Source organism: Hydra viridissima, unplaced genomic scaffold (assembly GCF_058129835.1).
Source record: "Hydra viridissima isolate aposymbiotic clone 2 unplaced genomic scaffold, HvirCarnegie_v1 scaffold_9, whole genome shotgun sequence".
Lineage (NCBI taxonomy): Eukaryota > Metazoa > Cnidaria > Hydrozoa > Anthoathecata > Hydridae > Hydra > Hydra viridissima.
In genome coordinates this window covers 5,237,676-5,308,397 of record NW_028324308.1, presented here as the reverse complement: position 1 = coordinate 5,308,397, position 70,722 = coordinate 5,237,676, and the positions used below count along the sequence as shown (strand labels likewise).

General features: G+C 28.2%; 7 protein-coding genes across 16 annotated transcripts in view; 5 read left to right on the top strand and 2 right to left on the bottom strand.

The window, feature by feature from the left end:
* The window catches only part of LOC145185565 (uncharacterized), a 6,691-nt gene extending 760 nt beyond the window's left edge, over positions 1 to 5,931 (top strand). The window contains exons 1-9 of one of the 3 annotated variants that reach the window (XM_090097969.1): positions 1 to 1,014; positions 1,178 to 1,293; positions 3,452 to 3,500; positions 4,580 to 4,747; positions 4,858 to 4,898; positions 5,049 to 5,210; positions 5,353 to 5,472; positions 5,559 to 5,616; positions 5,715 to 5,931. The exon at positions 1 to 1,014 is cut by the window's left edge and continues 760 nt beyond it. In XM_090097969.1, coding sequence (XP_089954095.1) covers positions 756 to 1,014; positions 1,178 to 1,293; positions 3,452 to 3,500; positions 4,580 to 4,747; positions 4,858 to 4,898; positions 5,049 to 5,210; positions 5,353 to 5,472; positions 5,559 to 5,616; positions 5,715 to 5,794 — 1,053 coding nt within the window. In that variant the 5' untranslated portion in view covers positions 1 to 755 and the 3' untranslated portion in view covers positions 5,795 to 5,931. The other 2 variants (XM_090097970.1, XM_090097972.1) reach the window with 2 other exon arrangements.
* A 3,504-nt stretch (positions 5,932 to 9,435) lies between these two features.
* On the bottom strand, positions 9,436 to 13,201 carry LOC149883696 (tubulin alpha-2/alpha-4 chain). The gene is made up of 3 exons (XM_090097774.1): positions 12,998 to 13,201; positions 12,350 to 12,572; positions 9,436 to 10,796 (listed from the first exon to the last, which is right to left on the bottom strand). Exons 1-3 carry the CDS (start codon positions 12,998 to 13,000, stop codon positions 9,664 to 9,666), a joined length of 1,359 nt encoding a protein of 452 aa, XP_089953900.1. The 5' UTR covers positions 13,001 to 13,201; the 3' UTR covers positions 9,436 to 9,663.
* A 3,111-nt stretch (positions 13,202 to 16,312) lies between these two features.
* Positions 16,313 to 18,918, bottom strand: LOC149883695 (uncharacterized). Its single transcript, XM_090097673.1, has one exon. It carries the CDS (start codon positions 17,275 to 17,277, stop codon positions 16,426 to 16,428), a length of 852 nt encoding a protein of 283 aa, XP_089953799.1. The 5' UTR covers positions 17,278 to 18,918; the 3' UTR covers positions 16,313 to 16,425.
* Positions 18,919 to 19,332: 414 nt separating this feature from the next.
* LOC149883694 (RAS guanyl-releasing protein 2-A-like) lies at positions 19,333 to 33,382 on the top strand. 2 transcript variants are annotated; one of them, XM_090097671.1, is made up of 19 exons: positions 19,333 to 19,469; positions 20,096 to 20,258; positions 20,521 to 20,629; positions 20,826 to 20,882; positions 23,283 to 23,414; positions 23,885 to 24,020; positions 24,171 to 24,344; positions 24,522 to 24,638; positions 25,150 to 25,248; positions 25,763 to 25,948; positions 28,522 to 28,599; positions 29,358 to 29,480; positions 29,718 to 29,833; positions 29,923 to 30,061; positions 31,500 to 31,536; positions 31,646 to 31,729; positions 32,218 to 32,241; positions 32,543 to 32,742; positions 32,820 to 33,382. In XM_090097671.1, the coding sequence occupies exons 2-19, from the start codon at positions 20,165 to 20,167 to the stop codon at positions 32,988 to 32,990; spliced, it is 2,076 nt and encodes a 691-aa protein (XP_089953797.1). In that variant the 5' UTR covers positions 19,333 to 19,469; positions 20,096 to 20,164; the 3' UTR covers positions 32,991 to 33,382. The 2 variants fall into 2 exon arrangements, with proteins under 2 accessions (XP_089953797.1, XP_089953798.1); XM_090097672.1 differs by lacking the exons at positions 19,333 to 19,469; positions 32,218 to 32,241 and having other exon boundaries at positions 20,017 to 20,258.
* Positions 33,383 to 47,452: 14,070 nt separating this feature from the next.
* On the top strand, positions 47,453 to 49,649 carry LOC149883693 (galactosylgalactosylxylosylprotein 3-beta-glucuronosyltransferase 3-like). Of its 4 annotated transcripts, XM_090096970.1 has the most exons (4): positions 47,453 to 47,650; positions 48,329 to 48,795; positions 48,950 to 49,243; positions 49,381 to 49,649. In XM_090096970.1, exons 1-4 carry the CDS (start codon positions 47,560 to 47,562, stop codon positions 49,477 to 49,479), a joined length of 951 nt encoding a protein of 316 aa, XP_089953096.1. In that variant the 5' UTR covers positions 47,453 to 47,559; the 3' UTR covers positions 49,480 to 49,649. The 4 variants fall into 4 exon arrangements, with proteins under 4 accessions (XP_089953096.1, XP_089953097.1, XP_089953098.1 ...); XM_090096971.1 differs by lacking the exon at positions 49,381 to 49,649 and having other exon boundaries at positions 48,940 to 49,102; XM_090096972.1 differs by lacking the exon at positions 49,381 to 49,649 and having other exon boundaries at positions 48,329 to 48,802; positions 48,950 to 49,102.
* Positions 49,650 to 50,328: 679 nt separating this feature from the next.
* On the top strand, positions 50,329 to 63,687 carry LOC145186162 (protein PTHB1-like). Of its 4 annotated transcripts, none has more exons than XM_090096965.1 (25): positions 50,329 to 50,566; positions 51,300 to 51,438; positions 51,693 to 51,757; positions 51,853 to 51,966; positions 53,863 to 54,037; positions 54,172 to 54,226; positions 54,385 to 54,457; positions 54,747 to 54,845; positions 54,933 to 55,062; positions 55,334 to 55,454; positions 55,570 to 55,630; positions 57,297 to 57,370; positions 57,841 to 57,903; positions 58,122 to 58,230; positions 59,680 to 59,787; positions 59,936 to 60,024; positions 60,148 to 60,199; positions 60,330 to 60,422; positions 61,322 to 61,416; positions 61,630 to 61,863; positions 62,413 to 62,513; positions 62,661 to 62,742; positions 62,820 to 62,898; positions 62,996 to 63,144; positions 63,340 to 63,687. In XM_090096965.1, exons 1-24 carry the CDS (start codon positions 50,452 to 50,454, stop codon positions 63,133 to 63,135), a joined length of 2,466 nt encoding a protein of 821 aa, XP_089953091.1. In that variant the 5' UTR covers positions 50,329 to 50,451; the 3' UTR covers positions 63,136 to 63,144; positions 63,340 to 63,687. The 4 variants fall into 4 exon arrangements, with proteins under 4 accessions (XP_089953091.1, XP_089953094.1, XP_089953092.1 ...); XM_090096968.1 differs by having other exon boundaries at positions 50,443 to 50,566; positions 55,396 to 55,454; XM_090096966.1 differs by lacking the exons at positions 50,329 to 50,566; positions 51,300 to 51,438; positions 51,693 to 51,757; positions 51,853 to 51,966 and adding an exon at positions 52,947 to 52,984.
* A 1,067-nt stretch (positions 63,688 to 64,754) lies between these two features.
* LOC145186163 (23 kDa integral membrane protein-like) lies at positions 64,755 to 67,407 on the top strand. Its single transcript, XM_080062256.2, has 4 exons — positions 64,755 to 65,056; positions 66,311 to 66,574; positions 66,675 to 66,989; positions 67,080 to 67,407. The coding sequence occupies exons 1-4, from the start codon at positions 64,994 to 64,996 to the stop codon at positions 67,143 to 67,145; spliced, it is 708 nt and encodes a 235-aa protein (XP_079918382.2). The 5' UTR covers positions 64,755 to 64,993; the 3' UTR covers positions 67,146 to 67,407.
* The last annotated feature ends 3,315 nt before the right edge of the window (positions 67,408 to 70,722 follow it).

Here is a 70,722-nt window from a genome sequence, read left to right as displayed (position 1 = left end):
GGGCGTTGACCAGACAACTTCATTTATAATGGGGGGTGTTATTAATTAGTGGTGAAACGTTTGGTTGTTCTTCAGCTTTATGAAATCATTTCCTGATGAGATTTGAAGACTATTTCCTCTTTATTTGTTAAGTCTTTTTCTATTATAGACAATTTAAAACAAGCCTGTGGTGAATTTTTTTAATGCTTTTAAAGTTGATAAGAAAAAAAGTACTAAGAAATAATCTTCGATTGTCCGCTTAAAAGTCAGCTCAACTCTGAAAATACCGATGTTAAGCAATAATTGCTGTTAGTGTTAAAACCGCATTGTAATGCAACTGCTAAAAAAATAGGAAAGCCGTTGGTAGAAACATCAGTGTGCCACAGTACCATCTGTGCTTAGGAGCGATTGTCGAAACTTAAATAACGGTTGTACTCATTTTTTTGCGTCAAATTTAAATTGTTACGTATACGAAAACAGCTCAAATTATTTCCTCGCAGCTGGATTCTGTTTAACAGAATAGCTCAATATTTGCTCAGTTTAACACTTCTATTCAATCAGATCAAAAAGAAATTTCCATGTAAAAAATAAAGTTTTAAAGAAGTTAAGTAGGTTTTTACTTTATTAACAACAACAAGAAACATAAATGAGCAAGATATTTTCGCCATTCAAGAATTTTCGTCATTGATTTAAAAAAAAAAAAAAAATTTTGCTTTGTTCGATATCGCTGCATTTAATAGACATTTATTAGAAGGCGAAACTTTAAAAATTCAGCCATGAACAAGATGAAATCACCATTAGTTCTGGAAGTAGTAAACGATGAAGAAAATAAGCAGAGAAAACTTACGCAAGATTCAGGAATATGGGACGATGAAAGAAAAGCTAATGATGACATAGATCATTTAAGCGATTCTTTAAAATGCAACTGCTGCTCGTCTTTTGAAGATATTGATTCGTGCTCACCTAAGTCAACACGCCGATCAACTAAGAAACAACGTCGTATGACACCCATACCTTTAGCGAGCACGTCTAAAGGTATTTAAACAAACAGTTATTCAATATTAAATATTGAATTTTTTTTTTAATAGATTTACTTGAATACAGTGTTCCCCCTCTTCCTCCCGGGGAAAGAGGGAAATATGTATATATTTTTTAAACATATATGTTTACGTAATTAAATGTTCTTCTATTTTTGCAGAACTGCCGATTATACCGAAAAATAAATTTTTATTTGTTGAAGAAGAAGACGCTGATGACATTGGTCATTACAACTCTGATGATGATTATATAGAAGATATATTTAAACTTGAAAGAGTAAGTTAATTTTGATTTAAAATAATTTACTTATAAAAGCAACAAAAACTGGAATGACTTAAAATTTACCGAAAAAAAAAGTTGCACTCGAGTTGGAATCTATAAATTTTAGATCAAGTTTTAAAAATCCAATATAATTTAACACCAAACTTTTCAGGATGTCGTTAAGAAATAAATTAACGAAGACGTTATTGCTTCAGTTTCTTACGCACTTATCAAATAATGTTGTTGTCAAAAAAAAATAAGACACTTTAGTTGCCTGACAACGTTAACAATACAATATTCAAAATATTTTGGTACTTTTTAAAGCCTCTTTTGTAATAGGCATTTTTATGTAAAACATTTAGACTTTCAAACTCCTTTTTCTCTTTTTTGACAGAGATAAAATTGTCGTATTAAAAGCCTCATTTTGAGTTCTGAATTCAAATATATTTTTACTGGGGAAAGAAAAGATGCCAAACTTCAACTTCTTTAAGATCTTTAAAATTCCTTTCCTCCAATCAACTACGGTCATGTTACCAGACAATAATTTCGTAGTCATCGTAAGAAACGCCTGTTTTTTTAATTACAGATATATAAGGGAACACCCCACCACAGTGCGTTTCCGTGGAACGCAAGTTCCTACTGTACGCGTAATGCGTGATAAATAAGTTTAAAATGTGTATACGAACTAATAAAATTTTCAAGAATTTGGAACTTTAGTCCAAGTGAAATGCTGAGCATTGATGCTTACATTTCCGTCTTGGGTCAAACTCATTAAAATACTTTAAAGCAAGTTTTATTTATCTATTTTTAAAAAAATTTAAAATTATTTAATTTCTTTGCCCTGGGGAAGTTATTTTTGTATGATGGACCCTCAAAATGGATCCATTAGTTACATGTTTCACAAGTTATATGTTTCATCACTTTACAGTATATTTATCCTTTCGTTAATACTTTCAAAAGTTTCTGAAGAGCTTTGTAAACTTTGATGTATTTATAAATATTTTTGCTGCAATTTTATGCAAACACTGACGTGTACATTGTAATCTTTCTTAAAAATATTTCTGTACCGCCAAAGCTTTATTAGGCGGCAGCATGACGCACAGAAAAAAGAAAGAAAAAAAAAAAGGACCATGATGAGGAGGAGGAGGTGGAGGAGGTGGAGGAGGAGGCAATCGGCAGCTGGCTAACCAAATTATTACACAATTTAGAGAAAAAAGCAAGTATGAATGATCATGATAAACATTGTTGCAGATGTTAAGTATAACAGAAATATTCTTCTAGCATTACACTGACTGCTGTTTACACTTTCCACTATCCATCATCTTAATGCCTTTTTATGCTCAAAACAGAAGTATGAATTAGCGAGTTACTTAATTTAACTTAACATTAAAATTCTCTTCGTCATATTTTTTCTCTTGCTTCTATCCGCCATCTCTACTTTCAGCTGGTAACTTTTTCTAGTAATATTTAAATGCAGAATTTCCTCTCTTTCTTTTCAAAAGTAGAAGCAGTTCATTTAATACTTTTTTTTGGAATCGAGGTTGCCACATATGTTGCCCTAACCCATTTCCTAGCACTTAGTGCTGTTGTATGTGATTTTAAAATATGGCTTATAAATAAGAATACTAAAAAAAGTACGATACAATTTTAACAAGCTATAAATATGTAATACATACATAAACTAAAATAATATAGAAAAAAATAGACTATAATAGAACACACACAATATAGATTACAAATTACACAAAATGATTAGTTACAAATGAATCATAGCTCGATGTCTCCGAAATAAAAAATGCCTTAAAAAAGAGAGCATCGAAGCGTAGAATTAGCGATTAAACTTAAATAGTTTACGTGGTACACTACATCATTAAGAAGCTAATCTTTCTTTACCCGCCCTATGACTATTTTGTCCTACCAATCTCTGCTATGAACTCTGTAAATGGTTTAAAAACTGAGATGAGACAATTGTTAAAAAAATTAACCTGTAAAAACTGCGTAGATACCAGAAATGAATTATAACATACTAAGATAATAATACAGACGAGCAACTGCCATCGATACATAGTTGTTATTGTTTTTATTGTCATTGTTTTATGCATTTATTAATAATTTCATAATCACAGCAAATCAAAGAAACCGCATGGATTACTTAATTAATTGCTTCTTTCAGCTTACACGATTTAGCAGAAGTTGGCATGACTCAAAAGACAGTGACACTGGTAAGCATTTGCTAATCTCTTTTCGATATGCTGCAAATCCTTTTTTTAAAATGCTACTCTGAATGTTTCACATTTGTTTTATCTTAAACTGCTTAATAAATTAAATTGGAACGTTAGCAAACTGACAATAGAGCATAGAACTTGAAATAAACAGGTAAGCGAAAAGCATTAGAGCAATATAATTCTAACAACTTTATTTACAGTTTTTCGAATTTTTACAAAATCGACTTGAGAGTTATAATGAAACATGGCTTGGGAAAAAAAATATTTTCTTTAAAAAAATAAGCAATTTTAAAGAATTAACAAATTAATTCACATTTAACATAAGAAATGTTAAAAGTGAATTAGTTTGTTAATTCTTTAAAATTACTTATCATTTTTTACAAATGCAAATGCAAATATAATTACATATGCAAATATATATACATATATATAAACACACATACATAATACATACATAATAATACAAATATAATATATACATACATAATACATAATACATACATACATACATACATACATACATACATACATACATACATACATACATACATACATACATACATACATACATACATACATACATACATACATACATACATACATACATACATACATACATACATACATACATACATACATACATACATACATACATACATACATACATACATACATACATACATACATACATACATACATACATACATACATACATACATACATACATACATACATACATACATACATACATACATACATACATACATACATACATACATACATACATACATACATACATACATACATACATTTTAAAAAAAGTAAAAATTTTTGTTAATTTGCAAGCAATTAGAGAGAGAAGGGGAGAGGGAGAGAATATGTTAACAAACCTAATCAAACCAATGAGAATAAGAGCAAATGATCTTATGCTCAGCAAGCTTGCTAAACTACCACTTGATTCAGAAAATTACCATATTAATATTTATTTCATTTATTTTCATATATCAAATCTTTTAAAACTTATGTAATTGTTTTTTAAATTTTTTAATTAGATAAATAGTTAACTATCTCCTTAGGCTTATTGGAAACACTTCAAAATTTTAAAAAAGCTAGAAGCCTTGATTGTGTTTTAAATTTACCGAAAAGAACCCGAAGAAATATGTATTCAGTAACACAGGGCTTAGAAAATCAATTTGTCCCAGAAGCATATGAGCTATGCAAAGAGACAAATGTTCCAGACAAAGGTTAGTATATGAAATATTTAAAGTTTCTTTGTTTAAAGTATGAAATATAGTTAGTAATCTACTTATATGCTTTTGATATATAATTTATTTTTTTACAAATATATTTATAGTTGGTAGTTCCCCAACATGTTATGCTTACAAGTCTCAAAAGGTTAAGAATATTCTTTTAAATTGTTTTAAAGATCTGTTTTTTAAAAGCATTTTTATGTGCAGCATTAATGGAATAGAAGATATACTTTTTATGCATCAATTAGATCATATATAGCTAAGTGTGTGTTAGTAATAGTCTAATATTTTTTAGGTTGAACCAGAAAACTTCTTAAAAGTGATAGATTCACATAAACCTAAAATTATGAATAAAGAGTTACTTCCATTATGGATGCAAGAAGCTTCTGAAAATGAAATGTCTTCTGATACTGGTTCAATCTATAGTGGTGATTCTGAGAGTTCTAGTGATGATGAGGTAAATGAATTTTTGATGGTTTTATTGTATTCTTTGTATAAAATGGACTTCTGTAAAATATGGTGTTTTAAAAAAAAAAAAACCTGTGAAATTAGTTTTTTTAAATGTTAATTCTAACTGAATTACTTTATCTAACTATAAGGATTTCTTGTGTAATGTACTGGCTCACGACTGCAACAAGCTCAATGATAATAAAAACAAACATAATAAATTGTTGCAAAACCAAAGACAGCTCAACAAGGCAAACAAATCTCAAAAGCATGTAAGTTTTGATAATGTATGACACAAATCTCTTTTTTTTTAATGATAATTTCAGCAAAAAAAATGTATACTGTTGGTTTGCTTTAGAAAACGCAAAAACGAAGAAAAGTTACACCTTCTGACACTCCATGTACATCTTCTCTTGGTAATTACTTACTTCTCCTTTTTAAAAAAATGAAAAAAGATGAATGTTAATAAAATGTTAAATAATAAAGTCTTTTTAAAATATTTTGTATAATTTAGAAAAGCTATCTCAGCTAAAAGTTGTTTCTGATGAATGGAAAGTTACAGAAGAGGAAGAGGAGGTTCAAGAAGCTGAATGATTCTTAATCGTAAAAAGAAAAAAAAATATGGGTGTAAAAGAGCTTTTTAAAGGTTTCTCGTCTCGACCTGAATACAAGGATAATGGATCAAACAGAAGTTGTAAATAGTCTAAATGATAAATATGTATATTATTGTTTTCTGGTCTTTAAATTTTATCTGGATAAGTTTAACCATTCCAATAATTAAGAAGTGTGAGGAAACGTCAATAAGTTTCAACCCATTGATTTATTATTTCCCCTACGGAAAAAAAATAGCTTCTGAGTTTTGATTTGCAAACATGATTTTGATATAAAAATGATCTATTTATAAAAATTAATATGTTCCAAATGAAAAATTCCACGGACCATGAAAAGGAAAATTTGATTTGTGTTTTCTCGGTTAGCGTAAAATTATCTTCTGAAAAACTAATGAAACAGAAGGTAAAAAAAACATGGAGGAATCTCACTTAAAGTGCAACAGCTTAAAAAAAACATCAATTCTTCTCGAAGATTGTCTAATAATTATCATGATTTGTTACTAGATTCAGCATTTTGCTGGTGAAGTCTGTCAAGCAATCTTAACAGTATCTCACACTTTAATTAGCTAACTATCCTTCTTTAACTTAGTCAAAGGGCATTGTGAAGGTGGTGCGCTGCCTTGGAATTTACAACAAAATCTCAGGAAAGAGTTATTGATGATGTATGATTAATGGTACATGGAAGAAGGCAATCGTAGTTTTTTTTTGCTTATTTTTTCCGTGCATCAAAATCTTTTTTATTGACACTCTGGCAAAAATTTGTCAGAGTGTCAATAATAAAGGTTAAGTGTTGAAAAATCACAGTTAATGCAAAAAGTTTAATAATGTGCAATTGTCATTATGTAAATTGCAAATGTCTAGTTGAAGTTAATCATGGCCGTTTTTATTGGAATTTGAATTTAAGGAGGACAATCGATTCCTAAGAATGCTTTTTGAAACCTAATTCATTAGACTTTTTGTTTACAGCTAAATAAATTAACCATATAAAATTAGAATCTTACAAGTCAAGATGTCTTAAATAAGTCATATTATTAGCATGTAATGTCAAATGGAAAAAAAAAAATGCAGAACAGCAAAAACAGAACAGCTTATCCTAAATAGATTTAAGTGCTTGGATTCGAATGTGAAAAGCAGACAGCAGAGAGTTGTGATTAAAGAAGTAAGACTCTTATAAAAAAACTGAATCTTCCTATCCAATAAGATAAATGTACAGAAGAAAAAAAATTTTTAAATGTACTTAAAAATATTAAAATAAGAAAGTAGAGAACTAAGTACTCAAGACTTTACTAACTCATTTAATGTAATTTTTCTGCTATGAAGATAAAGACTTTTATAATCTTCAGATGTCAACAAATAGAGGTAGAGCTGGCTACTGCACCACAATTAGATACACAAAGGCTTCATCCTAGAAGACTAAAGTTAATTAAGTAAAAAGAGTCACAAAACCAATGATTATTTAAGCAGAGACGATGAAGAATTTCGAATAGCACTGAAGATTCAGAAGCTTCAACAAAATCAAAAAGACAAAAATGATTGCGTGATAAATTTGGTGACTGCAGCAAAACTTAGAAAGCCACACAAAGTTTTCAAACTTCTTGTAAAAGTGGAATTTTTTTTACAACTCCAACTCAAATTGGTGTTTATAAATCTACAATAAAAACAAGAGAAAAATTAAAGAACACAAGATGGAAATTCTAAAAAATGAAAATTGGAGTCTATTTTCTGATTGCTAAATGCTTTTGCTCAATTCTTTTGGATTTATTTCCACTGTGAAAAAGAATTGAAAAAATTAACATTAAATTTTTTTGACATATGAACACTAAAAGCCAGTATGTTCACATTTTTTATTTAAAAAAAAAAACTATTTTATACACATAATTTACATAAAGGGATCACATTTTTTAACAGTTAACATTTATAATCGGTATTTTCTTACTTTTTACATCCAATTAGATAATCAACTCATTCTGCTGATGCACAAAAAATATTATTAGCTAAGTAAATGTTTGCGGCCATATCTGTGAAAGGCTAAATATGAAATAATTGCAAATAAATAAATAGGCCTGGGGACACCAAGGATCAAGCCTACATAATGACTTTGATAATGGACCTATATACTAATTTTAAATTTGAAATAGAGTTTCAGATATTAAAAAAAGCATTTAATCGCACGTTTTTTTTGATGGTTTCCCGATGCTTCAAAAAATCTTGCAAATCTCAAAAAACCAATCCAAATGTTTTAAGCATTCGATTTTCGATGAGGTTTTTTAAGGTGATCTCACATCATGTGTAGGGGAAGTGGGGGCAAATCTGCATATGGAGGCACAACCGTTTTTCAAACATTTCCCTTTGAAAAATGTTATTTAATATCGCAACAAACATACCATGCGTTGGTAAAACAGTTTCCTTCATTTCGCTTATGTCAAAAAGAGTACCTGTTGCGTTTCTGAGAAGTTGTGCATAAAAATGTTTATTTTGATAAAAATATTATATTTACATCATATTTTTCCAGACCTTTTGAGGATTAAGCAATATTTGATTTTAGTGTTGAGCATGTGTTATCAGCGTTATTTCATCAAGTGAAAACCATTTTTGATATCAACATGACCTAATAAGCAAGCTATGAAACTGTAATCTTTCTAAAAACTATCCTCTGGGGCAGAACCCCATAGACGCACAGGAGTTATAACCTCATACTTTTGATATTTATCATAGTTAGATAATTACGAATGACAATAATTACAATCGTCACACTTGAATGCGTTCATGTAAAAACTTGAATAGAAATAGTTTTGAGAAGTTGGAAATATACCCGTTCTATAGCGAAATCACAACAGCCAAATTGGTGTTTGTTGTAAGGATGTAAACAGAAAGTTGATGTGTTATTATTACCAATTTAAAATTTATTATTTTTATATGGAGTGTGTTTCTGTAAGTAAGTTCTGCCATTAAACAGTGAAGTTAGTAATAGTTTATATAAGTCTTGAATGTTTTTTAAGAAAATGTTGAAAAACAGTATTAAGAAGAATTATTACTTAAATTTAGGTGGATTTCAACAAACCGCTACAAAAAATTACTTGGAGGTACCGCTTTAATTTTTTCTTAGAGTGTTAAGCAATCTCTTGTGGAATGTTTTCGCAAAAATATACATACCACTAATAAATACTTAGTAAAAAAATATGCTGATCAACAAACTTGAACATTGTAGGAAAAATGTAGGAAATTAAAATTTGTGGTATATAGTTTGTATTCTTTGCAATCATTCTATTTTTTTTGCTTTTGAATTACAGAAAGTGAAAGAGCCGATTCGATAAATTTTCATAACAAAGCAATCATTATCAAAAAGGAACTATTTTCTGTGTTAAAAGAGATCAAATTCTTCAATTTTTATCTTGACAAAAGTGTAAAGAGACAAAAACCAAGAGAAAACCTTTTTCACGTGAATTTATACCGATACTTGATATCCCAAACTTTTTTAAAACGACGTCAATGGACCGTGCTGATGATACAAACTATGATATTCAAGATGAAAGTGAGGACAATATTACCTATCAGAGAATTGACATTGTTTAATTCGTTAGATAATTTTCACTTAATTGTATCCTTATTGAATATATGGAATTATTTACTTGTTAATTGCTTTTTATTTTCTTCTCTAATTGCTAACTTATTTTTCCAATACAAGACGTTATATAAAAAGAAGTTATCAAACAAAGATCAGTTAACGGATTTACGGCTAATAACTTATATAACGTGTCGTGTAATTACATGTTACAAAACTAAAAGAAATATTTCCTTAAAACTCATTTTTAAAACGTTTTTCTTTTATAGTCTGCAGTTGACGAAACAATTTTAATATTCTTCGCCTTCACCTTCTTCACCTTCACCTTCGACTGAATCGACACCTACTTCTTCATAATCTTTTTCGAGAGCTGCTAAATCTTCTCTAGCTTCGGAAAATTCGCCTTCTTCCATTCCTTCGCCAACATACCAGTGAACAAAGGCACGCTTGGCATACATCAAATCGAATTTATGATCTAAACGAGCCCACGCTTCAGCAATAGCAGTGGTATTACTTAACATGCAGACAGCGCGTTGAACTTTAGCAAGATCTCCACCGGGAACAACTGTGGGTGGTTGGTAATTTATGCCAACTTTGAATCCAGTTGGACACCAGTCTACAAATTGAATAGTGCGTTTTGTTTTGATAGTAGCAATAGCAGCATTAACATCTTTCGGTACAACATCACCACGATATAACATACAACATGCCATATATTTTCCATGCCTAGGATCACATTTTACCATTTGATTCGATGGTTCGAAACAAGCATTGGTAATTTCAGCTACTGTTAATTGCTCGTGGTACGCCTTTTCGGCCGAGATTATCGGTGCATACGTTGCTAAAGGAAAGTGGATGCGAGGGTAAGGAACAAGGTTTGTTTGAAATTCGGTTAAGTCAACGTTTAGAGCACCGTCAAAACGAAGGGAGGCAGTGATTGATGAAACTATTTGCCCAATTAACCTATTTAGATTTGTGTAAGTAGGGCGTTCAATATCTAAGTTTCGGCGGCATATATCATAAATTGCTTCATTATCAACCATGAAAGCACAATCAGAGTGCTCAAGAGTAGTGTGCGTGGTGAGGATAGAGTTATAAGGTTCTACAACAGCCGTCGATATTTGAGGTGCAGGATAGATAGCAAACTCCAACTTTGACTTTTTACCAAAGTCGACTGATAAACGCTCCATTAACAGTGATGAAAATCCCGATCCAGTCCCTCCACCAAAAGAATGAAAAATAAGGAAGCCTTGAAGACCGGTACATTGATCAGCTAGTTTTCTAATTCGGTCTAAGACCAAGTCTATTATTTCTTTTCCAACGGTATAATGACCGCGAGCGTAATTATTAGCAGCATCTTCTTTGCCTGTAATGAGTTGCTCAGGATGGAAAAGCTGGCGGTAAGTGCCAGTTCGAACTTCATCTAAATATGTGTTAAATAAAAACTCAAACAACTATTAAAACATTAAATTTATTGAATACTAAAGTAAATAAATACTTAAGGAGATTAGTTTTAAAAATAAACAGGATATTATCACTTATTTATGCTTTTAGGTGAAGAACTCCAAACCAACTAAAGTATTCTCGTTTTCTCCTAGGCTCGAGATAGCAAAAAATAACCGGAGCCTTATGCTAAAAAACTGCAGATTATTAATTGCACATCAATGCTGTGCAGGAATGCATACGTATTATAATTTTAAAAATGATAAATCAAAACTTAATTCGCTATTTAAAATGTAAAATTTAAACAGGTTAAAAATGCCTAAATTATGTATATATATATATATATATATATATATATATATATATATATATATATATATATATATATATATATATATATATATATATATATATTATACATACTGCCAAACAACAAGTTGAGTTTATTTTAAGATCTAAAATTAAAATTAGATGTTAGTAATGAGTTTCGGTTTGCTTTATGAATGTTAAGTGTCTTTATTAGTTATAGAAGTTCTTTTGATCTGCTCACTTGTTTTTCTTTCTTGAGAGCAAATTAAGCGTGTAGATGGATACAATAATTTTTCTTTACTTCAGATCTTTTAAACATCTTAATGGAGAAATGACCAGGTTAGTAAATCTTACTTAAATGATTGTTGATTGCCTGATATTGGTAAGTCTTAGCTTTTTTTAAAAAAGTTACAACAATAGCAAAAACAGTCAGAAGCGCGGCGGTTAGGAAAACTGTTTGTATATATTAAGAAACTACAAAAGTTTCATATTTAAATAAAAATAATTCATAAACAAGTACTGCGCCACCAATATTCTTGCTATATACTGACCTAAGTTTTTGTTTTTTTTTCATGGGGATAGAAAACAATCTAAAATATTTTTTGTTTGTAGGTTCTGAAACATCAATATTAAGGGCACTCGTGTTATACCGTTATACCGCTTTGCTAGCTTGATAAACAGTTTAAAATTCAAATTGCAGTTTTTCTATTCTTCGCCATGGCGCGACTAATTCTTGCTTCATGTATTTCTTTTTATTTACACAAATCGAACATTTTATTTTTGATATTGAGTTTTACAATGACTTCGTCCAAAAAACCGTCCTCAATAGAAGCTATTAAAATTTCTTCGAAGTTCATTTAAGCCGTTGTTTCTATTCACGAAATTAAGGTATTTCTAAATAAATGCAAATTAAGTATCGTTTCACTCTAAAGAGTGGAACGAGATGACGGATTTTTATTATTAACAAATCCCTATACCGTGTTAAACTCTTGTCCATAGTTCCAACTTAAAATGTCACGAGTTTTCCAAATTGAATTGAATTTTGAACGTGGTAACGAATAATTTTAAAAATGCGAAATTTTATAAATTTTATGATAATATCAATTTTGTATGAAATCTTACGATAGAAATGGTTTAGGAAAATTCATTTATAAATCCCAACTTGTTCCAGCCTTGAAATATTCACCATGAAAAAAAGAGAATAGCAAAGTACAAATGACATACCAACTACAGTGGGTTCCAAATCAACAAAAACAGCTCTCGGCACATGTTTTCCTGCTCCAGTTTCACTAAAAAACGTGTTAAAAGAATCATCGCCACCCCCAATGGTTTTATCACTCGGCATTTGTCCATCAGGTTGAATACCGTGTTCTAAACAGTATAACTCCCAGCAAGCATTACCAATCTGGACACCTGCTTGGCCCACATGAATTGATATACACTCTCTCTAAACAAATATGTATATATATATATATATATATATATATATATATATATATATATATATATATATATATATATATATATATATATATATATATATATATATATATATATTCTTTTAATTAGAATAACATTTGCTCATTTTAAAAATTGCTGAGTTGTCTCTTCACTATTAAGATAGAGAATATAAAAATATATGGTTAAAAGCTGAACGAAACTTCGTAAAATATCTAAAATATCTAAAATAATTTAAATCAATGCATTAACACTATTAGATTGAAAATAAATGTCAAAAAGCTGTGTGTACTAGAATAGATTGCTAATAAGTCATTTTTATAATTAGACATGCTAATTGCAAATGAAAAGTTGAACTAATTAACTAGAAATGTTTTAAGTTTTACAGATATCACACCATCGCCATTTACTTACCATCTTGATAACCGAATATTTCTTTACAGAAATGTAAAAAGCTCCTCAGCAAGTTACGTAAAAGAGGAAGACTTTTTCTTTCTTGTAAGTTCTGCGAATTTTTAAAATTTATTTTATTGAAACGAAAAAAATTAGAACGTTCTTTTTAAGTTCGAAACACCGTATTTGGCTTTGTCAGGTTGTCATTGGTCAGAGCTACAACATGAGAAAAATAATCTTTTATCTTTTGGAAAATAATTGTTACGTAATAAATTCTTTAAAATTATTATTATTATTATTATTATTATTATTATTATTATTATTATTTTTATTATTATTATTATTATTATTATCATTATTAGATGATGATGATGATGATGATGATGATGATGATGATGATGATGATGATGATGATGATGATGATGATGATGATGATGATGATGATGATGATGATGATGATGATGATGATGATGATGATGATGATACCATTTTAATTGTATGATTAAAAAAATATTCGTTAATCTTAATTCAATGTTACTTCCGGGATTTGGTGAATTAAAAGCAATTTGAATTGGAATAAGATTTACTTCAATGACCCTACCCGCATTTTCTTATTGTCTAGCAATGAGCAAGAGGCATATTTTGACTTTAATAAGTCAAAAGAAAGGTTACTTAAAAAGTTTAAAGAAAGATTACTTCTAAATGAATTTAAAAGTAACCAATAGTAAAAGCTGCAAATTAACCACGTATACAAAGGATGCTGTTTTAAATCTATGCAGTATCGATCTTGGTCCACACTTTGTACCTTCCTTGAGATATATTCCTTATTTGGATATTATTGTAAGAACAGAGTCTTTTTCTTTAAAGCTGGAATATTACAGCAAGATTGAAAATACGCAGAATTTGAAAAAAATGTCTAAAAAGAACTTAAAATGGGTAAAACTTAACAACGGAACAAAGAAAAGCTCCTAAAGAAACTAAGGAAAGTGAATCTGTCGATATCTGTTTTAAAGGTAATGGATTTGTTAGAATTTAACACGATAGAGTTTTTGAAAAAGTTTGCAAACAAATTGGTCCAACAAGAATTCTAAGTGAAGACCCTAATTATAGTCTCTCATAACTTAATAGAAAGCAACGATTTTTAAAAACTGGGTACAACAGTATACATCCAAGTGACTCCGTCCCATCTCGTATGTATGGTCTAATCAAATCTCACAAATCTGAAAAATCCTATCCAATGAGAATAGTTGTATCAACTATCGGCACGCCTAATTATGAAATATCTAACTACTTAGTGAAGACAATACAACATGTCTTAAAAAAAAAGAAATCATGTTTGAAAAGTTTTTTGACTTTATTAGCAAAGCAAACCTATGGAATATAGAAAAAAAAAAAAAAAAAAAATTCAAGTTACGATTGATGTAGTAAGCCTGTATTCATCAATTCCACTTAAAGAAGCTACTTTAATTCTTTTAGATCGATTAATTAAAGATGACTTTTACATATGTTCTACGAAAGCTTAACATATCCAAAACAAGAAAGTTTATAGAGTTTTGTTTAGATCGTTGTTATTTGTTGTGGAACGAAGAAATACATAAATTGGAGAATTCTGGTTCTATAGGTCTTTCATTCACGGTCATACTGGCGGAATCTTTTCTACCACGAAAAAAATGCTTTTAAAATTGCGACAAAATTAAATCCACCTCTTGACTTAAAATTCTATCTAAGATATGGTGATGATAGTAGCAACCAGACAATCTCTAATGGCCTTATTATAAAAAGAACAAAAATAGACTTCGACAAAGCACTAATTGCAACAATTTTAATTACAACTATCAAAAATGAATTGTCTATAAAAAATGTTTGTCTTTCTAGACAATCATTTTAAAAACGGACACTAAATGAACAATCTCGATTTTTTAATGAGGTATAGAAGATCTATTTCATATATAATTTGGACTTATAACGAGTAATTAAATTTTCACTGCAGCATCGTTTCAAAAACTGAAAACGAGCACAAAATTAAAAATACAATTTTTCTAACAGAAGTTCATTTTTTAATTTTTTGTCCAGCGTGTGCTGTTGATTAAAAAGTTAATGTCTATTTAAAAACCTCAAAATGGACTATTTTGTGCTCAATTGAAGTTCATTAATTACTCAGTTCAGTTGTTTTTCAATTCTCAGTGAATGTGCGTGAAAATTTATTTTTAAAATGCCCTCTCCAGTTTGGGATTTTTCTTAACATTCTATCCTCAGACTGTGAATCTGACTATGATTGGATTTAAATTTTGGAAAATCAACTATTTGTGTAAACATTATTGTCATATTCCGTCCTAAAATTCCCACTTTAAATTTGTCACCATAAAAGTCATTTTTACCATGAAATAAAATTCAAATATAATGTATCGTATATTTTCTTTTTTGTTTCTAAGGGATTTTTTGGGTAATTTAGATTTTATTGGGAAAAATCAATATTTCTGGTTTTATGAAATCAAGTAAATTTAGACAAAATCATAGACACCAAATAGACAAAAAATTATGCTTTGTAGACTTATGAAGTGAAAATTATTTTTTAACTGAGCAATCTTAGGACACCATCAAAAATTTGATAGACACAACAAGGACAAAAAATTAAACATTTGTTGTGTCCATTACAACATACAGAATTGTCTATGTCTGTGTTGTAAGTCTATCCATAGACTAGTCTGGTTACTAGATGATAGTCATGCTAGATTTTTAAAAGTTCAAAACAAACAACACTCCGCAATACAATGGAAATCAAAAGCGAAATTAAAACTATGAACTTCCTCGATGTAACGATAATGAATAACGCCAAAGGTAAATACCAACGTCTCAAAAATTAAGAAAAATATTTAAAAAGTTGGATATGGAGCAGTTTTCAAATCAAATTCTAGTTAAAGATCATTGCTAACATGTAAAAATAAATCTAAATTACCACGTAAGAGGCAGTCTGGAACTTATTTACCTGAATGCAAAATTATCTTATTTTGTAAATGGAGTACTGCATACGAAGTAAGCTCTGTAAACATAACCTCTAAATATTGCGCTTAAAATTTTGGGGTCGTGATTTGAGTGAGGTTTAATTTGAATATTTGTAATGGGTTCTTTCCTGTAAACTTTCCTACCCCCTCCTCTTCAGCATCAACCAACTGACGCTTTCCAGTTAGTTGACGCTGAAGAAGAGGGGGGGGGGGGGGGGACAGAACCAGAGCCTAAAGCAGTTCCTCAGCAAAAGAATTTGAAAAGAAAATAATTCAATGGGCAAGGGTCCTGGGAGCAATATAAATTAGCGAATCGCAATTTTAAAAAATTAACTTTAACTTTACACATTTATTATCATTTCCTTACAACGCAGCTCAAAATATTGGTTCAAACTATTATTTTAATACATTAAATAGTTGAATATGTTGCTAGTATGCACATACAGTTCAAATCACTTTATCTGTACGTTCTTTGTAATGCAAATCAATATATCGTACAAGAGACCTAGCTAACGCGCCTGCGTACATCAAACGATTTTCTTCAGATCTAAGTATAAATGGTGACTCGATTTGTATAGAATCTATCTCTCCAGTGTTCCTGCTTCCGTGAAAAATCGTATTATAGCCTCCGTTAAAGTAGTTCCCATTTATTATAGGATGCGTTGGCGAGGGAACTGCTTTAATACCTTCATCGTTAAGAAAACGTCCCAGACTTCCTTCGCCACATATTAAATCATAAAAAGAAAAACTGCAATTCTTTGCAAGATTTTTTATTGATGACATATCTTCCTTTAAATCTTTTGTGTTAAAGGAACTTTTTGGTAAAAGATATCCTAGCTCAACCCAGTGTTCAGGATGACTTTGGCCGTGTAAGTCAATAAATAGACCTTTTTTTACAAGCTTTTTTGCGTGATCTATCATTTTATGGTACTCTTCGAAAACTATCATCGCTTCTGGCACATTCATTGTCGCTTCGTTTATTTCACGATTCAAATCCACTTTTATACGATGAATTTCCGCTATTATAACATGAGGTGCTTCTGCTGAGGATGAGAGTTTGGCAAACTCTTTATGTAATGACAATGCCAGGTCTTTAGTAAAATGGTCAGCTTCACAAACTGCTTCGTATTGTCCTCCGTTGTTTTTACAAAGCGGGCTTTCATTACGATTTTGGATGGATTTAGGACGCAATTCACCGCCGTGTGGAACTGAGACAACGAGTTTGGTTTTTTCGCCACCGGGAATGTAACTTACGAAATTGTTAGTTACTACATTTATGCTATTTTCAATTTCTTCCATTTTCAAATACAAATGCTATTGTCACACAAAATGTTTAAACGAAAAAGCGATTTAAATAATTAAATTATTATCAGTTCTTGATTAAGTTTGTATATGAAAAATAAACATTCTTTGATCGATATTGCGTATTAAAATTTAAATGTCGATTCCTTTTGGCGTTACGCGCGTTAATAAAATATGTACCGATGTTATTGTCCGTTTCACTTGAATGCGCTCTTCGAACTATTTTATTCGTTACACAACTTTATTAAAAAAAAAAAAATTTTCTCTAGTTAATAAAAAAAAAAAATTTGCCTTGGAAATCTAAGATTCTTTTATGCTATTAAGCTGCTACTAAAAAATCAGTCTGAAAACAAAACTTTAAAAAACAATAAACATTCAATTTTGCAATTAAATGTTGCAAACAAAATTATTGTGAAGACAGCGGCTCTCACACAAAGCGAATAAAGTTTGCTAAAAATACTTATTGTATTCGTTGAAGATTGCGTACGGACCGGCGACTCGGTTTATCATTCATTGTGTTAAAAATTACTTTTATCTGAATCGTCATAATCATGTTTTTTTACAGACGTCGCTGCATTTTGTTTGTTTAGTACTTGTTAAGTATAATTAAACTGCATATAGAATGTGGATGAAACTCAATGTGGAAAAGTACACGCTGAGTTTTATTTGTTTGTTTTTTAGAAAATCATTCCTGAATTTAGGAGAAACGTTTTCTCAGTTTTTAACATTTTAAACACTTTCTCTGTTTTTACTGTAAAATAACTAAAAATAAATAAGAAAGTATTTTAACTTTAGGTGTTACATCTTCTTGGGACTGATGTGTAAACTCACATTATTATTAAGTTTTTCAAAAAACTTAGGAAAAATTTTGGAAGTAAAAATGAAAAAAGAATTACAAACTTAAATCTTAAGTACACCTCAGTAAGAAACAAAAGATCATAAATCCAAATCTTACAAAATGCAAAACGCTTTGAAGGCATGGGGAAGAAATGGGCGTTGGAAAGGGTACTGATAAAAAAAAAAATTCAAATTTTTTTTTTTTTAAAAAAAAAAGGAAACACAACCGTTTAACATTGATTTATACTTATTGTAATAGAATAACACAGATATAAAAAAGTATTAATTGATAAACAGATTTCAGAAAATCTTCTTTATTTCTTTTTTATCTTCGATTGTTTTTGGAGAAGCCAAGACCTTCAAATATAAACAAAACTTGAAGAACTATCGTTACTGCTGCTGCTGATTACCGACAGTTTAAAGAAGTATAAATCTGTAAAAAGCGTAGTGGGCGTCTGTTAATCTTCATTATCCTATCATGTGAAAGGTCATCATTACGTTAAAAGAAAATGGCATTATAATAAACTTAGCTCGAACAAAATCTTTAAGCATCCTTTTCCTACTGTGACAATAATTTGTCTTTAAAAAAGGTTTATTTGCTAGAAAAAAAACTGTAATTTTCTGTGTTTGATATTTGCTCTAATTCTGAATAACTGCTTTAGGATAAGATTAAAAGCAAATATTACTAAAGATACTCTTGGAAAGTTAATTTTTTTTTTTTTTTTTTTTTTTTTTTTTTGTCGTAAATACATAGTATTTAAGTAAAACTATACATTTGAACAAAAGGAAAATCGAAACTAAAAAAAAGATGTAAGCAGAACTAAGATAAACTGCCAAAGAAATAATGCGTCAGCATTCACTTTCAATTTCGTAACAGAAATTTGTAAAAAGAGTTGATGACTTCCATCAATTACACAAAAGCAAGGTTTGTTGTAATACAAAAAAAAAAATGTTACAGCGAAATAAACAGTCGATCTTTTATTTTCGCGGTTTATATATTGCATCTTTAATATTTGTAATAAATTTCCAACGGGTTCAACTTAAAATGGACTCTTCTTATCTTATAAATTTTTTAAATGTTAAGTGAGTTAAAAAACGACAAAATTTGAATTATTACAGTGAGATTATTTTATTTGGGTCTGGTTAAGATTATCATAAGCTATTTTACATTAAGGTTGTTTCTGTTTAATATCTTTATATAATCATAATAAATAATTTATAAAGTTTACTTAACGAAATTTGTTACCTAGTGAGCTGCATTTCAGCATCAGTCAAATGATACAAATTGGTATCTTAGTGAAATATTATTATTTGTATATAAAGTGCATTATATTCCAAACAAATGTCTTAATGTAAGTATATATACATATTTACCTTTGTTTCAACAAATGTATAGCCATCCATTTATTTGTACATAAATATGCATATTTGACTATTTGTGTGTATATGCTTAATTACAGTTTAACAAAGTTTATACAAAATATAGCTGTACTTTGACTTTGTTTTATAAATTTGCATATAAAGCTTCTGATTTCTCTGTGTTTTATCAAATGCATCCTAATAATTTAGAGTATATCTATATTCCTTCTGAATAAAAATGTTATAAATATACTCAATATATCATACTTTTTCTATCTAATCTATAAAGTATATGAATGAAGCAAACTATTCATGTTATAATGCCTGGATAAATATATGTATTTCTTACATATATTTATCCAGGTATTACAATATAAATAGTTTGCTTCATTCAATAATTAAATAAACTTGGTTATACAATTATTTACATAATTAATAATTACATACATATTTATTAATTGATATTGTAGAGTAACCAATTAGCACACACACAGATATATGTATATGTATATATGTGTGTGTGTGCGCGCACACACTAATTGGTTACTCTATACTAGTTAGATGATTGGTTATGCTAGAATTTGTGCTTTAGGGTATTATCTATATTTCTGTCATTTAGTCATTATACATTAATCGATTCCAAATCAGTGATCTTAAAATAATGTGCACATATCTGGCACAATTTTAAATGGAGCAAAATGATTTAATCTTTGAAGATGATGGAGAGTTTATAAAAGCAGCATCTGTGGAGCAACTTATTAACCATTGTTTGAAATGTTTTGGTAATGGACTTGCTTTTATCTTTTTAGTGTCTTTAAAAAATTAATTTCAAGTTCACTCTTTGTATATTTTTTTAAAATGGTGCCTGATAATTTAACTTTTTCAATAATATTTGTTAATTGGTGTGCATTCCTAAGATGACCAATAAGCAACCAATCCATGTTTTTTTGACATCTAAACTCAGTTATAGATTTTTTATAAATAAGAAAATAAACCTTTAACATTTGTTCTGACATCATTTTTTATTGATAATATTTATTTCAGAAGGACAGTCATTACTCAATGAAGATGCTGCAAAATTTGTAAAAGTGTTTTTCATCACATACAATTGGTACATAACTAGTGATAATCTGCTTAAAGGTTTCCTACACAGGTTTATTGATTTATTTGTGAAATATTTTATTTTGCAATGTTAAAAATACTATTAAATATTGTTCAAATATTCTTTGCATTTAGCATGTGGAATTTTTACATCTATATGATGATTTTATTTTATGTTTTTTTTTTTGAAATATTTTTCTTTTCTGAAATAAATTTTCTTTTCTAAAATGAATTTTTTCATTCTTTAGAATAACTGATTCAAAACATGATTTATCCATTCTAACTCAAGTTTATTATGCTGTGAAGTAAGTAATGTAAAATAAGCTTTAATTGGTTTGAGATTTTTTTAAAAAAATATATAAAATAATTGTAATAAAACCATTAGTTACTTACATTTGATTATATCAATCACTGATTAATCAAAAGTACACATGTAAGTACTTTTAAGTTTTTTTAAGACAAAAATTATAAAAATAAGAGTATTTTTATTTTTTAGGAAATAAAATGTTTTTAGAAATTGGCTTATTTATTTGGATATATTCAGAGGCCTGGGCAAGAAGAAGGTCTCTGGTTTTGGAATTTCTGTTAAAGTTAAAGTTTGAAAGTGAATCTGATTCTAAATATGCTAAAATATAATTTAATGATAATTACAAACTAAGTACAAACTAAGCCATAACAAGATGCTTTGGTTTAGATCTTGCATACTCTTGTCAGCTTTTGATATATTTTTTAAAATTTACTAAAACATAAGTAAGAAACACAGATTTTCCTAGAGAAAAATCATAGTGGTTATTTAAATTATTGTTCTATTTTATTTATTTTACAAATATTGGATTAACTATGAGTTAAAATATTCTTTAATTTTAATCCATAGTTATTTATTGTATCCAAAGACCACATTATTAAATTACTACCTTTACCAACAGTAAATGCGGCAAAAAAGTAAATTAAAAATATCCTGAGTTACTTTTCAAATATGGCTAAGACCACTGATATTGACATTTCTCGATTTATTAACAGTTTTGTTGCTCATATTCTTACTAGTGTAAATAAAGATTTTAAAAGCTTAGAGTTATAAAAGTACTATGGGTCTTGAGTTCTTTGTACATTTTTTCAGTTTTTGGGTCTTGGGTCAAGGATGTGTCACTTTAAGTGATTTGTGTCATTTAGTATAAAAGACAGTTACCAACTCTGCACTCTTAATACTTCATCTGATGCTAAGATTGTTAAACTGGCTTCAACAAATGGAAAAGTACTTGTAAATCTTTGATTCACACCAAATAACTAAGTAATACCAATATTGAGTTGAAGAAACTAATATGGTGAGTTTACAGGTGTTGGACAAACAAGAAGCAGTTAATATGTAGTTGGAACTTAAAAAACAGCAGGTTCAAGAGACTAAAATGAAAATAATTTTAACTCTTAAAACTACTCATTGATGTCTAAGACAGGGTTTAACACTCTAGGTCATTGTGACTACAAGTGATAAACTTTGAATGAACCAGAAGAAAGAAGTTGAAGTTTCAGAAACTTATTCCAATTTTGAGGATGTGTGGCAATGCAGATAATATTTGGTATATCAGTTTAATCATTCAATATGCATTTGGTGCATCTTGTAACATTATTTATTATCATAAGAAGTTGAACTGATTTGAATGTTGTAAATATCTATTTTCATCTTTGGACAAGGTTATGATGAAGCCAGTTTAACAGGGTGCAATCTCATGTAAAATTACTTTTTAAAAAAGCAATTTCTGTTTCTCAATTAAAATGCTATATTTAATTTTTGTGAAATGACATTTATTGTTCAGAATTGTATTGTCAGTATATGCAATATCTGCCCTCCATGGGATTTTAGATGAATGAGTACACATTACCTATGAAAAGTTAAGCATGAAAATGTTGTTTGGAAAAGTAGTGCCTCATTATTAAATTTGAATTGAAAGCAAATATTTCAGTAGCAAACCAGCTTATTTCAACAGAAATAAAATTTTATGAGTTGTTTCATAAATATAGATCTTTTTGATTTGGATCAACATAATCCTAAGTTAAAAGAAAAAGATTTACAAATGGACTGAAGCTGAATATTCTAAAGAATCAAAACAAATGTTATTGATGTCACCTTTTCTGTACTTAAAAGGAATTTGTTGATTAATTACCTTGAGAAAGGTAAACAAGTGCAGTATTCACCAAATTTAGTTACCATTTACTGCTATCTTTTCTTAAGTAAGTCCTTTCTTTGAAAAGATTTTTTTTTTGTCAGATGAAAATGCTATGGTAGTTGTATGCCAGTACAAATTAGAATTAATGGAGAAGCTGTGAACTAAGTGTGTTGAATTTTTAGGATACTATAATAAGTAATGATTTCAATAACAAATTTATATTGCTTTTAAAACAACTTATGCCACCTGTGTCAAATTTACTCTGTATGCACTGAAACTTATCAACTTTGTAAAACCAGAAGTGTAAATGTTTTCAAAGTTTGGATTTCAAGGGTCAACAAGAAATGTATTTTGTAAAAATAAAACAAGAATAATGAACATAGTAAATTTTTATTTTCTAGTGTTGTTTAATATTTCTCATAAGTATTGAATTTTTTATTTATTATTTTTTTACATTGATTTGAAGAGTACCAATTCCCCTAAGCTATGTGTGTTTGTGTTTCTCGGTTAATGAATGAAAGTAAAAAAGTTTTTTGTTATTAGATATTGGATCAGCAATTATGGGTCAGATTTTGAAAACAATGAAGTGATGCTATCTTTATTGGGTGAATTAAATATTGTTATTCAATCAAAACTAAATAATGGAACAATTTTTTCACTGAATATGGAAGAATGGTAAATGTTCTTTTTTATAGTATTTTTTTTTATAAGCAAAATTTGAATGGAATTACTCAAGTAATTTTTTGTTAAAGTTCTAAAAATGCACAACTTAATGCATGTATAAAGAATTTGATAACAAATTAAAGTTATTTGAGTCTGAATTTTAGCTTATGAAGTTAATAATATCTTATGCATGTTTCTTCTGTAATGGTTACCAGTATTTTTAATTGTTTTAAAATATATGAAGGTATTAATTAAATCACTGATCAATTACTTCTTTAGGGAATAAGATCTGATAAAATATCTAGCAAATCTTTATATATGTTTTAATATACAAATCTAAATTTAAAAAAAATATTATTAAAGATCTAGAATTAAATTTTTAAGTTTTTAATAATTATAGAATGAAATAAATTTCAGACTATAGTTTGTTATATAGAAGATTTATGGGTGAATGCTTTTTCAATTTTTTTTGCTTTTCTTAGGTCTTCAAATCGTTCTAAAAGCTTAAAAGCAGGGACTCTTTCACGAAAACAGTCATTAAATTTTAACGACATGTCAAGTTATGACTTTGCTAATCAACTACATTATCTCATATTTAAAGGAATAAGGAAAATACCTGTAAGCATTTGTTCCTACGTACAATTATTTTATCATTGTTAAAATTAATTGCTTCTTGTGTAAATGACCCTTGAAGTCATGTTTTGCATTCAGTTCAAATAATTATTTTTCTGCGTAGTAAGACTTATTTATGAGATAATTTATCTTTAGATTGAGGAATGCAAAATCTATGGAAAATCAGCATCTGCATTGGAATGTCCAATCCTTCGTGATCAAATTTCGCTCTTTAATGACATATCAAAGTATGTTATAGCAATGGTGCTCAGTCATGGTACTCCTGAACTTCGAGCAAAAACTGTTCATAAATTCATAGATATGGCAAAGGTAATAAATATCACTAGATATCTACTTTAACATAATGATGATGATCATCATCATAATCAAATTAAGTATCTAAATTTAAGCAGTATTTTTTAAAAGGTTTTATGTATTCATATTTTTAAACAAAATGTTTTTTTAAAAATTTCCTTATTACTTAGTTTTTCATAACTTATTGTATAGCAACTTCTCAAGTTAAATGACTTTAATGCTGTAATGGCAGTTGTCGGAGGTTTAGGGCATAGTGCTCTTTTACGTCTCAACAAAACTAAGGAATTATTATCTCCAGAAGATAAACTGGTATACATTTTTATTGCTAGTGAATGATTTTTGTCAGTTTTCTATAATTTATCTATACAAATATACATTTTTATTGTTGTAAAAAGAACTTAATGTTTCTATATTTTTTATTAAAAAGAGTGTAAAATTTTCTTTAAGAAAATCAGCATAGTTATACAAGTTGAAAATTCACACTCTAAAATAGTTGCACTTGCTTTTATGTTATTTTTGTTGTTTATAATTAAATTAAAAATACAAATTAAGTAAGCCAGTTTTTGGGTGCCAGATAAAATCTTTTTAAATAAGTGTTTTAAAGATCTTGGACTAATTTGAATCTAGTTTTGCACAGATATTTAAAAGGTAACAAGTGAATGTGACTATATCCAGACCCTTAAATAAAGTTGTGTAATAGATTATATTAATCAACATGCATATCAGCATTTAAATGGTATTTAAGACTTTTTTTTTTTTTTTTTGTTAGTTAGACCTGTTTAAGTTTATTGAAAATTTGTTGATTGATCTTTTTTTTCAGTTTATTAAAGAAACACAAGAATTGTTATCATCAGATCAAAACTATGCTAAATACCGAAGCATGGCTGATCAAGTCCAAGGGTTTCTTATTCCTGTGTTGTAAGTAGTTTTTTTTATATTTGTTTAAATATTTCTTTGGATAAATATTATTTGCAATATATTGAGTTTTATTAGAAACACTTTTAATGTTAAGGTTACTTTTATTCTTTTAACAACGTGAATAATAAAGGATCAAACTTTTGTCAAGCTTTTTTATGTTTTTTTTTTAAAAAAAAGTTTTGCTTGTTTATTAATTTTCTTTTTTTTCCTATGCACGCAAATTGGACTTGCTCTTTTTAGGGGTAAGTTTTGATTAGCTTGTGTTTCAATATTTGCAAACTTTAAAAAAGAGATCCAAAAATAAATTGTTCTTTTTTTATCTCTTTGTTAAAAACTTTGCAAATGTTTAAATATAGCTCTTAATTAAAAAAACCTTTAACACAATCTAAAAAAATGAAGTTTGCAATTTTTAATGTAATTTTGATATTCTTTTTTATGAAGAACTTAAACTTTTGATCAGTTTTATGATAAAAGAAAAATTTAATTTAATATATTTATTTTTATTATGGATAACAGGTGTTGTCATGAAAGATCTTGTTGCTCTGGAAACAGCAGTTGGAGACACAATAAAAGAAGGAGACCTTCAACTGGTGAACTTTCGAAAGATGACACAGCTTTCCTCCATTCTTGATCAGCTGCTTAAAAGTAAAAAATTTCAGCCTGAAATGAATCCAAAAAACCACCTTCTTCATATCATAAGGGTAGGCTTTATTTGTATTACATAACAAATAATTTTTTATAATTGATAATTGATATGTACTTACACTTTGCAGTTATTGTTGTAATTACTTATCTAATTACCTAGATAATTCCAATTATTATTGTAATTACCTAGATCACTAAAATAATATATCTGCACCACTAAGTTCTAATCAACATGCCACACCCACCCCCTACCCCAACAATTTTAAATTTAGCAATTGGTTAAAAACATAATAGAATAAAAAGTTATGACTTTGAAAGCATAGAGTTTAGATATCAGACTTAAAATTAGAATGTGTGAAAATTAGGGATTGCAATCCCGCACACTTTTCAATCCCGCGGGATCTGCGCGGAATTTTTTAATTTTTGTGCGGATCCCGCGGGATCCCGCGCGGGATTAGTAGGTTTCTTATGCACATTATAAAAGGCAAAATGACAATTGTATTTTTCTTTCAAGTATTTCAGAAAAAATATACTCAACTTATGAAATTGATAAAATAAGGTAAATAAAGCCAAAAAACACAATTCATTTGTAAATCAATATAATTCTTATCATTTAATGAACAAAAAGACAAGCCAAAGTGCATAGAACATCTTTTAGCTTTACATAGAACGTCTATTAGCTTTATTTTTTTTTTTAAATATCAAAATGAGAAAATCATTGTAAGAAATGCGCTCTTAAGAAACAGACCCTACTTAAGGTATTATCACTTAATCTATTCCTCAAAGGACTGCATATGTAACCAGCTGCTAAAAAAGCTCGCTCGGCCTCTACGCTTGTTGGTGGTATGGTCATCAAGTAACTATGCGCTATATCTTGAAGCTTGCCTCTTACTCCATTACTTTTATAGGCAGACATTTCCGGCTTCAATAATTTATTAGTCTAAAGAATCTAAATTTGGTCTCTCCTTTACATTTTCTGTCCAGCTTTTCTTGTCTTTCTGTGTTTGATTTTCCAATTCTTTTTTCAGCGATAGAATTGTAGGAGTAAGTATTTGGGAACTGTTAATAAAATCTACAGCTTCTTTTTCTTTGAGTTCATTTTCTTCGTCGGATTTTTTAAGTAAACTAGTAGTCCATTTAAATTCTTATTACGACGTTGTGTAAACCTCACACGAAGTGCCGCGGCTAAATCTATGCTCAAAAGTGATGATTGCTTTTGCAATTTATCTAGCATAAATTGAAAAGTTGTTTCCGCCGTGACAAGGTTCGATTCTCTCCTGCATAAAAGTTTGAGACCAAGTTTTAGTAGTGCTAGGCAAATAATTAAGTCATTGATTTGGGACCACTCTTCTTGGGTGAAACGAATTTCTGACCCAATATCAATTAAGGCTTTTTCAATACAATACCAAATACCAATCAGCAGATGGTCGGTCAAAATCATTGTCAAACCATATTCTTTATTTATAACTTCATCATCCTCAGTTTTACCATATTCATCTTCTTCTTTACAATTTTCATATGTAGTAAACGATTCTTCGACTTCTCCGCTGTTTTTCTTGTATAAGATATCAATAACTGCAAGTTGTATTCCATGAGCATAACGTAGTTGTTGATAGCAACTAACTTGACGCAATATTCTGCATTACACGATCCATGGATTCGAATCAATCCAAGATTAAAGTGTTTCGCCTCCATATGTAAATTTAAGTTTAAGTATCTCTGACTATTTTGTGATGTCCATTCGTCAAACGTTATTGAAAACTTTTGATTTTGCTTTTTTAGTGATGTGAATTTTTTCATTATATTGACTTTTACAGAATTTGAGAATTTAACTACCATCGATCTTATAGTATTAGGTGAAGTAGGAAGCCGGAAACCACTCTTTGAAAACAAGAACCGTAAATCTGAAGATGTGCAAAAACTATTAAATGTAAAGCCGAACATAGCATGCACTTCGCATTTTCTTTATCACTTTTTTTAAAATATTCCATATAGTTTTAATTTGCGACATGCTTAGTACTTTTGTATTAAAATCTTAATGTAAATAATTTTTAAAGACTTTTTAAAAACTAGTTTTTAAAAGTATATTTTTTATAATTATGCACGCACGTTTTCAATTTCACGTTTTCAGCATACTCATTAACAAAAATTTCAACATACTCCTTAGCGAAAATTTCAACATAATCATTAATTAAACAAAAAAAATTTGAACGAGTTCGACCAATGTTTTGCTAAATAATTATTTATTTTTGAATGATTTTTTTATATTTATAGCTAAGAAAAATATTTTAATAGTTGAAGATAAATTTTTAAATGGATTTGTTTCGCAAATACATTAAACACTTTTAATTTGATATTTTTTTTGTCTTTTTAGTTTAAAAGAATTGACCTTTTTTGTTTAAAAGCAATTGTTTCAAAATCCCGCCAATCCCGCGGATCCCGCAGTAGTTTTTGCGGGATCTCGCATGCCTTAAATTTATTGTGGGATCACGCGGGATTGCGGGATCCCGCAATGCGGGATTGCAATCCCTAGTGAAAATCAAGTAAAAACAATTTCATTTTTGGTTTTTCTTTGTTAATTCTTTTTTTAATTTTTTTTTTTTTTTTTTTTTCAACAAAAATGCATTAGGTTTCGTTAAAATCGCGGTACACAGAAGATGATCTTTATGAAATGTCAATGCAGAGAGAGCCCAGGGAGGCAAAAACGGTAACTTCTTTTTTCATAATCTTTATTTTCTGCTTTTTTTGTTTTACTTTTAATGCGTTGATTTAATCAGTTTATTATAAGTTTTCTTGATGTTTTCTTGATGTTATCAAATGTCTAGGAGTCTTTATTTTAAATTTTTAGAATTTAATGGTCCTCATTGTTGAAGTTTTTATTCTATTTAATCAAAATTCAATAAAAAATTTGATTGTTTTTACTATCAAGTTATCTCAAAAAGTTGTGTCAGCCATAAAGCTTACTGTTATTAAATCTAATCAAACTAATTGTAAATAACATAAACGTTATAATCCTTTTTTCTTTTGATTCCATCACTTAACAAATGTTTTACTTTAATCTTGGATTATATTAATGGAAATCATTCTATAAAGATAGTATTGTTCATTTCCGATAAGTGTTTTGACAGTCTTGTAATCATTACAAATAAACTGGAAAAACTGCATGCGGACAGACAGAAAGTTTTGTCATAAAATAATCTTCATCATGAACATGATCATAATTGTAAAGAAATGAGATGACAGAATCATGATTGTCCATCTAAAATTGTTTTTTAATCAAGTGAAAATAGTAATAATGATATTTAAATTTTTTGTATAAAAAGAAATTAACTTAAATGTTTTCTTTTTTTTGCTTTTTTATAAATTATTACTATGATTTATGCATTATTTTTACTATTTATACAATATGTTATTAAATCAGTTTTTAATGACATTTCAAATTTGCTTTTTTTTACATCTTCAAAGAGTGTGTCAAAAGCTCATTCTCTATCTACTTCTTCGTTTCTGTTTGCTGACTGGGCATCAGGTGTCAATGAAGAGTCACTAAATCGAGATACAGTTGAAAAGCATGTTCAAGCTATGGTTAATGTGAGCACTTTTGTAGTATTTCTTAGTTAATCACAAAAGTTATTTGATTAAATAAAAATAGAAATGATTTTTTTTTTTTTATCTATAAATTAAATTTTTGTTTTTAAATAATTTTTTTTGCCAGAAGTTCTGCTAAACAGTTTTGGTGAATAAATATTCTTTGGAAAATAAATATTCTTCATTAAAAGTATTTAACTTCTATTAAAAATAACAGGAGAATTTAATATTTTGGTTTAGGCTGTTTTTAATACATATGACCTGGACAAGAACGGTTCAATAAATGAAGAAGAATTTGATGCCTTAGCAACAAACTTTCCTTTTATTGACAAATTCGCAGTGTTAGATGTTAATTGGTATCTCTTTTTAAATGTAATTCTTTCTAGCTTCTTTGTGTTTCTAAACTGAAAAACGACCTTTGATTGTTAATTATCAATTTTTGAAGTGATGGTAACATCAGTCGTCAGGAGATGCTCAATTACTTTATGAACGTTAATGCTCAAGAAATGACAAAAGAGTTCTTGCACGATTTTCAGGAGCATGGCTTCTATTCACCTCATTACTGTGTTTACTGCATGGGATTTGTAAGTGGATTTTAAGCCCATATTGCTTCCTTTGTTTATTCCTAAGATAGAAAATAACGAAAAATAGTTACTAAAGTACTAAATAATAATTTTTGAAATTGAATCTATCAGTTTTCTTAACATATAAATTATAATTTTAAAACGTAAGTTACGGTAATGCATATATATATATATATATATATATATATATGTATATATATATATATATATATATATATATATATATATATATATATATATATATATATATATATATATATATATATATATATATATATATATATATAGATAGATAGATAGATAGATATAGATATAGATATAGATATAGATAGATAGATATAATTACAAATAGATATCTGTCATTTAAAAAAATCTCTTTCTATAAAAAAAATTTATTTTGTTGAATTAGATGCAAATTGGGATTAATTCAATACAGTTTTAAATGCATTTAATTGTTTTGCTACCTATTTAGTCTTTGTTGTAATTTTTTTGCGGAAAAACATGTTGACATAAAAAAAATTTTTTTTTTTTGAACTAAAATGAAGTCAAAAATAGAGATCGAATTTTAACGCAATTTTGACGCAATTACTTCGCGCTTCCATGAAACGAAAAGTTTTATCTTAGTCATGGGATTAGCAAATAGGTTTAGTTTTGATTTCGAGTATCTGTATGAGTGACGGCATCTTGTTTACTATTGTTCACGGTTCCGTCATTTTTTTTTCATTAAAATAATGTTTATTTGCCCTAATGTTATTTGACACAATATCGGTTTACTAAAATTTAAAAATTAAGTTGGCAATAAAACTGAACTTCATACTCTTGCAAATATTTTAATTGCAATCGTTTGTAACTTGATGACCTTCTTATTTCCGTGGTTGCACGTTATACTGGCCAAAATTTATTTTCTTTCGGAAGTATCGTTTCAGTCTCATCGTTAAAAAACACAGGTTTTGAAGTAAATATAAAGTGGTAATGTTTTTTGCGAAAATATTGGAAAATGTTGGAAGTGTAAGTTGATTAACGCTGGAAACTAAAAAATAAAAATGTATCGTAAATTTAATGTACGTGAATTCATAAACTGGATGGTATATGTAAGCGTATATATGCTTTTTGGCGAGCCTAATATTCTGATTTTCTTTATCTTGATTTTAAATATTGCGTCTGAGTTTTCACGCGGTTATTACAATTTTTTTTTTCAAAACGTTATCCCTTCACTAAACGTTGGAGGTTTCCTTTCGAAAAACATATTTTTTAAAATAATGTTCAGTTCCTACTCTCTGATTTAAAGGGTTTAATGATTCCCTGTTGAATTTTTAAAAATTCTGTTTGGTGTGCGATTTAACAGGTTAACTAGTTTCAAAATTACTTGGCTGCTTACATAAAATATAAATTTTCCCTGATCAGTATTTCTATTTTTTTTTTTTTTTTTTTTTTCCAGTTATGGGGAATCGGGAAATCCGGCTTCCGTTGCAAAAGTAAGATGCGATTTTTTTTTTTTTTTTTTTTTTACTAAGATATACATCCGATGGTAAAAAATCCCTTTTTTTTTTTAAGGCTTAATTTTTCTTGTTTTTTTTTATTTAGATTGTCATATTACCTGCCATAGAGATTGTAAAAGTCACGTGGTTATGGAATGCAAACCTGTTAGACAAAGCCAAAATATGAAAGGTCGGTACTTTTTTTATTTAAGCATTTGAGATACTCAGAACAAAATCGCCTTTCGGTTGCTTCTGTATTTATTTTAAGATTTGGCTGTCAGTTGTATTTAACTCATGTTGAAGTAGACTTTTATTTTCGCTTGTCTTCTTTTCAAATAAAAATAGTTATTTAATCCCCACAAGAACTGTGTTGTAGGGCGAGGTGATTACGACTAACTCCATAACTAGTTATCATTGGCTTCTTGTTTTTATTACATAAAACTTCTTGTTTGTCTTTATAGTGTTTCCTTTTTTTTTGTTAACCATCAGCAGTTTTCTCCGTGCTTTTTTTTGTTTGGCTTCGAGAGTGTTTAAATAATAGCCTCTAAATATATATTAATTCTTCATATTTTAAAAACAGTTAAGTTTAATTTGGGTTCGCCTTTTATAAAGACTACTAAAAAAAGTGATTTTCTCTGTTACGCTATCGTATTTAGCATAATTTCTTTTTTACCCCAGGTATCTTTGACTATCCTGATGCGAGTAAGTTCGTTTCTTTTCATTAAGTATAAAACTAACACAGTTTAACCACGTCACTTCTTTTAACAATTATCACACCTTTTCACTATTTGGTTGTTTTTTAGAAATCTAATTTTGTTTTGTTTTTTTTCCGAGTCAAGCTTTTGTTTGCAAAAGCTTAATTAAAAGACCAGATTTATTTTTTAATTAACAAACACCAGATCAATATTTTTGTTTAGTTTTTATAACGAAACAACCTCCAAATAACTGAGTGTTTGTAAAACGATGTGTAATAGGCTGATAATATCTTTGGTTTTTTTATTAGAGTTTAAATCTAAATCATTACCATTCAAAAAGCGATTTAAACCTATCGATGAAGATTGGAGAGGTTCCAGTGATTCACAAATCTCTTATGCGGACTCGGAATTAATGCCGAGCGATTCTAGTGATGTGATAATTAATGGTAGTCCTACTATACGGAGGCACGACATGACAATAAGAGACAGAGTTTTAAAACTCGAAATGGTAGGTTTTCAGTCTTTCAGACACTTTATCGACTTGGACTTTTTCCTTTTTTATTACATCCACTTGTTTTTCGCTAGGAAAAGGACGCTCTTATGAAAGAAAATGACCGTCTAAAATCTAAGCTTAGTAATGCCGAAGAAACTATCAGTGAACTACAAGCGCAATTGGGACAAGTACGGCAACAGTCTGTTACGTTTGTAATGGAACAAGTGGCTAGATTAAACACTAGTAAAGAAACAGAGGTTTGAAAAGCAGATATTCGACGCGTTGCGATAACCTTTCACGTCTCAGCTTATAGATATTTTAAACTAAGGATAAATATCATTGATTGCTGCTGACATGAATAGTTGCCACGAAAGCTTAAAGTACAATTGAAAGTGATTCGTTTTGCACTATAACCACGCGATAAAATGGTAACCGCTGCAAACTGAGAACTTGCTCTTATTCGAGTATTTAAATGTGTTATCACCCAATAACGTTTAAAACTGACATTAAAACGGTCGCAGCTGTTGCAAAACAAACGAACTGTTTTTTAGATTTATTTGTACCATGTTATTTATCTTAACTTTTATTTATTGATCGTGGAGCCAGGCCATGATCATTTCATGATTTTAGGTGAAAAATTTGACGAGCTATTTTATCACCAAATTATTTATTTAAAAAATATTCTTTGAATATTTGCCCATAATATGGTGTGTATGATTACTTGTAACTTTTTCTTTTCTATTATTATTAATATTATATTAATATTAATCTATTATTATTTTTTGTTGTAAATAATAACAGTTAAGACGTATGATTACATATTGCGTTTCTTTTTTTTTATTTCTTATTTATAAATCATGAACTATGTACTAACGGCATACTTTTTTCTTTTTTTTTTTTGGTATGAAGATTTTGCTAGACTGAAATATTTAAAATCGATGATGATTTAAAAGAAACAATATTCTAAAGATCTTGATAGTGTCTCTTTATTCTTATGTATTCTTGAGTATGACAAAAGTTCCTCTTTTTTTGCGCAAGTTTTTTTCTTAATTGTTGCGCAGGCTTTTTTCTAAATTTATATAGCAGTTTTGGAGTTGAATTTTTGATTTAATCAGCTATAAATTAGCTGTCAGTTACATTTTTGGAAATTTAATGTTTATAGATGTCGGTTGTCCAATTTTGTAAGAATTAGGATAATATCCGCTTTCAGCAGTACATCAAATAGTTTTGATTATTTTTAAAACAGGCAGCGGTTTCAACGTTTTCTAAAATTAAAAGCGTTAGAAGTTTTTTTAATAAAGTTCTATAACCAATGTTTTTTTATAAACAGTGTTTAGCACGAAAAGTTATTTAAAACACCATGATTAGGTCGCAATTTTAAATTAAGCGATACATAAGTGCCATTTAAGTTTCTTGTTTAAAAAATGTAAAAGGTTTATTATGCTTTTATTTTCTTCTGCAAGATTTTTTTTTTCTTTTTAGATTACTTCTGCAGTTGATTGAGAATAGATGCGTTAAAATGAGTTAGAATGCCATTAAAATCGTTTTGGATGTACAAAATTTTTTATTTATAAATGTGTACTTTTTAATAGTCTCATTTAAAAACACATTTATCAATTAGAGTTATTGCATAACCCTATGATTGAAGACGTTACGCCATTTAAAGTACAGATTCATGGAGCAGATTCATTGCAACAATTAGGTGTACTTGTTTTCCTATTATAATGATTGTTAGAAAAAGTTTCTAACTTGTACGACAACAAATTTCGTAGCCACTGAAAAGGTACATATTTGTTGACAAGTTCTGCGAATTTTGGTACAAGGTGTATCAGTAACGCGATGGCATGATTTTTTGATACTGGGATATGGCCGGTGGGTTGCAGAAGGAAAAAGAAAAGACTAGAACTCATTGCTCTGGTCAAATTAAAAGGGTCGTTTACAAAGTTATTAACTAAAAACGCTGAAAAATCAATCTGATGGAAAAGGTTGTTAGTGGAACAAGTACCGTAGTGAAATAAAAGAGAAAAAAGGAGAAATTTAACTAGCTATTTCCTGAACTTATGCAATGAAATTGTACTTCAACTATACCTGATTTTTTTTTTTTTATTGATTTTCTAAACGGCTTGGTACTTGGTTTCTTTACTTGGGATTACTACTTGGTTTTTGAACTTTACGATAATACTAATTGATTGGTGTTACTTTACATACATATATATACATATATATATATATATATATATATATATATATATATATATATATATATATATATATATATATATATATATATATATATATATATATATATATATATATATATATATATATATATATATATATAGAGAGAGAGAGAGAGAGAGAGAGAGAGAGAGAGAGAGAGAGAGAGAGAGAGAGAGAGAGAGAGAGAGAAAGAATTTAACCCTCAGAAATCTGTCTTCTAAAGGTTTACAGAGTGTGCTAGAGGTTATCCAGATTTCCCAAAAAATCTAAACCGAAGTTGATAGAACTGAAATAATAAAGTTAACGAAAAAAAGATGCCACATCAAGTGGAAATGATCATGGTTCTTTTATCGCTAGTAACGAATGAATGTGATGACAGTACAGATTCGAAAGATCAAATTCGTGACAGAATGGCGGAAAGCGTCATTTTAATTTATTTTTAAAACTTCTAGCAACTTGAAATTCAGGAAATACAATTTCTTTTGTTTTGTTTTTTCTCAACAAAGTTATAAAAAGTAGAAATAATTTGTAATATTAAAATGAAAAAAAAAAGATGAATGAGAATGAAAAAAGAAAGGAGAATGGGAAGAAAACACAAATTCTAAGAACTAAAAAAAAACTACATGTACATTTTTTTGATATTTGCATACAAGAATTTTTTAAATAATAACATCCTCTTTTCCGCTAAATGCCCAAAATAAAGAAATAAAAATGGCAACCAACACATTTTTAACCTCAACTAAGAATTGTCAGAAATTAGGAAACAAAAATTAAAAACAGCTTTTTGTTGTTACGGTCGTTTCAGACATTGTAATTAATAGCTACAATTAAACTACTAACAGCAGATGTGTATTTTTAACACAAAATTGTCAGGTTATTTCCATAGCAATTTATCTATGGAAAACCTTTTCTTGTGAAACACTTGATTTGAAAAAACATTTCTCCTATTTTTTTGTGATAGCTTAAATTATCTTTCAAACCACTACCTGATATATAACCTTTTCGTATATCAAAATATTTTATAAACCAATCGTAAAATTCTCAATCTACTTTAAACTAACTTAACCTAAATAAACACACTCACTGGTTCGAAACGTTTGATACGATTGACCAATCAAAAATATTAACAAAACTAAAATAATAGGAGAGGGTGAGGAGAACTGAGGCACTCCATGCAGCTGCTTCTCATTTTCTTCAGCCATTGTAAGTTATGAAGAATGCGAGCATATCCAGGATGAACTAGATGAACTGGTTTTTTGATATTGTTGTTGAAAACAACAAGAGGGAAAATAAATGAGCACAAAACTTTGACGTCCTCTTCAACCCCAAGAAATGCTACTGCAGGAATGTCATGTACTTTGCACTCATTAATTGCATATTACAACTATTGCATAAAGAAAATAATGAAATATATCATGCTATTTCATATTCAATTAATAGTAGATTCATTTGTTTGTAAAATAATTCAATTGATTAAGCCTAAACTCAAAGCAATATTTCCTTGTTTATACATAGCGTATTATTGATGGACGATGGTAGATTACTTGCAACAGTTTTTACAATTTGCGTCAATTTAAAAAAAAATAATTTGACTCCATATTAAAATAAAGTTTTTTTTCATTTCTCATGTTTTTTGCCACAAATGGTGCAACAAATGATGAAATAGATGATGGAATAGGTTAACCGTCTAAAAGTTAACAGAGAAAGTTTGAAAAGGCCAAAACAATGTTAAAAGTTTGTGTTTAAAAAATCATAGGTTGTTTGTTTTAGGCTCAGAGTAAAAGTCTATATAAATCCCACGTGAAGCCCACGTGATGTCCACGTAAACTATCAATAACAAAAGCTTTAAGGCAATCTGAAGACATCGGTTCAATCTGAGTAATTTGGTGTGGAATGACCATTAAACATTATTAATCAATTTACCAAAACTGCTCATTTGGTTAAAAGAATTGTAGTTTTCAATTCTCCATTTCATTTCTTTAAAAAGTTAACCTGTAAAAATAGAATAAGAAAGTAACTTTACAACATGTTTCTCACTTCTTTACTTTACTCGTTTTTTTCTCTGGTTTCAAATATCAATAGTAGTTTACCTCGATAGTTGTTTTCAATTTGCCATTTGATATAAAAGACTCATGTTACATGTGCATTCTTCGCAAAAACTACTAAACTTACTTAGTCAATATTTTTCCACAGAAAATTTTCTACATTCTCCAATCTCTAATATTATCGTTTAAGAATCAGATCATACTTAAAAATATTTATCTAAGTCTATGCTCTTTAAAAATGTTTAAATAAATGTGTTTTATGTTTTATGATTGATCAGGTTTCAAATTGCCTAAAAATGTTTTAATTTAATCTCTTTATAAAACAGTTCTTGCGTGGAAAAACAAGCAGGGTGGTTTAGTTATTAACAACGTTTTAGTGGTTGACCAGTTTCAAATGACGTCATTTATGAAACTGCCTATTGAAATAGCTTCCTCGTTTGTCGTATTTTACTTTTACAACATTGTTTCACAATCGACAAAAAAGAAATTAATAAATACAAAAGATGAATTACCGTTAACTGGGATGATTTTGGCCACTATTCGTGATTTTGTTTCCATGCAAATTATTTCTTTTGTTATTACGCTAAGTTCTTTTAAAAAATTATTGCCTCATTCAGTTTTTTATGATCTATTTATGCAAGTGAACAAGAAAATAATTTGAAGGGAAACGAAATCACAAAAGTGGCTTAAGACATCTCAGTTGACGGTACTTGTAGCACTTTAGTTAAGAAAATAGTTTCTGAGTAAAATATGCAAGAGTTTATAAAACAAAAACCACGTAATTAATGTTTGTTTTTTTTTTTCAAATATCTAGATCTTTTGCTGAGTAAAGTTTCGTTTTATTTTTGCTAAACTGTTTTTTTTAAATCTAAGTGTGTTCATGTCTTAATTTTACTTAAAGTAAATTTGTAACGTTTGTTTAAAAGTTATTTCTCTGGATGGCAATCATGCAAAAAGAGGTCTTGTTATGCAAAAAGACCCCGTAATTTTAACTCCCTATGTGGATTATATTTATAAAATATAAAAGTGCTTTTAAGTTTTATTGCAAATTACAGCTGTTTTTGTAATAAAATTTCTCGAAAACAAATGGGATTGTAATATTTGGTTAAATGAGACATACAAATGTGTGACGGCAAGATAAGACTGCTGTCTGCAACATTTATAGAGCTATGCAACAAAAAAGCCAGAAAAACCAGAAAGACCAGAAAAACAGTTTGAGCCACTGATCTCTATAATAACTGGATAGCGCAACTCTAATATCAAAATTGACGCCAAAATCGCCATATTGGAAAGCCCCAGAACAATGAAATCTGATATGTGCGATAAAGCGATAAAGCGATAAGCCGAAAAACAGAACTTAAAGCTTACGGGATTAAAATTTTTGGGGCTTTCCAATATGGCAATTTTGGCGTTAAAAAATATAAAATTTTGCTCGGAGTTGCGCTATCCAGCTATTACAGAGATCAGTGGTTTGAGCATACTTTACTTGTACATAATGATTTTTTTTAAACCTCGAACTTTATTAACTTATTAGTTGATATTAGAATACACTGATATTTGTTACAATGTTCCTAACCTAGATTCGAGATTCAAACTAACAAAAAAATTGCTCAATGTGTACAAAATCATGATTTTACTCGCCAGTTTATCAGTTGCATATTGAGTATGCTAATCAAGCATAGGCTTCAGAAAGAATTATCAAGTGTTGCAAGGTCACTTCTCTGCACTCTATTGCTTTGGTATTAAGATTGACGGTCAATATTTAGACCCAGTAATTATTGTGTGTAGGCTATTTTACATCAGTTTTCTATATTTTAACCCTTATAGTTGGTCCTAATGGCAAAATGGGAATTCTTGGGTGGCTTTGTAAAGGATATGCAAAAGCTATAATAAATGTTTGCGAATGAACGATGATATTTTCCCCAAATCACCATCTACTGATCTTTCTATTGTTATTGTTGGTGTAACCAGTTTATAAAAAAGCGACATATTGTCAAGTTCCTAGCAAAATAGAATCTTCGATTATCTGGGAATGATTTCTTTCTGAAAATCAATATCCTTTTCTTAACAAACTTTTTAAAGCGAACATTTTTTGTAACTAAATTCTGTATGGATCCCTAAATGTCTCCTCTTTCTGTCATTTTTTAAAGCACATTTCTAAAAGTTGGTTTTAAAAAATTTATATACATTTTTGATCGTTAACATAGTTTTAAAAAACAAGATTATATTAAAATAATCTGACATTTGAAGTTTTTTTTTTATTTTAATTTTTGTATTTTTTGTTTATATTGGTAAACAGAACAAAAAATTCAATAATGAGTTGCAGTAGCTGAGTTCCTACGCTAATCATTAGTTGCCCTGAATATAAAAATCTTCTGCCTACTCATTTGTGGGAGGAGGGGGTTCGACCAAAACCAAAGAATCCTCCTGAATTTGCTACTGTTTCATTCATGTAACATAGTTTGCTTGAATATTAACTTTACCTGAACTAAACAATGAATTAAAAGATAATTTAAAAAATGTAAGTTTGTTCATTTTATTTATTGCACAAAATGTTACATTTTCTTTTGAACAAACCTACCCAAATAAGTTAATGTCAAGGACTAAAAGAACAACGCAGAGTTTGAAAAGTAGTCGCATTTTCAGATCATTTAGTAAATTCTCCAAAAACGCCATAAGTATAAAGACCAATTGGTTACAGTATTAAGATTGAGTCTCTCTTTAATAAAACAGCTTTTAAACCTATTTTCCTGTTTTGGCGGCTGTTTAACGACAGTTAAAATAGAAGCTTGCAATATGTTCTCCTTCGCAGTCACTCAGTGAAAGCAAAAGGAACTCATGAAAGTGTGAAACGTGTTTTGCAATTGGCATTATAAAAACAGCATGGACGTATCATGAGTAGATTTTCTGGACTCTTCTAAATCACCTGAAGAGATAGCTTGACGCGACTTTTATTTTTATAAATTTTGGCTGAAATTGAAAAATAAATAAATAAAAGTTTTACTTTTTAACATAAGCTATTACAGATTTTAAAAGATTTATTTCTCTGCTGTAAAATTTGGTGAATGTGGGAAAAGAGGTATAGTCAGCTAACGATTGATATATCCTATTATTATACTTTCGGATGCTCAATACAAGGGTGTCTTCATCAGGGGTGTCTTAAATCAGGGGTGTCATTTTTTTTCAAAGTTCAAAATACAGGAATCAGCAAAGGTTAGTAGTTTTTAAAACATTAAATTTATGAGATATTTAAAAAAAGCACAGCATACACAGCATAGCCAGCACAGCCAGCATAGCCAGCACAGCCAGCATAGCCAGCACAGCCAGCATAGCCAGCACAGCCAGCATAGCCAGCATAGCCAGCATAGCCAGCATAGCCAGCATAGCCAGCATAGCACAGCATAGCACACAAAAATCGTTGAAGGAATTAACATCCTCTGAATCTATGAAACTGTTGAAGAGATTCTGACAGAAAAATCATTCTAAAAGTAAAGCGTTTAATATCAATAAATTTTGTTCCACATTTTAATTAGCATAACTTTTTCAACGAAGATTAGGAAAAAAGCCATCTAAATTATACAGGTAAATAAAAAAGCTTTGAAAACATTTCAAACATGTACAACTAAATCTTAAACACTTTTAGGTGTTGAAACCGTTGCATTTAAAAATGGGACAAACATTTTTAGCATAACTTTACTTTCTAGCTTTTGTACAAAAAAAGTTTGGGCAAAAATGTTTGTGCAAAAAGCTGAAAGGTGAGTTCAAGTTAAAATCAAACATTCGTGAGCGAAGCAGAAGAACAAGGTAGGAAAAAAAAAGAAGTTTACTAAAGGTACCATTTACCACCACTGCCGAGCCAATTTCATTTAGTTTTACTGTATGTTTTAGTATGACAAAATACACAGATATTAGATAAAATAAATTTCCCCTGTTCCGAATATTCAAATGTGAAAAAAAAAGTATGAGAAGTTATTAAAAAAACTTCTGATAACATGAAAATAGTTCAATTAGTAAGGAAGCGGCAATTCTGTAATTATTTTGTAATTTTTGCAATTAAGTCGAGACCAGAGATAAACGCTAAACAAAAGATAACTGGCATAACCTGTTTTAGAGAACCGTGACAAAGATATTTTAAACAAAAACACTAAACTGACTAGAAGATAAAATCGATTGTCAATGCTAAAACAAAACCTGGTTTAAGAAACATCTGCAGACACAGAAAAAGAGCGACTGAGAAAATCTAGAAGGATTTTTTGAGAGATCTTTAAAAAGAGTTTTTTTGGTAAAAAGAGAGAAGAGAGTTTTTGAAAGAAAAGGTAGAGAAAGAGAAGGAAAGGGATATTTTCAAAGAGAAGGAGAAAATTTTTAAAATGAGAATCGCTCTGATGTAGAAAGACACTTTACACAAAGGTGGTCGGAGTAAATTTTGAGTGACTCTTGATTGCATATCTTTATCTGTATTAAAAGAATGTTCTCGAGTTAAATATTGGGGAATGTTTATTAAGTGAAACGAAAGGAATCATTTGTAAGTATCACGATCATTTCATTTGTATTTCGATTTAGGAACTATTATATTGTTACTAATTGTATAAAGATTTTTTTTTGTAAGCTTTACGTAGGTCTAAAGTGTTAAAAGACAAGGAGTCTACCGTTGCTCGATCCATTCACAATCCACAAGTCATGATGTAATGTATATTTACTTTTGCTCCGCTTCGCGTTTAAAAAATTATATTATCGTTCGCCTTTAAAAAATTATAGTTCTTCGTATGACAGTGGATTAACCTCGACCAAAAATGCTAACATTCAAAGTTGAAAAGATTTTCAAAATTTGCAAATTTAAAAGAGCTTTATACCTTTTAATGTTAAATTTTGAATCGCTGTTTCTGGAATCGAACATTTTAATTCGAATAATTATGACGAATTTTTAGCAACGATTGAATCAGATTATCTTTCCTGAAAAAAATTTACTATTTCCAAAAGTTGGACCAAAAAAAATGTTGGCAGATGAAAAGATGAAAAAACACAGCCTATGATACACAGGTCCGATTCGAAATTCAAGCGCAGACAAACAAAAAAAAACAAAAAAATTACCCAGCGAAATAAAAAGTGTTTTTACCAAGTCATCGAAAAAGTTCTTTAACCATTGTGACGTCACATGTTCGAACTGTATTAAATAAAGAAGAAAAAAAAAATCAACTGTTAGGTTAAATAAAAACCCACCAACAATGATTGAATGTGTTGTTTTCTGGATCTCACAGCTTGACAGTTTACTCAAAATCTACGTTTTTAGAACTTATAATATTAAATTCTTAAATAATAGTTAAAACGATGTGATCACTTAAATTGTTAGTGGGAATAAAAAGCTTTTAATTTACAATCTCTCAAATATGATGATTTTAAACAAAATGTCGTGCTGTTACGACGTGAAATGGCTGCATACAAGTTTAACTTTCAGTAACTGAATTGTTAAACTTGGATTAAGTAGCTTACAATGAGAATAAAGTCGTCTTTAAAATATGCATGAAATTAAAGATTAAAACATGTTGTTCCATGGTCCCCCTACACATGGGGTACATAGTATGGCATGTTTAATTTTTTATTTTGCAAATAGTTGACCGATTCAAAAACTGTGTCATTAAATGAAAAATTATTTGCGTAAAAATAATTTTATTTACTACAAACTAAGTCTCATAATTTAGGTAATGAATAATAATTAGTTAATTAATAGCAATTAAATTTTGAGGTGAAGATTAAAGTGGCCAGTCAAGTCTCTTATCTTTTTTTCTTATAGCAACTTTTTATGATCATGACGATATGGTTATCCTCTTGGAAGGTGTATCTACATGTTAATCACAATTTTTTTGCTAAATCTGGAGATCTCTTTGTAAAATTTCTAGATATATTCCTTTTTCAGGATTTCATTAAAAAACTTGAAGTTTCCAACCCCAAACCAAATCATAGTAATTTAGACTATAACTTCTCCTGCACCACAGTGTATAAACTTTTAAACTTTAGAGCTTTTCCCTTTTTTCTCCGTACTCGTCGACGGCTGTAAGATCCGATTATATTCAATTTTTACTAATTTAATCATATGGCACTATTTATTTTCTTTATTTTCTATGTTGATTATTTACGACTTTGTTCTGGGAGATGCTCTAATTTTCCAGTTTTCTTTTACTTTTATATAATGTTCTGCACTGTGACCTTGGGAAGTTTGTATTTTGTTACTACTTTCCTTAAAAATAGTTTCCCATTTTTATCGCTTTTCCAGTCTCAATCAAATCACGAATTGGTAAAGCCACATATTTCTTTGTCTTCTCCATCTGTTGTCAAAAAAATATTTTTGAGACTTAGAAAGATATAGAGGGTGCCTTCATATTAAATATATATAAATTTGAAATACTTACCAAATTTTTCTGAATGAATATTTTAAAACAAACTTTTATTCGTTGAATTACGTCATTTTGTATAAAAACACGCTCTGAAATTTCACAATAAAATTTTTTGTTTTTTTTTAAATTTCGTGTTTTTAATTGTCAAATAAAACAAACTCTGCACTATTTGCTATCTGAATACATGTTTAGTTTTAAAGCCAAGCTTTTTTAGCTCATCATAAATATCTTTAATGAAGGTTTTTAATTTCAGTTGCTGTTTCTTGTCTTATTTGGGTGACCTTTTCTTAACTTGTCATTATATGGTAGACCACTTTTAAAGCATTGGACAGTGACTCAAGAAAATGAAAAAAAGAACAAAAAATAAAAAATTGGCAATAAACTCCTAACACTGAGACTTTCGATGGCCGTATGATTCATTTTGAAGGATACTGAATATTAAATTTAAAAAAATAAGCTATTAATGCTACCAAATGATATACTTTTCTAGTGAAAAATTTCGTATTTCTTCTTAAAATGTCGAAAGTATGAAAAACCTGATCATAGTGCCTCACTCTCTCCTGCTCAGACTCAGTTATAACTAATTTATCTATCATTCATCCGTAAAAAACGGCTAAGTTTGGTGAATGTATAACCACGCGGAGTAAAATAACAGCAAGACAATTAACATCGTTTTAGTTTTGCTTATTTAAACTGCTGATAAAAAAGAAGAATACATGCCCAAAAACGTAACAGGGGAAGGTTGCACAAGATGAAAACGTTTTTAAAGATTTAAACGTTTTTTAATGTATTTTTTTATTGTATATTTGTATATTTGCATAAAAGTATTACAACTTTTGTAAACATTTTATTTGGCAATATTGTTCATTTTTATTTTCAGAGTATCAAGCAGTCTAACTAATGATTTTTTTTAGTCAAAATCAAAAATTATCAACCTAAATAAGTATAATAGTTGATAAATATAACAGTGATTTAAAGTTGATTAAAACGAAGCCTCGATATCATTACTAATGTATTCAAATATAAATACATGTATTAACTATTATCTTGGAAGAGTATGTTAATATACTTATATGTTGTAATGTATGTTAATATACTTGTATGTTGTAATGTATGTTGATATACTTATATGTTGTAATTTATGTTAATATACTTATATGTTGTAATGTATGTTGATGCAAACATGAAATTTATTTTCTGTCTCATAATTAACACCCCCTCTCAAAAAATTAACACCCCCTCTCAAAAAAAAAGCCTACTTCTACTAACTTTTCCTGGTGCAGGTAAAGCACCCGCTCCAGCAACCTGCGATGACTGAGGTTTAGAGAAAACACCGATTAGAATCTTCAGTTATTTTCATAAGCCACGTAAAGTAGTTCGAACAAAAAAATCAGGTTACGAAGAAAACAAAGTATCTGATGGGAAAATAATATGTATTTGATTTTCAATGAAATTTATTTAATAATATAAATGATAGGATTTTGATAATTTTTGAGATGCAATTATTTTCAAGTTTTGTTTATTACAGTTTTAAAAAATGAAATTTTTTGATAAGAAAAGTCGCCTTGAAAAAACTCATTAAAATAAAATTATGCAATATACTTGGACTCACTCAATTAATCACCTATTGATGGTACGTGGTATGCATAAGATTTTCTCTGTTCTCAAAAGTCTAAAGATTTTTCTAAACTTAGGTGTTTTTCAATCACTGAATATGTTTGACTCCCTCAAATTAGTCGCCTTGAATATATATGCATAGTTAACAGACGTGTTTAGCAATTATTTGTCCAATAATTGTATATAACTTGAATCCCATATGCCTTTAAATGCTATTCCAACACCAGGTTTTCACTGCTGGCATGTTGAACTTGATGAAAAGCCGATCGGTCTTCTACTATAAACATGCGTTATAGATATATGTACACACACACACACACACACACACACACACACACACACACACACACACACACACACACACACACACAAACACACACACTTCCGTCCATAATTAATCGAATGACATTTTTTTAAAAAATGCTTTAATTTTAAGTTTACCAGTAAATGCTTTCATGTTGTCTCAAATGGGTATTTACGGTTTCTTTACCTAAATATACTCTTTAAAAAAACCACAATAACTTCCGCAGTTTTCAAGACCAATGTTCATGTTAAGGTTAAGACGCTAATAAACATAAACATTTAATTTTTCGTATTTTATTTCAAAGATTAAGTAATGGTAGAGTTTTGCCAGAGTGAAGTTCGATAATAGTTGTAATTTTGACATTTTTAAATGATAACTGGCAAAAATCAGCAATCTTTACATTGCTAGTATGAAAAACATTCTAGTTGTAAAAAAATTTAAAATTTCTACTTCAATGGAATATCATAATAAAGAAAGAAAAAAGTGGAATTCAGAAAGATCAGGATGTCAGCGAATCTCTGCTACTGAAGACAAAAGAACTACCACAAGTAAAAGAAATAGATGACTAACTGCCCCAGAAATTGCAAAGAGTACCCGAGAAAATCCAATATCTGTGACAACAGCGCAGAAGAAATGATCAGAAGTAAGGCTTGGAGGTAAAATAGCCGCAAGAAAACCATTTCTTTTTTAATGAAATTTAAAAAGAGCTAAAAAAAAAAAAAAAAAAAAGAAAACATTATCGTCTTGAATTAAAACTTGCTTTTTGTTAATAAATTTGCATAATTTTACAAGTGTACACACACATAAGAAATAACAAAAAAAAGACTAAAGTGGGCAAAGCAATATGAACAATTAGCTGTTGATGACTAGAAATATTCTTTAAACCAACGAGTTTAAATTCCAAATTTTTGGTTCTAAAAGAAGGAAGTTTACTCGAAGAAATGTTAGTGAAGGGATAATGAAACAGTGTGCAGTGCTAACTGTAAAACATGGCGGAGGTATTGCCATGGTGTGGGGTTGTTTTGATGGTAATGATATTGTTAATATTGTTGAAATAGACGGAATAATGACGAAAGAAGTGTATTTAGGCATTTTAAAAAATCATACCATTCATTCAGGAAGTTGAATAATTAGAAAACCAATCATTTTTCAAGAAGATGATAACCCAAAAACAATCCTCAAATCTTTCTAAGGAATTGTTTAAGTGAATTAGAAAATGAAAAATAATTAAAAGAATCATTTGTCCTCCACCAATCGCTCAATCTTTCCCCTATTTAAATTTTATGGGATGAATTTAGACAAAATGTCCAAAAAATTAATGCTCAAAAGTGAAAAGGATATCTGGCAAAAATTTAAAAGTGAGTGGCACAAAATAGATTTTCAAGAATTGGAAAGTATTTTTACGCAGAATGCTACGAGTATGTAAACCGGTTATTGGCGCTAGCAGGTGGCTACAAAGATGAGAGAACATAATTTAAATTTTAATTAATTTAAATTTTAACTAACTAAATATTTTTCATGTTACTTTGATTAATAGTAACTTTTAAGTAAAACATTGAAAACATTAAAAGGCAATGTCATTTGATTAATCTTGGTAATATATGAATGTGTGTGTGTGTGTGTGTGTGTGCGTGTGTGTACACTTGTAAAATTATGCAAATTTATTAATAAAAAACAAGTTTTAGTTCAAGTCGATAATGTTTTCTTTTTTTTTTTAACTCGCCTCCAGCTAATGACGTCATCTAAACCGTGAATTGACCTGCCAATAATTTACTTTATGGTTGGCATGCAACTACTGATATTATTTTAATTAATATATTATTATATACTGATAATAATAAATAAATAATAATGATAAAAATAAATAATAAAAGTAATTAAAAATTGACTTGATTAGAGATCAGTTTATGTATCTTTTTCAATATCGTAGTAATAAAAAATTAGCGCTGTAAAAAAAAGCTTCGGGTTTGAAATGCTTTTTTCGCAATATCAACCAGGATTGCAATATTAAGCGCCTAATCTTCTAAAAAGAAATCTTATGCAAATTATTTGTCTAGCTATAATGAAAAAAAAAATTCATTCTAATTGCTTTCTTTATAATAATAATTTTAGTTTTTCGAAATAAATATAATACATATTTACATTAATGTTATAAAAATTCGCTTACATATGTGTTTAGGTATGTTATACTTAAAATAAAAGTTGTTTATCATTTGCTACTACAAAGGTATTGGCATTGTTTTACAACAATATAATGATTTGGTGGTTTCAGAAAAAAGTTCTACTTTTCCCTGCAGTGTTTATATGCTGTATATTCATATTTTTATATGGATTGTGTCGATCTGGTATGTTTTTTTTTTTGGAAAAGACAAATTTTTTTATATTTGTTATTGTGATAGAAAATCTTATTATTAGTATTAATTGTAATTAGTAATAATTGTAATAATTAATATCATATTTATTAACATACACACAAAAGTAAAAATAATTTTATTTCAAATTTTTCTTAAAAGATTATTTTAAATATTAAAAAATATTGTGTTAATCTTTTGTCGCTTTACAATCTTTTTTTTTAAAATCATTTCTTGAAATTGCAAAAGTAAAACTTTTTATGCGAGTAAATGTTTTAATGTTATCACAATATTTCCATCACGGTATATAGGCATATACTGGATCATTTAATGATTTATCATTAATTCATAGCAGAAATGGTATAGTTGCTAAGTTTAAAAATACCTGTTGGTACAAATCACATTTTGTATCTGAATTTTTTTACTATTTAGAATTACTTTACAAAAAAAGAACATTTTTTAAAATAAGGTTTCCATCTTTATATCTTATTGCATAAGAGTTTTTAAAAGAGAAATAGAAAATATTTTTGCCATAGTATATTTTTAAACCACAGGATTTTTAAAAGAAATATTTATATCAACAAAAATGCCAAAAGAATTAAAACTTTTCTTCTTTCATTTTTGTCTTTTTTTTTTTTTTTTTTTAATTAAATTTTTCTTTCATTAAATTAGGGGATTATAATGCATCAATAAAGTACACAGTACAGGAGATAGTCTCTCTCAAGAAACAGCTAAGTGCTTTTAAGCACAAATATAAAAAAAATGAACTTAAAACATTATATTTAATAACTCCTACTTACAGTCGCTTGACACAGCAAGCTGATTTAGTTCGTATGTCAAATACTTTAAAATTACTTGATTATATACATTGGATAGTTATAGAAGATAGCAATATGCAAACAGATTTAGTGAAAAATGTACTTGAAGAATCAAAATTAAAATATACTCATCTTTATGTTCCTACAACAAATGATTTAGTCAGAAAGCAAAATGACCCACGATGGAAAAAGCATAGAGGGGTTGATCAGCGAAATTTAGGCCTTAAATGGTTACGTGAAAATAGCACCGGTCAGATAAATGATGGAGTTGTTTACTTTGCTGATGATGACAACACTTATCATGAGAACTTATTTAGAGAAGTATCTAGTATATTGCTTTTGATTAAGTTAACTTTTTAAAATCAACTTTAGATACTGCTAAAAAAAAAACTGCTATAAAATACAACCTGATGACATAAAAAAACTATATTAAGCATAATTTACTCTACCCTGAACTTAATTCAGTTTTCTTTAGATGAGAAACACCAATAAAATTTCAATGTGGCCTGTTGCATTAGTAGGAGGGTTGCGTTGGGAAGGTCCTATTTGCAAGAATGGCAAAGTTTTAAGTTTTTACACTGCCTGGGAACATAATAGAAAGTTCCCAATCGACATGGCTGCATTTGCTTTAAACTTAGATATAATTTTAAAGAAAAAGGATGTTTATATTAATTTAGAAGCTAAAAGAGGATATTTAGAAACAGATTTTCTTGAAAAATTAGGAATAACTAAAGAGGATATCGAAGCAAAAGCGGAGGATTGTCAAAAGGTTTTCCTTTTTTAAAAATTTTATCTTTTATACTTTAATGTTTTCTGTAAAATTTTTAAAAAGTTATTTTGATTAATTGATATCTATCATGAAATTTTATTTTAATCCTGGGTATTGTTTGTTATTCTATTTTTTAGATTTTAGTTTGGCACACGCAAACATCAGAGCCCAATATGAAAAATGAAATAAAGTTAAGAGAGTTAGGTCAAGGCTCTAACTCAAGGATTGTTATTTGAAAAATATTTTATGATACATACACACAAATTTAATTACAAATGTTAATATTGTCTGTTATATGGACTTTTATTAAACAATGATACTATATTTATATTAAACCGAAAAATATAATCTCATTTCTTTACTCTTTTTACTGACTGAGTCTGTTAACAGTTGTATGTTTTATTTAAACTTGCTATATTTTGCTAAAAGAAACTTATCTTTTTCCAATACTTGCTTACTTTTTGTTTACATTTTTAAATACAAAAACTTTTAAACAAAACGTTTTTTGATGATAGAAGTCATTAAATCTAGGAATTTGGATTTTATATTTTATATTTTTAATGTTAGGTAAACAATTATTATATTTATATTAATAAGTATTTTTTTTGTTTTTTTTTTAAAAAAAAAAAGTTATTTTTTGTTAAATTGAATTTGATGGAGCTGTATTTTGAATGTTTTCAGAAAATATGCGGGGTTTTTTTGTGAATACCAAAATGTTTCTAAATAAATTGAGTTAATTAAAAGTTATTGATTAAAAAAATCATGAAATTCTCTATGTAATGATTATACAATGATTTTTTTTTTTTTTTTTAAGATAAATATGATTTGTAAATAGGTTTGGAATTTAATTACAATTATTTAATTATTTAAGGTTATCATTCCAGTTAATAGGTGATTTTCAATGCTACGGTATCCAATAAAAAAATTAGGAATTAGACAGTGAAGACATAACAATTTCTGATTTTGGCATAAAGCAATGTTTTATTATTGTTTTTATCTTTTTCCAATCTAATTTTATACATAGTTGTGTAATATGTTTTTAAAACCATAGTTGTTACTTTTTCTTATAAAATTTACTATTTCTTTTGTAAGCAAGATAGGTTTTTGATGATAGACAATGAAAAAATGGATTTTTTTCAAACATAATTGTTAAAAAACAATTAGAAGAAGTTAATCACAGAGTTGTGGTCAAATTCTTTAGATTTAATATGTCATTGTTTCAAGCACGAGAATGGTGTAGTACTTGCTGTGGGACAGCTGAAGAAGAATTTGACCAGGGAGGCTTATGTTTGGCAAACATTGACAACAACTCAAATGGTCTTGGTAAATGAACCCTTTTTTTTTTTTTTACTTGTAAAATTGATTTCAATGACCTATATATATCATTTGCAATTTTAATTACAGTGGACCAGAAGGGCTTTTTTTTAGGACAAGAATTAACACTCTCAATTTTAAAGCCAGTCATGAAATTTTCAACATGTTCTATCATAATTGATTAAAACAATATTGAGTAAAACACACAATACAGAAAATCTGAAAATACACAGAATAATGAAAGAAAAATGGAAATCATTTCTGCAATTTGCATTTGTCTTGAAATACAAAACATCTCGTTTTGAAATCAGATATTGATATTGATTTTTTTTTGAAAAAAATGTTGAAAGAGCTGAATAGCAATATGAGTTTACTTTTTTATATTCTCTAAAAGCAGGCAAATGAATGATATTTCTTATCAGATTTCTTCTCAAGTGCAGATTAACAAAAGTACTGTTTTATGTATGTTATTAGTGTACTTAAAAAAAAGTGTTTATAACACAGCACCTAGGCTTATGGATCCATAATTATTTATCATGGCTTTGGTTCAACTCCATATACTTCTCACTTTTTAAGTTAGATTTAAGTTGTATAATACAGAAAATATTATTTGAATTACACTACCAATTAAACTTTCAATTTGATAAAAAAAAAAAAATTAAAAAGGGTCCATCTCTGGTTTAGTACTGCAAGCCAACAACAACATTTTGAATGTTAAGAAAGTGCTTTTCATTTACTTCAGACAAAGTTGTAGTTGGTTCATTAAATGGTGTGTTGCGTATTTTCACTGCAGAAAAAGGTGGCTTTAAAGCAAGTAACCTTATGATGGAAACACAACTCAGTTATCCAATAATTCAAATCGAGACTGGTAGATTTGTTTCGTAAGTGTTCTTTAAAGTTGCTCACTATAATCTAAATAATTCAAAAGTTTTTCTCAATTGATAGTTTATTCTTCACTCATAACAGTTTAGTTTTTATTTCTTTTTTTCCAAATAGTACTAAAATTTTCTAGAATATGTATTCTGTTATCTTTTTTAAAAATTTAAAGATTTGAGTAATAAAAAATTTTTGTCCTTGTAAAAAAGTTATTAAAAAAATGTCTGAATTTTTTTGATTGAAAGATTGATTATTTTAGTGGTAGTGATAAAATTCAGCTCTCTGTGCTGCACCCAAGATGTCTAAGTATCTATGCTGTTGCATGTGAGAGACTTTTTTTAAAAACCTTTTACAATTTTTTCCCATTTTCTGGTTGTTTTATATGATTATCTCTTTTTTTACATGCTTTTACTTTAAAGGTATTGTTAGTTCAGTTGAACAAAGTCAGTTTTTTTCTACCAATCTGATATATGAGCATCGATTGGATCGTGTGGCATCAAGCATGACATATGGATCATTCGGTGGTCTAAAAGGTAGCTACATAAAATAATTTAAAAGAAACTTTACATAAAAATTTCTGTGATTTCTCATAAAAATGTTGTGTTTTATTGATTATTTTTATTTCAGACAGGATATCAAAATATTTATAACATTCTTTTTATTTATTTTTTTAATTAGAAAGTCATTTAGTAAATAACTTAATTTAAATTAAGGAACAGACCAGTTACATGAGTAGCTTGTGTTAAAAAGTCCATATTTATTTTAAGTGCTTTAACTACAGAAATCAAACAATGAAAGTGCAATATACTATGATAAAAAAAAAAAAGGCTAATAGATTTATTATAAAATAAAGAATTATAAGGAAATGATTTCAGTAAACATATTGACTATGTATTATGTAACTACTATAAAATTATGTTTTTTTAAAGATCATTTAGTTATTATTTTATAATTTTTTTTATCTATCTAATGAAAAAACACTTCTGCATCTTCTTGTCGCCACAGCTAAGCTTCATGTTTTCTTATCTAAATGTTTTGTTTTTAATCTTATCTTTTTCTAGTTATTTTTCTGCATAATTAATTTTCTACTTAATTCATTAATCATTTATTTGATAAATGTTTTCATTTTTATAAAAACACAGCAAGTTCCTTGAAAATATTTGTCTCTCTCATCAATGAAAAAAGTTGCATTTATCATAGCTCTTGTTCTATGATATTTTTATTGTTCATTTAGATTAATTAATGATTAGTATAGAGAAGGATGTTTTTTTTTATGCTACCCAGAAATTAGTATGAAACTGTTGGAGATTTTTATAATTGTTAAAAAAACAATAGAAATATTTAAATATTAAAACAAAATTCAAAGAAATGTTTTTTATAAATGTTTTGTAATGGTTTCCATTCAGAAGTTCACTGACAGTTGTTAAAAGACTATTTTAAAAAAGAATAAAAGCACATAATAGTAACCATTGTGTTCGTGTTGGTTATAACACCATAATCTGAACAGTTGTTTTTTGAGAGGTTAATAATCTGTGTTGGATTTTAAATTGGGTAAGAAAAAATGAAATTACTAACGAATATTTAAAGAATGATTAGTTGAGAGTAAAATGTTTAGATGTCATTCTGCAAAGTCGCAAACAAAAGCCATAGATAGCTCTTTGTTTTTTTCTTTACTACCTGCAAATGAAGTGAGACCAAGCTCTAATTTGGCAAGTTCAACATGCAATGAACAGAATAAAGTTGCGGACAATATTGACCATAGCAAATGTGAAAATACAGATTTTGTGACAGTTTATGAATTTCTAAGTGACGAACGTAAAGGACAAACCTTTTCAGGAACTTCACCTCAGCAACAAAATATAAAACATTCAAGTTGAAAAAACTAAAATTCTGTATTTTCTGGTTGTTTGTGTGTTTTTAAAATTTCTATTTATTTTAAGTTTTCTATTTGTAAGTATCGATTGCGTTGAAATTTTTATGCCTTTAGATTTTGATCATTATTAGTAGTAAGGTAACTTTTACCATATATACAATATTATTGTAGAACAAAAATATGAATATTTGAATAAATATAATATATTATTAACATGTTTTGATTCGTATTTTTACAGTTTATGAACTGAGACCTTTATGCTACACTCAATTTTCTTTATACTTCTTTTTATATATTATCTGAGGGTTGTACATGAATAATGTAAAAAGCATATAATCATATTTCTTAAACTGTTGTCTTTATTAAACTTTCAAGGAATCATTAAAAGTTCATGTCTGTTTTCCATGATTAAAATGGAAATGTTTTCTTTTTTATTTTTTTAAAAAAAAAATAGATTTTTTTTTTTTCAAAAACAAAATAGATTTAGTTAGCCTTTTTTTATTCCTGTGATAAAAAAAGGTTTTCATAGAAAAATTGACAGTTTACTTTTATATAGATAAAGACTTTATTGCTGTTCTTTCGATGGATGGTGTTGTAACATTTTATGAACAAGAAGCATTTGCATTTCAAGCTTTTCTTCCTGACTTTCTTTTACCTGGACCATTTGCTTACATTAGTTCAAGTGATTCATTTTTGTTTGGTGCCAGTGATAGAAGCTTGCAATGTTACAAGTTAGAGAATTTCTTCTTTTTTTTTCTCTTTTTGTTGATTTTTAAAAAAAGTTTTACTTTAATCCCGCCATAAAAAAATTATTCTCAATTGACTTCATAATTTTATTTCTTTTCTACATATTTCTTTTCTACAGATACAGAACCCTGGCATCATCATCTGTCAGTGGGAAAAATTCAAAAAAGGCTGTGGTATGATAATCTTCTATCATTTTTGAAAAACAATAGCCAATTGTTGATTTTGTTAATTATACTATTCTGTTGTTTTAAATCAAATTTATTTTTTAAAAATGATTATAATATTCTGTTGCAGTTGATAAAAAAAAAGTCTTATTGTCTTCCACTTTCAGCCTGATTGGTCACGGATGTTGGGAGAGCATTTAATTTCAATACAATTATCTGGAGGCTCCATTGAAGTGCTAGGTTTCTATTACCATATAAAAATATTTTTTTAAATTAATGTTTAGATAATCAAAATGGAGAATTTTTATTATGTAGACAAAAAAATGAAATCACCAGAAACCTAAAAAAATGCTATTAAGAAACTTATGTGCAACAATTTTATTGGGCTAATTTACTAGTTTAGAATTTATTCTAGATTGTATTTTCAATTCTAGATTTGTTGTAATTGAGTCACATTAACTTCAATTTTTTATTTTTTCATGCAACTGATTTTTAATTTCTTAAAACAGTTTTTCACTTCACTTTCTAGGTGAGAGGTCATTGTTCACTATAAGTACCTCTGGTGATATTATACATATGAAGAAATTAGAGTATACCCCAAACTGTTTTTTATCATACAGCAAACCAGGTTTGGAACAAATAAAGGAGTAGTTTTTTTTAGGAGGGGATCTTTATAAGACCTGGCAGAAACTTTACGTTTAAATATTTTTTATAGGTAGTTCAAATGTGAAGATAAGTTTAGTTTGCACTTATTCATCTATGCTGCTTGTGTATGAAGATCATCTTTTAGTCTGGGCTGCACAACTTCCAAATGATCCTGTTTCTTGTAAGATTGGACATTTTGAGTAAGCAAAATAGATTTTTTTAAATTTGCTGAAACTTAGTAATAAACCTAAGAATGAGGTTTATATGGGTTTATTTGGGTTTTTTTAATTTTCAGCTATTAGAGTTTTAAATTATAAGTGAGTAACTAATTGCTTCTCACTTAATTTATTTAAAAATTGTTTTTGTTTTAATTGTAAGTTAGTTTGCAAATAAGGAAAGATTTCTTTTTTGTATTTATGTGTATTATTTTCAATTTTAATAGTTTTATTCTTAACTAATTATAAAATTTAGTGGTTTACAGGGAGTTATTGTAACACTCAACGAGCATGGTCATATTTTCTGTTCCTACTTAGGAACCAGCCCTTCATTATTCACAATGCCTAAAACAGTTGATCGTGAAAATAATTTTGATGTGAGTTTATTAAATAGCTTACTAAACTATTTTGATGTGCATTTATTAAATTTCTAAACAATTTAACAAAATAACTTCTTTGTGAGACTTTATATTAGATTTAAATGTATTTTAGGCATTAGACAAAGAGTTGAAAGATTTAAATAAGTTTATTCAAGCTTGTGAAAGCGGTGCAGGTACAAACTGTGTTCATTATCTTCAATTGAGCATAAAACATGAAAGTTTTAAGTAAATACCAAAATTAGTTTTTTAGTGACCCTTGGTATTTATTTTCAGAAAATTCCTCTATCACTACTATGGTTCCATAAGTCTGAAAATTATCAGCTTAGTAAATTTTCTACATCAAGTGCTGCAGAGTCACATGTTATTGCTTATAGCTCTTTCTCTGCATTTGCAGTATGTTAAAAAAATGTATATGATGATTGCAATTTTCAGTGCCATCTTTTTGAAATTCCCCTTCTCCAACCACCTAAATATACATAACCGTATACATTGCTGGTTAGAGAAGAAAAGGGTAGAGTTTTTGGTTTATATACACATTTTCAAAAATAAGCTTTAGAGTATAAATAAAATTGCATGTCGTATTAAAGATTATTTTATGGCATTTTGCAAAGGGTAAAAGTCTAAAAATGTACTTTGAATTTGGTAAAGTCAAAATTAGCTGTGTAAAAATTTTGACTTTACCAAATTTGGTAAAGTTTACAAAGTTCACCAGATCTTCTTGAAGTGCAACTATTGGGCCTTACAATTGTGCAAGATGGCGTAGCAGATTCTCTAGTTAAAGCAATTAAGGAATTTTTAGAGGGCTGGAAACTTTTTGGTTAAACAGTGTTTACCTTAATTGAGTAGAGGGAAAACACAGGTTTGTCCTAAATGGCCTGTTGTCAATAAGCCAATGAACTGCATATAATGGTAATTAACATTACTTTTTTAAATTTAATTTTAAAATTGTTGTTAATATAGTTGAATAACTTAGGAGAATGACTTTGAATGTAATTAAAAAGTTTTAGCACTTTTCAAATGTTTTTAAATGTTCTAACTGATAGGAATACAAACAGAAATCATATTACATCAGTTAGCTCTTAATTTAGTATAAATCTGCCATTTATAGAATCAGAAGGCAAAAATCTGATATTACAATTTACAAGAATGTAAAGAAAATCCATGATTTCATTGACCTGAAAGCTGGTCTTTCTCATATTTTTACTAAAATAAGTTCATGTGAGATGGAAATAACAAGAATCAGTTAAGCAGACTGAGAATTAACTCCATGTTGTATCGGTTGTGGAAACTTTATCTTCAATCTTCTTGTAAATGATACTGTGGAGCATTCTATTAAACTTGATCAAGACTACATGGCTATCTTCTTGGCTATCTTTTTGAGGAAAGAAGAAGATAGCCAAGCAGATTTACTTGTTGTAACTGATAATTGGTTAAAATTTTGGCTAAAAAAGCTTAAATTATCTGTTAAAAAATTCAATGTGAAATTATAAAATCATTTTACACTCAATATTCACACTGGTTAAAAAAGGAAGAAAAAAAATCTATTTTTTCATATTTTTTGAATATACAGATAAAAAAATCTATTTTTTTATATATTGGTATATGAACCTGCCTCACTTGATCTATAAAATTTATGAAGCTGATAATTTTTGGAGTGCTGGGATTGACCATTGGACTACTATAGATAAAACTTTTTTTGAATTCTGAAAACACATAAGTGCAGAAAAAATGTTTTAAAATGACTTGTGTTTTATGTCTTCCAATATTATCAACTTTTTTTAATTGTTTGTTTTTTACTTGTACATTAAAATTTTGCTTTTTAAAAATAAACTGTTTTAGATGTTCAAACATCTGTGGTAAAAGAACCTCTAGTATTAAGAGTTGTGTTACCTGATAAGTTAGATGAAATTTCAGTGAGTTTCTTTTTACTAACTTTTTCTATACTTATGTTTTTCTTTTAAAATACTAAGGATTTAGCAATTGTAGCTTCTGAAATTATCACTGAGATTGTGAAAATTGTAACAGCACTTTAACATATTTAACATTTAAGATATTATCAGTGTATTTTTTTTTTTTTTTTTTTTTTTTTTTTGTAATACAAAACATAGAGCTCTTTTTTCTTCAATCCATCTCATTCACTGCTAAACAAATAGATGATAAAAAAATATGTAGCACAAAAAAGATACTGTTCCTAAAACTTCAACTTTTTGTGAAAAAGTTGCTCTTGCTTTATGTTTTATATTATTTTATGCTTGTGTTTTACATTAAGCATTTTGTTATATGTAAAGCTTGGTGTTATGAAAATTTCATGCAAAAAAGTAAAAGTTTAAGGTAATGTTTATTAATCTTTTAAACAAAAAAGTTTCAGTGTACTTAACTTTAGAAGTCGCAAGAGTTAATTGACAATGATGGTGACCATGCAAATTCACCTTCCCTCACTGTTGAGGTATTTCTTTTAAAAATCTTATATTGGCAAAATATTTGTTGAGCTTTATTAGCCAATTAATATCACTTATTAGCTTTTATTACATAATTAATTCTCATTATTCATCAGGGTTAATTATGTAGCCTTTACATTAGCACTTTCTAGCAACAACAAAAGTTTCTAAGTTTATTCTTTTGTTTTTTATGGTTTTTTTTGTAATTGAAACTTGATTTTTATAGATTGTTCTGGAATGGAATAGTATCAAGCCAGTTGAAAATATTACAGTCTGCTGCTCTACAAAACATCCTATTCTATGTTCACACCCACAAATACATATTCCTATATTAGGTATGCAAGTATCAATACAAGTACCTCAACTTGTATTAGATATGTAAATACCAATGACATATATACTTTAATTTATATTGATATAACAATTTTTAATAACCTAAATAACCAAACCCTATTAGGCATGATTATCAAATTATACCTTGTAAGATTTGTCAAACAAAAATATTCAATTTAATTATATTTAGAGAAAAAAAGTTTTTAAAAGTGGAAATGCAAAAAATGTTTATTTATATGTGTAATATTCCATTAATTAGATGTTAGTTTTCCATTTCTTCTCACCAATCCAAAGACATACGTTCAGTATTCTCATTAGTGTGTTTGCAAATTTTTTTACTGTGGATGTTGTGGCTTGTGAGAGGAGATTCAGTAATATTACTTTAAAAGGTTTGACAAAGTAAGTGGTTTCATAGTAAATAGGTTTGACAAAGTGGTTTTGTCTTCATTATTGACAGGAGTGTTTTATTAGTCCAGACCTCCAAATTGGTTTTATCTTCAATATTTTGTTTGCAAGATCTCTTTTCCTCAAACTGTTTCAAAAAAGATTTAGAATTAGTACACCATGTTGATTTTTTAATTAGGAAAGGACCTAGTTAACTAAAGACTGAGTCTGTTTTTATTTATAACTCTAGCTGGTAGATTAAATTGTTATGCAAACCAGGTTTGTTGTATCTAGTATGCAAAGCTTTGGTCAGCTCTGAAATCTCTGACCATTCTAATTGTCACAAAGCTTCCAATGTCAAATACAGGTATCCTTACTTAAGCCAGTCACCTCAATAATCTTCATGTTTTCTACAATCATGTTTGTCAGACACAAAATAGAAAAGATGCTTTTTGTCAAGTTTATCAGCTTCCTTGTTTCTATGCCATCAATGCTTACTATTCCTACAATGCTTGGTACATTTAGTTTCAACTATTTCTCTTTGATGTCTGAAAAACTTTAAATCAAGAATGGTATTTTTAGTTGAAAATAAATTTTCCTGTCACATTTGAAATGATTCTCAATTTAAAATATCATATTTGCTGGTTAAGAAATCTTTTTATATAAGTTTATCATATAAGCAACTCTCCCCACATCAATTTGCTCCTTAAAACAAATTGATATGTGCGCTATAATTCATATGAAATATTAATTTGTGCTTTTTATGCAGTTGTACAACTGTGTAACTATAACAAAAGAAATACTGTTTCAAGGAATGTATTTAAAAAAAAAAGAAATATATTTTATGTTATTACATAAATTTTATGTAAAAAAAAACTTTTCCTAGAAAATTTAAACATCCATATATTTGAACTTATGAATGAACTACAAGATTCTTCATATCATTTTTACATATTGAAAAAAATTTTGAGTTCAAAAGTTGCATACAAAAAAAAGTTTATTAGTATAATTCATGGTATAAATTTTTATCTTGCAGTATTTTTGATTAACTTTTTATTTACTTTAAGGAAACAAATCTTTAGTCACTTCAATTAATGTGTACTTTTGCACATTGGCAAGCTCATTGCCATCTGATCTTGATGTTTATGTCACAGCGAGTTACATAACAGACTCAGGTACGCTTAAATTTCCTATGGAGACTTTTTATAGAAGCAGTATTTTAAATTTGCTTTTAGCTTCTTAGTTATTTAAGAATAAAGGTAAACAGAGTTTCCCCTTAAAATGAGAGGTTTGTTATCAGTCTCTTTGTTACTTTTATTGTAGATGCACCACGAGTTGTTCAAATGTCATTTGAACTACCACTGGATATTATTGCATTTGGTGCTCCACCGCTAAAAGTAGCACTAAATAAGGTTCTTTAGAATGATACGTTTGAATTATTAAAACCTTGACATTGGATAAAGTTTCTTATTCTGAAAGAGCAACTATTTTTTTACCCTTAATAAGATTTATAGATTTTTTCCTCTTTACTTCAGTTGGTTATTGATGTGAATAAAGATACAGTTAATTTGGGGGAACTTTTCCCAGGTTTATTCATTTTCAATCTTTTAATATTAGTACTCTAAAATCCAGTGTTTTTTGTGTGGCTTTATGATATAAAGTTTTAAAAAACATTATGCTTTTTTTAAAAAAACATTTATGAAAGCTATATTTTTAGACATGGTTAGTGATGCTGTCATACCAGTAAGTGGACTTGGTATTCAGTACTATGGTGGTCCTACTGTAACTGTGATTGCATCTAAACAAACAAGTATGTTCTTTTTTGGAGTAACTTTTAATCAAGTTTATTAATCCTATAAAAGCCCAGAAAAGCTTGCAATACCAAAATGGTACACTTTACCATAAAAAATCATAATGGTGGTCTAAAGTTCCTTTTTTATTGCTCGTTTTTAAATTCAGTGAAATATAAATCTTAGTTTTGTAATAAAATAATTGTAAAATCTTGTGAATGTAATTTTATAGTCTATTTGTTTTTGTTGTTATTTTCACTTTAGAGTAAGTGCTAGGGATCAGAAAATAAGATTCTATTGTTATAAATAAATGCCTTGGTTTACCAAAGTTGCTAAACAATATGGTTCTGTCAGCATGGTGCAATGTTTAAAAGATGATCATCCTATGAAAAATTTTTTTTTTTTTCAAAAGAGAATATAAATTTCAAAATGTTGCCTTTACTTTTATTGTTTAGCTTTTTAGATTTTTTTAATAGCAAAATAAATATTTTTATGTTTTGCATTTATTTCATTAAAAAAAAAAAAGATGAAAGTTATAAAAAAAGATGGTGTTAATTATAAAAATAGCCTCATAAAATGAAAAATACTGTTACAATATGTTAACCTCACTGTTTATCTTTTCTTTTTTTTTTTTGCATTCAATATTCAAAACAAATATTTAGATTTAACTTTCTTATTAGTGTTTATTGTTAAAAAAGGTTAAATTATTAACTGTTATTAATAAAATTTTTGTCTGCGAATGTTTTATCTAATGTAAAGTTAAAATGATCACAAAATTTCACGGCAGCACAATTACAAACTTCCCAATTACATCACACAATTACATGACATCCATAATGAACGGTCCTCTTTCTTTTTATTGGATTAAAATTTTGGAATTAAATATGATTTAATTTAGGACTATTACACTATTTCGTAGATCGTTATCGTTTGCAATGTGATTCATTCGAAGCTATGTGGCTTATTCTAAAGACGTTAATAACAAGATTAGAGAATTTTCACAAAAAAAACTCAGTGAGTTTTTGTTGATTAGTAAAGCTTTAAAAGAAAAAAGGATTTAAATTAACACGGAATTTTTGGTTAGCATAACTTTGGAAAGTTAAGCAACTTTAAGAAATAACAAATCGTTTGAATGAATAAGTTAGGATAAATTATCTTAATCATTTGGCTTGAAAGATATGAGTACCAATAGTTATCCACCGGAATATTCCTATGAATTTACTTTAGAGTGGTGTACAATTTTGTTGCTCATTTCAAGGTCCAATTCCCCACCAAGAGTATTTTCTCTTAATCGACAAACATTTCGAGCTGCGACAGTCGTTGGATTTGTATTCGAAAATGCTCGCGCAACGAGCTCACCAGTTTCGCGTTATTCAAAAAAGACTTTTAACAAGATTTAAAGACAAAACACCCGCTCCGTTAGCTCACCTTGATACTCTGCTAGATGGAACATATAAACAGGTAGGCTTATTATGGTGACAAATGTTACTAAGTGAGAAGAGATGTTACAATTGAAGCCTACAGGGGAAGACCCACAGTTGTCCACTTTTTATGCTTTTGAGAAAAATGGAATTTTGTGCTTAAAGACTTCAGTAGTCTAATGTTAAAGATTTTTAAACAATGCGATAGTGCCTGATGACGGTGGTCTTTTCGTTTGCATATTGTCAGAAATAATAGGAAAGCAGTAGTATATGATGAAAAGGTTGCAAATGAGAAAGTTTGTGAAATTGAGAATCTGTGGTTTTTCCCGCGTAATCTTCGATTGTCTTTGTTAAATATATTTCGTTTTAAACAAAAGTCAGATATTCTTAACCCGTTTCTTGTTTCCACTTTCTACCTACTTATTGATAACTATGTCGCTTTTTATTGTTTATTATTTTTTTTGATCTAAGATAATTATGAAAGAAAGTTAGTAATGTCCAGTAAAATCAAGAGAAATAACTTGATCAATTCCCTTATGACAATATAAATCATTCTTATGCGTCGGTGTTATATTGTTTTATATTTTAGTTACTCGCTCTAGGAGAGCAAATAGAAAACACACAGTTATCGTTGTTGCACGCCGGTAATGCATTGTCAAGTGGAACAAAACTAATCAATTTGCTTATCAAGTGAGTAGGATTAAATTATAAATGTAAGCTTATAGAGTTAATGCCAATGACGTAAATTTGCAATTGACGGTCATGATGGTTGCTGAGTTAATGTGTGTCAAAAACTAAAAACAAAACCTGCGCCTTTAATAAAACATCTTACTTTAGGCTTTTTGTCTCGATGTCAGACGATGACTTTGCCATTCTTCAAAATGTTGTAACTGCTAACGTCTCTGATACTTCAGGGCAGGTAACGTGTTTAATTTTAATAATCACGTATCTGAATCTAATTTTGAGTCGACGATTTTAATATGCGTTTTGCTTAAGAGCTGGGAGGAAGTAGTTGATGTCAATATATGCTATTTGATCAAGACTTGTCTCTCGAAGAGTTCAAAAGACCAAAATTGTGAGTTTGCTTTATATAAACCCACCTAATATAACCTATTCCTTTACAATCTAAAAATTTGTCAAATCCCAACTTACAACCTATGTGCTTAATCCAGCTGCACTTCCACCCATGAAAATGGATAAAGATACGAGCAAACTAAAGAAACACTTATCTTTGTTGTGGGAGCGACTAGGTAAAGGCGCTAAACTTGTCCTTGATGCTACTTCTGATAAAGATGACCATTCTTCCAATTAAGATAGCGAGGTTAGTTTTTATTTTAATTTCGGTCCAAGATTATCTAGCTTTACTGCTTATTTTATCTTCATAAATCTTCTCACATCTTCATAATACGTTTTGAATGTTTTCAGTTGTTTTTTTTTTATATCCGAAATTTATGTCATTTCTCCGATAAAGTTTTTATTGTATTTGATTTTTGTTTTTGTTTTTTTCTTTTTCTAGTGGATTTATTTATTCCTTTACCCTTTTTCGACAATTCCATGTTAAGAGACGATGATAAAGACGACGTTTTTAAACGAAATCGAAGTAACAGAAACAAAAGCTATCAATATTTTTGATTTTTATAGAAAAATTAATGCGTTTTGAAGTTACATGGTTTTTTTGTACGTTTCTTCAATTTTTGAATTTTTTTTAACGATGTTTGCAAATTTTGATCAAAAACATTTCTGTACTCATAAACGAGCACTGGATTAAATTGCTCGGCTGATATTTTTATTCGCGTAATAAAAACTTTGTTTATTTATTAGAAATTTGTATATACATATAAATATATATAGGTATATGTACACATATATTTATCGAGTCTTGTCTCATTTGTAAAGCTGAACAGAAAACAGAGAAAGGAAAGTGGTTTAAAAAAATGTTTTACAAGTTTCTTAATTTCAATCGAAATAAAAGCTCTTAATTTTAAGCAGAAAAAAATGGTTCATCTGAAAGAAATGTGCTTCTCGATTACAATTCATGCGCATAGTTTTTAATAAGAATGAATAATGATAAGATCATTGATTTTTTTTCGGTTCTAATTTTTACAGCAAAAATATTTTTTTTTTTTTTGTTTTTTTTGTTTTTTTTTTGTGTGTTTTGTGTTTTGCTGAAAGAATGTAAAAGGCCTCTTATTTGAGCAACAAACAAAAAAAAAAAAGTAACAAAAATAAATAATTTTTTAAACTAACAGTTTTAAACTTTAATCCCAAACACAAATATTTTTCTTTCAAAGGATTTCAACAAATATATTGTTTATAGAATCATCACATTCTTCCAATTGAGAAAATTTATTACCAGATTTTCTGCTTTTTTCGTAATTTGGAATAATAAAACGTGATAGATTTAAGATTTTAATAACTTCTTAGGACAATTAAGTTGTAAAATCATATTTACTCAATTTTTCATGATTTTGGAGAATAATATAATTCCAGTGCCAAAATTTCCATAAAAATTTTTTTGAAAAAGAAAAAATCAAGTTCAATTTTTAGTATTAATGTCGTTTGCCAATAAGCTTTTTATTTACAATTTTTTTGCGGCTGAATCAATAGGTTTTTTCCGATATCTTTTTGACTTGGACTTTGAAATTTCAGTTCAAGTCAGAAGAATTATTCGTTTATTTAAAGATTGCTTTACATCGCAGTGAGATTTCAAACATAAGTTGAGACGCAAAAAGATTTCAAACATAAGTTGAGACGAAAAAGAACAAACGACTTGTTTTTAATTGCGCATATTCAGTGGTAAAAATAAACATTTTTTAGTGCACCGAAAGAAGACATAAGTTTTTTTATTTATGTGTACAAAATAAAAAAAATTCAAATAAAACATTAAAAACAAATTGTTTTAACTGAATGTTTGTCATTATTTTAGAAAATAAAACAAAAATGTCGATGGAAATAGAAACCCCACTCAGTGTGCGAATAATTCAAAAATTTTAAAAAGAATTACTGACCTTTGAACTGCTTGCAAAACGATTGGTTTGTTAAAAAGCCTCGGTTCTAACTATTGTGGTCTTTTGCAAATGTAACACGCCCGTTTTAGTGTGAAATACATTTATTACACTTTCCACTAAGAGCTGCTCAGTGACATCTTGTAAACCTATTAAATAGCAAAAATGGTAGAAGGAAAAATGACTGTGATTAAATATCTTATGTTCTTCTTTAACTTCCTATTTTGGGTAAGAATGAATTTTTATTAGTAAATTTTTTAAAGTAGTAAAAATGTCATATACTGGCATTTTTAAGTCTTATGTTAAACCTCACAGAATGTCAGAAGTTTACATTCAGTAAAATGAAGATGTCATAACCTGCACCTCAAAGTTCTCACCTTTCTTATATAAAAAGAGATTTCATTATTTTTTAAGTGAAAAAGTTTTTGTTTTTTTTTATTAATTAGTCGCTAATTTAACTTGCGGTCTACATCACTTTTTAAGAAAATATATAACTTTAAAAATGACCAAATAGATATGGTTTTAAGTGTGGTACACAGAAATATGTTTAATTTAAATTATTTAAACCGTTATGTTCCCTAAAGTGTTTTAGGTATTTGCATTTAGCTAACAATCTGTTTATCTAATTCAAAGGGCCATTATTTTATCTGTTTCAAAGAGCCATTATTTTATCTATTTCAAAGGGCCATTTTGTTATACTATGGAATTTAAACTTAGCAAAACAGGGCTATTATTTTGTAATTAGAAAATATAGTTACTAAGTTGAAAAAAAATAAATAAATAAAAAAGGTTATGTTTTTTTACTCTATATTTTTTAATAAAATTAAATTTTAAATACTTTTTACTTGAGTTTGGTCACTGATAGTTTTTTACTCCAATGGCCTATGAATTAAATCAAGTCATATAAATAAATCAAATTAATTTTCTGCCAATTACTTCTATTTAACATCCTAAACCAGTTAAATAGATTTTCTCAAGCATTACTAGACATTTTAAGATTTACATTAAGTAAAGAATGTTATATTTTTATCTAAATGTTTCTGTTTTCACATAAGTAATTTGGTTCCTCAGCTTGCTTTAAAAGTGTACTGAAGATTATAGAGACGTGAAGAAAAGTATTTTCTTATTAACAAGTTTAGGTTATAATATGTTACATATCTAAATTTGGATAACAAAGCTAACCTATAATTGCTCTTGTTGTTATCAAAGATAGTTTTTTCTTTTTTTTTCTTTTTTTCTTTTTTTTTTTTTTTTAAAAAAAAAAACATCTAAAATTAAAATAAAATAAAAAATTTTTTTTTTCATCTGCAATACTACCTTAAGTGTCGAATGTACCTTTAAGTTCAATTACATGATTTTTAAGTGATGCTTTGACTTTAATCTTTGTTCACAAAGTTGCATTAGATGTGTAGTGTATATGTGCTTAAAACTCTTTCAGATTTTTTTTCTGTTGTTTTTAATTTACTGCAAATTTAATTTTAGCTCAGTGGGTTGGCTTTAATAATTGTTGGTGCAATAATCAAAAGTAATTATGGGGATTACTTCACATACGCAGATAGCAAGTTTGCTACTACCCCAGTGTTTATTATCATTGTTGGTGTCATTGTTTTTGTGATAGGGTTTTTGGGATGTTGTGGTGCAATTAAAGAAAACTATTGCATGGTGACAAGTTTTGCTGTGTTGCTTGGACTTATTTTTGTATTAGAAATTATAGCTGGTATTTTGGGATTTATCTATAAAAAGAAGGTAAACACAGTTTGAAATATAGAAAGTATAGGATTTTAATTATTTGTGAAGTGTTAAATAAAAATGTTTACCTTTATATTACTTTTTTCATTTGGTTTAGGTTGAAGATTATGCAAGTGAAGGATTAAAAAGAGCAGTGAAAGATTATTTTAACAAAGAAGAGCCTGGAGCAAAAGAATTTCTTGATTGGGCTCATGATAGATTTGATTGTTGTGGTAATAACGGATCATCTGATTTCAATAATGCTACAAAAAATGACACCTGTGGTCTGGATAATGGTGTTAGAACATGTCATAAAGACAATGATTGTGCAAAAACCCTTTACAAAGTTGGATGCAAATCCAGCTTTTCTGAATTTATTAAAAAGAATCTTGTTGTTGTTGGTGTTATTGCATTAAGTATTGCTTTTGTTCAGGTAATCTTTAATTAGCAAATGCAGTTAATATTATTTTGTGTTTCAGTCTATGGTTGTAGAAACTAAAAACAGATTTAATTTTTGGTTTAGCTTCTTGGAATCGTTTTTGCATGTACGTTGATGAAAGCTATTAAAGGAGAATATGAAGTTGTTTAGGAAGTGATGTATCACAAGGAATTTTCATTAGAAACGTAATGTTGAAATCTTCACTAAAATCTTTGAGAAAACTCTTAAAACGGAATTTACTAAAATAAAGAGTCTCTATAAGATCACTTTTCGTTCAAGGGACAAAATGTGCACTTTTATTTATTTTCTAGTTTTGTACAACGACGGGAGAACATTGCATATTTTGTCATTGCAAAAAAATCATTTGTACTTGGAATGTTAATAATTTTCAATAAAGAGTCATCTTTTTATATTTTTGAAGTCGTTTTATTCTTATTCAAACATATAATTCCGCGAAAATCATATCTGAATTACGTCTATTACGTTATTGATAAAATAGTTACAATAAATATCAAAGTCTGTGTACAACTTTTTACTACTTAGCGATTTAAAATAGGTTGATTTTTGAGTAAAATTAGTAAACGAAAAAAAGAATTAAAATCTCAATTCTTCTCTTAAAAATTTTAAAGATCTTTATGCTTTTTAACCGTCCTCTGTAATAAACTCAAATTTATGCATATAATCTGCAAATTTTGCAAACTAAAGCAAGTTAGCCTGTTTGTTTATAAGAGTTAATACTTTGGATTATTTAGCGATTCGAGCCCGCCGTGTTTTTTTTAGACATAAGGACTTGTATTCCCACTAAACGTTAAAAACCCGTTAAATATGGTGAAGAGAAATTTTGCTATAGAGCACTAGGACTTTGTTTACATCCTTGTTAGTAATGAAGATGGGTGTTGGAAAAATTGAAAGAAGTATCTAGAGATACCTTCCGGAAAGTTCCAAATGAAAAGAAAAAATGTTGAAACAGACCGGGATCATTATAGAGATAATTTGATAACTGATTATTTACTAGATAACCGACTCGTTTACAATTTGTCTGAATCATATTGAAAAGTATAGACATCTAAAAGACGTAATAAATTCTTTATTCTTCGCTGAAAACTAAATATTCGAACATCTAAATTGATTTGATTACACCTTGATGCAGTTTAAATCAAAATGTGCTAAACCATCACAAGAAACATAAATCAAAACGGAAGAAAAATAAAGAAGTTAATGTAGATCACTAAAATGTAAATAAAGCAAAAATTCATTGTATTATCTCATTGTTTTCGTTTCTTATTATCTTGTTTATTTTCATTGCTATCTTTTATCTCCTTTGCAAACTCGTTGAAAACTAAAAAACTAGACTGGCTTATATTTATTTCATAACCCTAAATAAAAGCTGATTTACATTTTAAGGCTGGTTTCAAACCGATCAATGAAAACACGCTTGAAGAAGTTTTTTTTTTTGATTTGTTAAACTAAAAACCAGAAATTTTTATTAAAGTTGAGCACTCTAATTTCTTTTAACGCTAAAAAACTAAAAACCCGAGATTTACTCAAACTCTGCAATCTTGAGACTCTGAAATAAAAAGTTGATGAAGTTTATAGATTTTATACCGGAAAATTGATATCATTAAACACTAGTATTTATCCACCGAAAAAATATACTTTCACCGGGATTGAAGAAAAGATTTATTGAAATTTTATCCAATAATATATTATCAGTCCTGAAGATTAGTTTGGGTTAGGAACGGAGGTAACTTAAAATTGGTTTGCGAAACAAACTTGCAATTAGTTAAAAAAAACAAAAAAAAACATTATTTAGCAATATATAGGAGCGGGAAGGAAGGATGAGAGAACTAAAGAGTCCAGGTCCGGGTCCCCTAACAATCTATTTTTTAATTATCATAATGTATTTCTTTAGAGTAGAAAAATTTAGTATGTGTATCCACTTTGCATTCTTTAGAGTAGAAAAATTTAGTATGTGTATCCACTTTGCATTCTTGGATTTTGCAGATCAAAAAACTCTGAACGCATTTTTCGAAAGTGCAACAATCCAAGATAAGTTCTATAGTTGGAATTTGTTTGTATTTCTTTCTCAATGATGTAAATTTTAACACGCCTACTTACAAAAGACGTTCAATATTAATGGAAATCATTCTAATGACTCTTATAATTCAATTTGCTATTCTAAGTGTTCCCACAAAAACCGAGTAATTTTTTTGCAATTGTGAATTGCATGTTAAAAGAAAATAAAACCCATTTTACGTATAAAACTCCTTCTTTCAATCTAGTTATCTTGACGAATTCAATTGGTTACAGTAAGCATGGTAAATATTTGTTGCAAGTTGACTCTAGCACTTATTACCCTTTTATTTTGTATCATTTCTACTGCAAGCAAAGGTAATGATAATGTAAATAGAGTACATAAATGTAATGATTGTTCAAATTTAAAAAAACTGAAAAAAACTTTTTCAACATAAAAAACTTTCCGCTAATTTGGTCTTAGTAACTAAACCAAATGAGTCGCTAATTCCCTATTCACACTAACAAAACCGAGTTTTAATAACATTCGCTTTTAAAACGGTGTTCAGTTTAAACCATTTTTAACTATTATCCTTGTCACATCACAATAAATCAGGTTTATTTTTTACGGAACTGAGTAAAACTTTAACTTGCTAATTCGAGTAAATATTCTTTTATATAATATTTCGGTCACGTCTACTTGGAAGTATTTTTTTAAAAACAAGAACAAAATGGAAAATTTACGAAATGAAGAGTTATCGATTTTCGAAGATATTGGAGAAAAAGCTGTTATTTAAACACAAATCATTTTTTATAATACACATAAATATATGCTTAAATGTATCATATATAACGTAAGAGAGATAAAAAGAGAGAATATTAATATAATACGTTTATAAATAATTTCTTTCGATTTTAGATATTATTACTATTATTACTATTATTATTATTATTATTATTATTATTATTATTATTATTATTATTATTATTATTATTATTTTTATTATTATTATTATTATTATTATTATTATTATTATTATTATTATTATTATTATTATTATTATTATTATTATTATTATTATTATTATTATTATTATTATTATTATTATTATTATTATTATTATTATTATTATTATTATTATTATCATTATCTTTATTATTTATTATTGCCAATTTTTCATTACACCTTTTTTTTCATGGAGATTTATAAGACCTCTCGGTTTCCAAACAAAAGTTTTTTGATAAAATAACCTCGCGATGTTGTCTTATTTAGCTACCGTTTTTTAAACTCATTTATTTGAAACAAGGTTTTAAAAAGCAGTGTGGACGAAAAAATACGTCACACGTTTAAATAACCACGATTAAAACAAGTTTTATTTTTGGGTTAAATGGGGTATAAGACTTTAACAAACCAAATGAGTAACTAAAGCTTTACTTACTAAGACTAAATTATGACCTTTATTTAACTAAAACCTTACTTAACAAAGACCAAATGAAATAAAAGATTATTTCAGATACTTTACTTTGAATAAAATATGCTGTATTGAATTCTGAAAATTCGCTTAAGATTAAAATTCTCGTTCTTTATTTTCTGTTTTCATTTTTATTCAGTTTGTGACGACTTTATTGCTTAATAATTAAACTAAATCATTAAATCAATCCTAGAAATATTATTATTGTTACTAATTTTATCCAAAAAAAATGTTATTATAAT

Excerpts from the sequence above, each read along its gene's own strand:
- LOC149883696 (XM_090097774.1), bottom strand. Across the intron at positions 10,797-12,349 it reads TTTGGAACCCACTGTAGTTG|ATGAAGTTCGAACTGGCACT; the intron begins GTATGTCATTTG and ends ACACATATTTAG.
- LOC149883695 (XM_090097673.1), bottom strand. The coding sequence starts at position 17,277 with ATGGAAGAAATTGAAAATAGCATAAATGTAGTAACTAACAATTTCGTA.
- LOC149883694 (XM_090097671.1), top strand. The coding sequence starts at position 20,165 with ATGGAGCAAAATGATTTAATCTTTGAAGATGATGGAGAGTTTATAAAA. Across the intron at positions 29,481-29,717 it reads ATGTTCAAGCTATGGTTAAT|GCTGTTTTTAATACATATGA; the intron begins GTGAGCACTTTT and ends ATTTTGGTTTAG. Across the intron at positions 31,730-32,217 it reads ACAAAGCCAAAATATGAAAG|GTATCTTTGACTATCCTGAT; the intron begins GTCGGTACTTTT and ends TTTTTACCCCAG.
- LOC149883693 (XM_090096970.1), top strand. The coding sequence starts at position 47,560 with ATGATTTGGTGGTTTCAGAAAAAAGTTCTACTTTTCCCTGCAGTGTTT. Across the intron at positions 48,796-48,949 it reads ATGAGAACTTATTTAGAGAA|ATGAGAAACACCAATAAAAT; the intron begins GTATCTAGTATA and ends AGTTTTCTTTAG. Across the intron at positions 49,244-49,380 it reads AAGCGGAGGATTGTCAAAAG|ATTTTAGTTTGGCACACGCA; the intron begins GTTTTCCTTTTT and ends TCTATTTTTTAG.
- LOC145186162 (XM_090096965.1), top strand. The coding sequence starts at position 50,452 with ATGTCATTGTTTCAAGCACGAGAATGGTGTAGTACTTGCTGTGGGACA. Across the intron at positions 51,967-53,862 it reads ATCATTCGGTGGTCTAAAAG|ATAAAGACTTTATTGCTGTT; the intron begins GTAGCTACATAA and ends ACTTTTATATAG. Across the intron at positions 60,025-60,147 it reads TAAAAGTAGCACTAAATAAG|TTGGTTATTGATGTGAATAA; the intron begins GTTCTTTAGAAT and ends TCTTTACTTCAG.
- LOC145186163 (XM_080062256.2), top strand. The coding sequence starts at position 64,994 with ATGGTAGAAGGAAAAATGACTGTGATTAAATATCTTATGTTCTTCTTT. Across the intron at positions 66,575-66,674 it reads GATTTATCTATAAAAAGAAG|GTTGAAGATTATGCAAGTGA; the intron begins GTAAACACAGTT and ends CATTTGGTTTAG. Across the intron at positions 66,990-67,079 it reads TAAGTATTGCTTTTGTTCAG|CTTCTTGGAATCGTTTTTGC; the intron begins GTAATCTTTAAT and ends TTTTTGGTTTAG.